The sequence below is a fragment of the Helianthus annuus genome, chromosome 15, assembly GCF_002127325.2.
Source record: "Helianthus annuus cultivar XRQ/B chromosome 15, HanXRQr2.0-SUNRISE, whole genome shotgun sequence".
Lineage (NCBI taxonomy): Eukaryota > Viridiplantae > Streptophyta > Magnoliopsida > Asterales > Asteraceae > Helianthus > Helianthus annuus.
In genome coordinates this window covers 40,764,316-40,836,404 of record NC_035447.2, presented here as the reverse complement: position 1 = coordinate 40,836,404, position 72,089 = coordinate 40,764,316, and the positions used below count along the sequence as shown (strand labels likewise).

Here is a 72,089-nt window from a genome sequence, read left to right as displayed (position 1 = left end):
TGTATTAATGACTTTAATTACTAGTTTCTTATGTTGAAGGTGATTCTTCCTTATCGTTTGTCCGTGGTGCCTTGGCATTATTTTACTATCTATATAAAATAAAAGATTTTAACCATTCATATCTCCATGGTCTATATGGAGGTATGTTGGCTACCTGGTCAGGGGTTAAGGGAACGGTTTGGTAAGAGTCTTGCCATTGTGCAGTGTATAGATCCTGCAAAGGACCTGGATCAAATTTAGTAAGACCTCCTTCAATACCCAACCGGTATTGGATGGCGGGAGTCCAAACTCTTTGATCCCATCATAAGTTAAACTACTATTAAAACTTTAACCCGACTACTTAGGACTGTATCCCTGCTGACTCAGACTACTTAGCCGAGGGTAACGTCGCCTTCAAAAGAGGGGCCTACCACATTATGCATTAATAACTTAATTAATTATCTTTCAATAATCCGACCCTTTAGGATTATATCCTTACTGACTCAAACTACTGGGTTGAGGGTAACGTCACCTTCAAAAGAGGGGCCTACTACAATAACTAAGATAATCTCTTAAACAAGTGCAAAAGTGCAAAAATAATCAAAGGTTACACTACACACGAGTCGGATCCAAGTGATCCATCTTGTCTATCTGTTTTTACTTTTATTTTTATTTTCAGCATTTTAGTTAGTTTTATTTTTCTAGTTTAAAAATCTTTTTTCTAACATTTTGATTTGATTAGACGTTGAGGATAAACCGGTACTAAAAGCTCTTGTGTCCTTGGACGACCTCGGTATCTAACCAACACTATACTACGTCCACGATGGGTGCACTTGCCCATATGTGTGTTTAGTGTTAGTGAATATCGTGTTTATAAATTTAAAACTTGGCTAAAAAGTGTAAAAAGGGCTTAAAATATACACCTAAAATATATACACACTGACACGCATCGAGTTTTTGGCGCCGTTGACGGGGACACAAGGATTTTAAGAAAGTTAGGAATCAGCGGCCTAATCATTTTTTCTATTTTATTTTTATTATTTAGGATTTTCTTAGTTTTTCAGCTTCTGCAGAGCTCAGCACGGGCCGTGCCTGGTCGGACACGGGCCGTGCCCAGCAGTGTCACTGGCAGTTTTTATTTTCCGAGTTACAGATAGATGAGCACGGGGCCGTGTCGGTGCAACACGGGGCCGTGTCCAACTTTCCAGTAACAGGGATCCGGAAAACAATCGTTGTATCTCCGACCACGGGCCGTATTCACTGAGCATGGGGCCGTGGTGAACTTCCTGACCAACATTCTTTTCTGTTTTTATTGCAGGACTTGGAACCGGACACCACATATGAACCTTCTACGTAGTGTATGAGCTCCAGTTCTAGTAGAGACATAAAAGAACCTCTAGAAGAACCCAAACGCTTTCTCAGAAAAAGACTTAAAGCTAAAAACCAAGAGAAGGTTTCGGGGGACCCACTTCCAATGGCAGACCAACTTACCCTCATGGATTACCTACGACCCACGTGGGTAATCTCGGCGCCGCTATCAATGCACCGAATGTTGAAACTAACAACTTCGAACTTCGGCCACATTTGATACAAATGCTTCAAAACTCCGCAACCTTCCACGGGCTTGCGGACGAGGATCCCCATCTACATATTACTAATTTCTTAGAAATATGTGATACCTTTCGGATCAATGGAGCATCAAATGACGCCATCCGCCTTCAAATGTTTCCATTTTCACTAAAAGACTGAGCAAAAGCTTGGCTCAACGCCCTCCCAGTTGGTTCGGTAAACACCTGGGATGAACTAGCCCAAAAATTTCTATATAAGTATTTCCCTCCCGCTAAAACGGCTAAATTAATGACTGAAATTAATACATATTCACAAGAGGATGGGGAATCCTTATATGAAACTTGGGAAAGGTTCAAGGAGCTATTGCGAAAGTGTCCTCATCACGGTCTTGCGGTATGGCAACAAGTATCCACTTTCTACAATGGGTTGTTGCCACACACATGACAAACACTTTACTCTAGCTCTGGGAGACTTTTAGGTAATAGTCGCCCACATGAAATATACAATCGAATTGAGGAAATTGCTCAAACCAAATTTCAGTGGCACACTCCCCGAGGCAATAAATCTATTGCCCCGGGCGCCCATAAGGTTGATGAAAGCACTTCTTTACAAGCCCAAATCGAGGCCCTTTCTTCAAAAATCAAAAAGTTAGAAATGACAAAAACGGTCTCGGTTATGGCTTGTGAAGGTTGTGGTGGGCCACATGAAAATTGGAGTTGTATGAAAGAAACAGATGATCAACCAGAGTCGATAAACTACATTGATAATAGACCTAGGCCGTCGGGTCCTCCAACGGGTACCTACAAGCAAGGATGGCGTAACCACCCTAACCTTGGTTGGAGAGAACCCGGCAATAGTAGTAACCAATAAAGCCTAAACCAACGAACAAACTTTCAACAACCAAGAAATGAGTCACAAAATTTCCCTCAACAACAAGGTGGACAAGAAAGGCTTGAAGATACTGTATCTCGCCTCATCTCCGACACAGAAAAGAAAAACTCGGATCGATTTCAACAATTAAAATCGAATTTTAGAAAGCAACAAGCTAGTATACAAAACATTGAAAAGCAAATAAATCAATTAGCTCAAAATTTCTCCGAGAGACCACAAGGCGCGTTACCAAGTAATACCGAAACAAACCCAAAAGCACAAGTCCATCTCATAAGGTTAAGAAACCGCACCGTGGGTTTCGAAGAAGCTCCACCGCCGCCAACTGATGAAAGCACAACTCCTCAAGAGAAAGCTTCTCCTCTAACTCAAGAGCCTACCAAGGCTCCTCCGGTTCCATACCCCGGTAGGTTAAGTCGTCAAAAGACCAATGAGCAATTCGCAAAATTCGAAAATCTACTAAAACAATTGCATGTTAATATTCCTTTTATCGAAGTCCTAACTCAAATGCCTAAATACTCGAAATTCATGAGGGACTTCCTCACTCATAAAACGAAAATTGAATCATTGCAATTAGTTAACTTGGGCGAAGAATGCTCCGCCCCCGTACTCAACAAACTCCCACAAAAGAAGATTGATCCTGGAAGCTTCACAATTCCTTGCTCAATCGGGGAATCCCCCGTTCGTAATGCAGTAGCCGACCTTGGGGCTAGTATTAACCTCATGCCTGCATCAATGTTCAAACGACTCGGCCTAGGAAAAACGAGCCCTACCAAGATGAGTATACAACTTTCCGACAAATACCCACAAGGTGTCGCTGAAAATCTATTGGTCAAAGTCGACAATTTCGTCTACCCGGCCGACTTTGTCATACTAGATATGGAAGAGGACACCGAAGTCCCTCTCATACTAGGGAGGCCATTTCTAGCCACCGCGCAAGTAGTGGTAGACATGAATGATGGAACACTTACTTTGAAGTTTGGGGATAAGGAAGTTAAGTTTGGAGTTGGGAAGAGAGTAGAGGACGATGACCCGGTCAGTTACATGAAGGTCATTGATTCAAGTTTGGATGATGCTCTCTGACATGCAACATGGGATGCAAAACATCCCGCTCAGAAAATATATGACCTCACTTTGGGTCTAGCCAAGGACCCTTATAAACGTGGCGCACCACGGAGGCATTCCGCGGAACTATCCTTAGTTTAGCTTAGATTAATTTTTAGTTTAATTTGCAGGAATAAAACACACTCGGGATGGTCAAGGATAACAAGGGAAACGAGAAACATCACCCCATGCACGAAAACAGGGCCATCCGACAAAAATTTCTTCATTACAGCAAGTTCAGCACGGACCGTGTCCGCCCAACATGGCCCCGTGCTGCACAATCTGCAGCAATCGCCCAGTTCTGGTAACTGGACACGGGCCGTGTTCACTGAACACGCCCCCGTGTCCAGGATTCTGTTTCTTTTTACTAAATTTTGTCACTGGCACCTGAACACGGGGCCGTGCCCGGTCACCACGGGGCCGTGTCCAGAGTGCCAGTAACATAAAATTTTGCTTTTAACACCCTTTTACACATTCAATCAACCTAAAAACTTATTTTTGGGACACATTAAGGACAATGTGTAATTTAAGTGTGGGGGGATGCTAAAACTTTGAATCTTGGAAGTCCTAATTAACAAGCCTTACACAAAACTCTATTGGAACCGCTAATCACCCCAAATGTTTTCAAAAAAAATTCATTTTTTTAGGGTTAATGGATTTAAACACCCCCAACTATGGCCATTTGGCTGATGGCACTCTCAACTTTCACTTTGGCTCAGACCACTCCCAACTTAACACATCGATTGTCATGGCACCCCGTCGTTAAATATTCACTAACCAGGTTACTAAAATTAGCCTATGTGGCAATTTAATCTGATGTGGCATTTCATACGTGTCAAGTATACTCATTCACCTTCTTTAAAACCCCCAATCCCTAACAAACGCATTCTGTAAACCCTAATCCTAACTCATAGAGCAAATCAGACGCACCTTGGAGCAAATCCATCATCAACATACGATCCGGTCGATTTCTGTGAAGAACAAGCCCTAATCTTGAATCAAAATGAGCTCCTCTTCTACGTCTTCATCCACAGTATCCAGAAACCCTAAACTTTTTAAGGTTGATTTGGAGGGTAATGTCTACTGCCATCATGATGTTGTAGCAGTTGTTCGAGTTGTTGGACGGAAAAGTGTGCGGCAAGGTCAACAATTCTATGGATGCTCTCATTGGCCGGTATGTTCCACCTTAACTCCAAGTATTTTTCTTGAATTGAATTGATTGATTAACTGAGGTTTTGTTGGCTTTTGCAGAGATTAGACTGCAAGTTCTTCTTATGGAAAGAAGATGTCGAAAAAATGTTCAACCAACATGCATCCCAGTGCAGGTTCAGTTCAAGTTCAGAAGACCTGAAATATGAAAACATGGTGTTAGTAGAAGAGAATATGTGGTTGAAAGCAAAGATATCTGGAACAGAGTCGAAATGGAACAAGCAATATGTGTTAACCTTGTTTATTGGCATTAGCATAGTGTTGTATATGTTTAGGTAGTATGAACTGTGTTCTTGTTGTAATTGTACACTTTTGATGAATTTTAATGCAAAATCCTAGTTCTTGATTGCAAATATCTGCACATGTATTGATATTACCAGATTAGTCAACATATTCAAACTGTATTTTGACTAACAAATGTCAAAGGTGATGATATAACAAGAAACATACCTCTAATGGGTCTGCACATATAGCTGCACATCTGCAATGCCTAATGGGTCTGCACATATGGGTCAAAACTGCAAGTGTCCAAACTGCACAATGCCTAATGGGTCTGCACATATGGGTCAAAACTGCAAGTGTCCAAACTGCACAATGCATATGGGTCAAAACAGCAAGTGTCCAAATCTGTGTATGTTGTCCAAGCTGCATATGGGTCAAAACTGCAAGTGTCCAAATCTGTGTATGTTGTCCAAGCTGCATATGGGTCAAAACTGCAAGTGACCAAATCTGTGTATGTTATCCAAGCTGCATATGGGTCAAAACTGCAAGTGACCAAATCTGCAATATGTAATGACCAAAACTACATTGTACAATGACCAATCAACCAAAATGCATAAAGACCATAAGCAAGACTTATACCATTACATAACCAACAGTTATAACATTACCAAAAGTTACCCTAAAGAGTTATAACATCACCACAAGTTATCCTAGAGAGTTATTACATAACTTAAAGTTGTCCAAACAGCCAACAGCACAAAAAGGTCATAAAGACCACAAAAAAGTCAAACATGTCCATTTATCACAAAAATGTCAAACTATGACTTTTTAATTGCTGCCTTGTATCTTCCCTGTCCATTTGACATTTGACTTGACAGTTGACTTGACAGTTGACTTTTTAGCTGACTTCTGGCTGGAAATTTTGCTTCCCTCCTGGGTAGATTGTTGAGTTGTTCCTTGTGAAGGTACTGGAGTAGATTGCTGAGTTGTTCCTTGTGAAGGTATTGGAGCAGATTGCTGAGTTGACTTCTGGCTTGACTTTTTTGTTCCCTTCTGTCTCTTTTTAGCAGACCCTACAACATATAAAACAAAAGTAGTTAAAGCCTACAATATACACAGACAAGTGTCACTAAAACAAGTAATTCACCTGCAGTAGATTGTTGATTTCCCTGTTCAGTACATTTTCTCTTGTTGTGACCTCTACCCCCACAATTACCACAGGTCATTATCACCCCATGCTTGGTAAGTTTCCCTGGTCTCTTTGGATCCTCATGAGGATCCCTCTTTCTATTCTTCTTAGGCCTCCCAGGTTGAGATCTTATTGATGGTGGATCCATAGGGTGGTGAATCTTGGGCCAATACCTTTCACTAGGTATTGGAGGGATTGAGAATTCATAAGCCTTCATGTATGTGTCTTTGTGGTAACACACATCAACATACTCTTCTGCATTTTTATGCAAAAACCCAGCTACTGCATAAACATGTTTACATGGATACCCCCTCAAATCCCATTTCCTACATGTGCATGTTCTATTATCTAGATCAACTGAAACATCATCAAAATCCCTGACTTGAAACACATGGTATGATGAGGGATACACCTCACATCTGTACGCAGCCTGTTTTGAAAAATCAAGCTTTTCTTGGATTTTAGGGCATATAACAACATCCCTGGCACTCATTTCTGTTCTTTTAGTAACCAGCCTACTCATGACCTGAATCCTTATGTCCTCTAACATGTGTATACTGTGTTTGGACCTTGCATTGATGATAAAGCCATTAAAAGTTTCAGCCATGTTGTTTACTATAACATCACATTTTGTGTGAGTGTTCAAATAGCACCTGTTGAACCAATTGGTCAGATTCCTGTCGTTAGTCACAGCATACCTTCTCACTGCCTGCTTAAAACGATCCCTTGATGCAAACCTTATTCCAACTTTCCATGTAAACTTTTTCCAGTTGGTGTGTTCATTTACACTTGGAGCAGTTTCTTTGTACTTCTTACCTTTTATATTATCATCCTCACTCTCACCAGGAGTAGCAACATCACCATCAGATTCCTCGTAACTACTGTAACCCTCTACATGTGCACACCCTGCATCATTAGACTCAATCAACTTACCTTCTTTTTCATAAGGTTTAGTACACTGTTCAACTAACTTCTTTTTAGCTTCAACTTCATCCTTATTAGCTCGTTTAATGGCATCTTGTGACTGTCTCCATTCAGCATCTTCTCTGTCCGAATCTGAGAAAGCTATTTCATCATGAACCTCATCTTCATTACTATCATCAAGAAAACCTTCATCTTCATCCGAACTTGACTCTTCTGTCCCATTTAAGTCAGCTTTATAGTCACTGTCTTGACTGTCATCTTCATCTGCACACTGCTTATCAAAACCACTCCTTTCTTCCACTAAAACCTCTTCTACAATAGGCTCATTTTGCAAACCATCTGTTTCTTTCGATACACCCTCTTGAACAATAGACTCCTGTCACACCCCGAATTTCCACGTGTCACCGGTGGGCCCGGTGGGGAATATCGTGACGTAGTTGTTAACATCATAGTCAAACAACACAATTTATAAATGCACAGCGGAAGCAAAAGATAATATTTTACAATCCGAATATAAAGTAATATCAAGTATTACAACGGAAAGTAGAGGATCCACAGGCGGATCTTAAAACTTAGAATTTGTTCAACAGACTTTAGACGCCTAGAATTTGCAAGATTCCTTATTAACGCCCTGAGCAGCTTCCAGCCTATTACGTACTTGTACCTGTCACTTAGACTTTGGAAAATACGTCAGTTTTCACTGGTAAATACACTCAACTGACTCATTTGAAAGAGTTTATGAAAATTGGTTTAGGCGCACACGGCACAAAACTATTTTGACACTTGATTAAGATGCACAAGGCAAGATTAATCTTTTATACTTGGGACAAACTATATCTCATGTTATCAGTTTTACATAACTTGCTCTACATACGGGGCCCGGTCCTATGCCGGTTCAAGATTAACCGACACACCACTATTCCCCTATTGGGAATCCCATATTGGGTATAATCAAATAATAAGCATAAAGCATCTGTCAGGTGTATGCCTACACCCCGTGCTTAGGTCGTGGCCATTGCAATTAATGAGTCAAGGATATCCAGGACACGGTCGCATTAACCCCCAATGTTTCAGTCAAGCAATACGAATTAAAACAGGTTATTTGAATTTCCCGACACATTGGTCTTCGAATCCCATACCTGACCATGCGGTATTTATATTACCGTATCCCAAGCCCGTAATAGGGAAAATAAGTTAAGAGTATTTACCTGAGCTAGCTCCTGTCTTAAATAGCAAGAGTTATAATAACTCAGCCGTATTCACTTAAGTAAGCGTAGGTACAATTTACCGGAAGGCTCTAGTCTGGAACGATGGTATAAATAACCAATTAGAATACTAACGGGTCTTTAATTAAGTTTAAGCTTAGACCGGTTAGTTTTAAGGAATTATACGGTTCAAGCGCACGATTAAGCGAAGACCGGATAGAACGTGATTTAGACCCGACAAGCTTGAATACTTGTATAATATGGGTATACTAAATACATTCTGGATTTTGAGACAAAATGATAACGTTTGACCCGTTTCGGTCAATTTACGCAAACTAGTTACGTAAACCGAACCGAACGCAAAAAGGGCGTTACGGGTAGCCAAACGAGTCAAATGCAAGTTCCCTGAGATAATATGCTTTAATATGATATAATATCAGTAAGTTATGTTCTATACTGCCCGGAATAATTTTAAACTCAATTTATGCCTTAGGAGGGCATTTTGGTCATTTAAAAGATTGTAAAAGAGTCAAATTAGAAATCTGAGTTGCGGGTCTGGTTCATACAGAAAATATACTTCATTTAATATATTATAACAGTAGGGTATGACCCATATACCAAACTTAACATTTAAAATCAAACTATGCACCGTAGGGGTAATTTAGTAATTTCACAAGGGCTGAAAATGCCAAAACTGGAAATCTGAGTTCATATACTTATACTTACTGTTTTTATATGAAAATATACTAATTACATCAGTAGGTAAAAGTCTTATATGTTAAAAATAAGCATAACGCTTACTATGCGTTAAAAACGCTAAAAATGCGATTTAAAGGCGTTTCCGGGTTTTCAAAGGAGAGCTGAGATTTTTATATTTCCAGAATACTTAAAATAATTTATTTAACATATAAAATCAGTAGAAAAAGGTTTCGGGTCAAAAGGATGTGTAAAACTCATTTTATGGCTTAAACGGTCAAAACCGACATATACCGAAATAACTTAGCGATCTAAGATACGATCAGCCAAAAATTAAATAAAAATCATCAAAAATCCCAAAATATTATATAACATCAGTGGGTAAAAAGTTTTGTATCAAAACGTGGCCAGAAATAGGTTATACGCGAAAAGGGCCGTTTATGTAACTTAAGGACATAGTTTTACGCTAATGGTCATAACTCAAAATCTGGACCACCAACTGATCCGAAATTTTCGGTGCAAGTTTATATATTAGAAATAAAGATTTCTACTCTTTCACTTTTCCAAAAATCACGTTTTATATCAAAAAGGGCAAAATAGTCAACTTTTAAGCATAATCGGAAACATGCAAATGAATCGGCTAAGTATAGACTCAAGCAACAAAATTTCCAGAAAGTTTTACCAAAATAAAAATGGTCAAAAATACTCCCCAATACAGATCTCAAACATGCATGTACGGATCCGAATCGATAGTCTACGAAATAGTCGTTTTACAAGACTTTCGGTTCCGATTCGTATTTATACTAAAGATTGTCGAGTTGATGAATATAAAACACATTCTTGTATCCATTATAGGTTATTTTCAATGATCAAACAGATTGCATGTCATCTACATTACCATTTAAGCTTATTTTGCCAAAAACAACTTCTGTTGACTTTTTTAGAACAAGTTTGACTCGACAATTAACATGCATATAGTGGGAATCAGAGAACACCCTTTTGGGGGTTTGTTTCCCACATAATTACCAACATAAGTGTGGTTTCAATTTGAGAAATGACTGAGTAAAACTCGCTTAATCAGAAAGTCAAAGCATAAGAATAATAGTTTGACTTTTAGCAATTAATCGATGCAAGAACGAATTAGAGACTGAATTAGGAGCTTACAAAGGTCCTATTGATGCTTAGTTATCACTAGGATGTTGCCTTGACGTTCAGAAATGCTCCAGGAAGTTGTCTTGAGAGTTTTACAAGTTGGATGTTCTTGATCAGAATGTATGAGCTCAAAGAAATGAGCTTTTGATCTGTTTTATGGATGAAATCAGAGGTAGTAGCATGTTCTCAGTAGCCTAGGCATGCAAGGACTTTCATTGGATCAAAAGAGAGGTGATAACAGCTGTTTACAACTTCAAATTCGGACCCAAAATGGTCATTTTCGCGATTTCTGTTACTAGTAGTCCCACGCGGCCCGCCTGGGCATGTCCAGGCGGGTCGCCTGACCCCTGCTGCTGTCAAACAAGTTTCAAACTTGGCAGATTTGGTCCCTGAACTTGCACGCGATGTTTCGGCTTCTTATTTTGACTCGTAAACCCCCAAACTTGGTTTTTAAGAACCTTAGGACATTTACCAACATGGAAATGTCCTCGGATAACTTTGCGCCCAACCGAAAAGCCATGAAATTCGACGTTGACGCTTTTAACCCCTCAAGTACGGTTTTGGCCATAACTTTCTCATACGTTGACGAAACTTCACGAAATTTTAACCACATATTCTAGTGAGTATATTTTAGCTTCTCAAAGCTTCGGGTCTGCCAAAAGTTCACTCAGAGGTATAGATTAAACATGTTGACACTTTTGGCCCCTATAGTTTGAAATTCCTCACTTTTGTGCAATTTCCGCGTCGTATGATCCATGAACCATCCGTTTAAGGTTACAAACATTATGTAGGGTTATCATAGAGTCTATTTATCCATTGTTGACACTTTGGACCCTTACGTTCCATAGTTTTCACCGTTTGTCACTTTTAGTCCCTCTAAAGTTTGTTTTCACATACCGGAACCTTATGACACGTGTCAAGACATTATTGGATGAAATTTTTCGAGGTGTTACATCCTCACCCCCTTAAAAGAAATCTCGACCTCGAGATTTACTGAAATATATGAGGATATTTTTCCTTCATCGTGGATTCCACCTTCCACGTATATTCGGGACCTCTACGGGCATCCCATTTGACCTTAATTATAGGCACATGCTTCCTTCGAAGCTTCTTCACCTGTCGATTCTCAATCGACAATGGTTTTTTCCATGAACTTCAATCTTTCATCTATGTATATCTGTGTGCGGTATAACCAGTGATTCGTCAGCGAAACACTTCTTCAAATTACAGATGTGGAACGCATTATGAATAGCGTTAAGTTCTTCAGGCAAGTTTAACTTATAAGCAACTGCCCTGACACGTTCGATGATCTCGAAGGGTCTTATGTACCTCGGGCTTAGCTTGCCTTTCTTACCAAATCGCATCACCCCCTCCCAGGGTGATACCTTAAGTAACACTTTATCACTTACATCGAAGTGAATATCTTTGTGCTTTGGATCCGCATAACTTTTCTGCCTATCCGTGGCAGCTTTCAAACGATCGCGAATCTGAACGATCTTGTCCGTCGTCTCAAAGACGATTTCTGGTCCTGATAGTTGGACATCTCCAACTTCTGCCCAACAGATGGGCGATCTACACTTTCTACCGTATAAGCCTCAAAAGGCGCGGCCCTAATACTAGTATGGTAGATATTTTTATAGGAGAATTCTACCAAGGGTAGGCGGTTATCCCAACTGCCACCTAAATTAATCACACATGCTCGAAGCATGTCTTCCAATGTTTGGATGGTACGCTCACTCTGTCCGTCCATCTGCCAACCGTTATGTGATAGTGCTTCTTGACTTATTGGCGGAACATATCCTTTAATCCTTAGGGTGCAATCCATCGCGAGCTCCACCAAGCTCCTTAAATAGGTTTTAGCTCATAAGTCATTTGACCTTGATATATTCGTTTACTTCGAATGGTTTCATATATTCAGAGCTTACTAGCCTGACAATTAACAGATTGGCACACCTTTCCAGGGTGATATCTTTTGTTGAACCTTATTTCTTAACAAGAACTTAGGAGGTTTGCTATTTCCATGAATCCTTGATTCTCTGCCGAATACTGGCAACTTATAGATGGTTATGGATTTGCTCGGTCTTATTCGTTGTTTCCAAGGCAACTTTTAGATCCTGATAATTGGACTTACCAATTTTCTGTTCTAGCAATAGATGTTTAACGTCTTATCTATACAAGGTCTCCCAAAGGAGCAACCTTGATACTTATATAACAACTATTATAGAAAAGTTGATCTTAAGGTGAGATGGTTATTCCAATCACCGCTTAAACTAATCTTAGGGGATAGTTAATTCTCACAGTTAGTCGAACAATCGACGATCCTGGGTAGCTGATGGAAATTCTTAATTGTTGCCTATTTTGGGTTGCGGTATTTCATGCATAAGCAAAATGAACCGTCTTTCTTAATTATCAATACCGATTCCTTCAGGATATTGAGTTAGGCTATATGAATCCTTTATTTTAAAACTTACTTAATTGGGGTTTCGATTCTTCCAATGATGGTACTAGCTACCTTGAAGGTTTCATAATAGAATAACCCGAAATGGGATATAAATCTTAACTCTATTTGCCTCTCAAGAGGTGAACATGGTAATTCTTATAAAGAAGCTAATTAGGATACATAAGATGTCAGAGATTTCCGTACTCTCAGGCTTTGGCTCATCTGTCGCTGTCGGTGTCAGATAAATGACACATTCCCTTTACCATTGCAAAGATGCCCTAAGTAGAAATACTTATAAGGACATTTTTATTTTGGATATCTTCTTTGAATACCACTTAGTCGACTTTAGTACAATATGACCTTTGGGATATCTTCGAGGATCCCATGCATTAAACCTCCATACTGATCAGGCATGGAAGTAATCTATGGGACACACTAGGATACGCAAATCCTCATATGGTACTCTTATCAAACATAGTTTGGCATTCGCAGACGATAGAAAACAATGAGAAAAAAATAATAAAATAAATTAAATAATATATATTGTCGTACTCTTTCCGAGGGAGAGTACTCCAAATTCTTATGAAAGGATTATCTCCGAGGATGGGAGAGAGGTCATTAAAGATTCCATTGGTAACTTATACCTCATATTTAATATATGAAGTCCTTATGAATGTAATCCAGAGTTTGCTAAGCTTATGGTTTGCTAAAGATTTATTATCCCTTGCATCAATGCAAAAATACTTGGCAGTCATTATCAATGCTAAATGGTATAGGACGTACCTATTGCTATTATCGATGTGCACTGTCTCAGGTATTCAACCGGTAGTCTAGGCGGTTCCTTTCTTATCCTTTCCCGACCTAGCTGCTCCTTTCTTGGCAGCCTTAGGGCAATTAGTATTGATGTGCCCCTTTTCACCACAGCTGAAACAGTTTGCATCCTTCATGTCCCTACATTCGTGGGACTGGTGGCCAGTTCTTTTACAGATGCCACATTGCTTTATCTTTTGGCTTAATCGACACTGCCCCCAATGTCTTCTTTTACAGGTTTTGCATGTAGGCTTTTTGTTGGAATCCTGTTGGTTATTATTGAGCTTGGATTTGCTCTTCTTAGGATTCTGAGAGTTATCCTCCTCCATTTATCTTTTGTCATTAGTTTCATTCATGAACGACTTTTGTCTCACTACATCTAGAGTGAGAGACAAGGATAGATCTACAGCTGATCTGTAGTTGGTTGGCCTTGAAGCCTTAACATCCCCTTTTATTTCTGGTGCCAAACCACCGATGAAACGCGCAATGCGTTTTGGTTCCGGGGTGATTAAATAGGGTACTAGTCTAGATAGGGAGTTGAAGTCGGTAACATATTGCTGACAATTTAGGTTTTTCATTGTGAGATTCAGAAAATCTGACTCCACCTTTTTCCACTTCGTGCTGTGGACAGTAGTTCTCTTTGACAAGGTCCGCAAACTTGGACCATCCCATAAGGTATAGGGGAATTTTCCCCGTGGACTGCATCATGGCCTTCCACCATACAAGAGCCTCTCCTTTAAAAGATTGTGAAACAAATTTTACTACGTCTTTATCAGCACAATCGCTGATGTCCACAACCGTTTCCATTTCCTCAAGCCATTCCATAGCATCAATTGCTCCTTTTTCGCCATTGAAATCTCTGGGTTTGCATGAGACGAAATATTTGTAGGTGCACCCGCCCTCAGTTGAACGGGGCTTATCATAGAGTACTATCTCCTGAGGTTCGCTCTTTTCATCTGAAGAGTGAACGGAGCTCTCCTTACGAGCTGATGTATGCGTTTCCGGTATGGATCTTTGAGTGAGTGACACTTGGTTCCTTTTTGTTCTCAAGGACCTTATCCACAACTTCACTAATTGCTGCGCTAATCAAGGCCTGAAGAGTAGTGCCATTAACATTTATATTTATATTTGCATCCTTGTTTTTAGCCGCTGCATTGCTGTGTGCTTCGTCGGAAACCTCCATTCCGGAGCTTTGGTACTAACACCAAAATAACATATGCTTAGATGCAAGTTATTATGGAATCATCGTAACGGATGATTTATAAAGTCATGGTATTACTAAACCATAATGGTTGTTAGGTTTATAACTTCCTTATAGTATGCTATTAGAAAGTATGTCAATTATATTTAGCCTAGGTCAAAAAGGACCATCAATTGTGTTTATGGTTTGGACCGAGTCCATTACCTTTTGACTGGGGATCACAATGTCACAACTGTCCTTGTCATAACGACAATCTTTAGATAGTTGGAAGGCTTGTCATGAAGGACATTAATAATCATAGGCCCGAAGGCCTTGTCACAAAGGACATACAAAATATGGCACTTAAGGTATTAATATATAAGCTGCAATCTTATTGGATCAGAGATCTTAAGGTTCGAACATAGTTCTTTACCTTTGGACAGAGAGTCAAAGACTACAACCGTCATCTTGTGGAAGATAATTTATTTTGCCATAAAGGCTAGTCAATGAACATCATTCTGACTAACTAGATGATTGTGAGCCCCAGAGGAGTCAGCCATGGTGAAGCTTTGAAGGCTAACTAACCATGATGTAATAGCTTACTTAATTATAGGGAATTGTCGAACTTGATAATTTAAATAGCCATGGTGCAAACAAACCATATAGGCCAATAGATAGTATTTAGTTTATTTGATCATGTCTTGCCTAGATTTTTAAATAAACCATCTTTGGCGTTTTTAAATGGAATAAATCCTTTATACTTACTAGACAGGGGACATAAGTCACGACTGTCAATGTCATAGCGACATCTTATATAGCACAACGGCTTGTCCCATAGGACTTTTCGATGGCATAGATGCCTTGTCACTAGGGAAATTTTAAAACATAACCAATGATTCCTTTGGATCGGAAAATTTCATAATTCATTGTCTTGACAAGAAGTTATGAAATAAAACTATCGTTTTCATGTATGCATCTTTTCCCGTAGGTATACATCCCAGGTGGATGTTTAGATGTGTACATCATGTTCGACGTTTATTAGCCATGATTCCTATCGATCATATAGGCTAATTGAGGAGTTTGGAAGTTCCTAATATAGAGATGACAATCGTGATTTTATCACATCACTGTTGTCGGGAGTGTTAACACGTTTTCAGGTGTTTAACAAGGACCTGAGTTTCTTTAAGCAGGTCTTACCATCGTAGCCAGGTTCCTAACGACATTCAAGCTAGGTTGTACCTTTTGAGACTCTTTTTAATATACTTACAGGCAGGAAGGGATGATATTTATTTTATTCAGGATTATAATTATCCCAAATTTATTGAAAATATAACGTTGGCATAAAAGCCTAGTCACGTAGACAAGTTTAATTTATAATCCATGATTTCTGAGAGTCGAGGCATTACAATTTATCCTAGTTATAAAACATTTACGGATATTGAGGTGGCACAAAGGCCTAGTCACAAGGACATTTATAAATTATAAGCTAGGATTTCAGAGAATCGAAGCCTTGAGGTTTGAACCTAGTTCATTACCTTTTTCTTGACAGGGAGTCATAGACCACCACTGCCTTTTGTCTTATATGACAATTAGTATGGCCCGTAGGCGCTACATCACTATTGGATGTTTAATAAGTTTGGCCCGTAGGCACTACATCACTAATGGATGGCTATTTTACTTGCAGGGAATTTTAAATAAATCCCAATTTTCAAATTTATTACCCGTAGGCATCAAGTCATTATCAGACTTGTATACAGATATAATCTGTAGATAATTTATAAAAAGAGTGGCTTGTGTGATTTTACGGTCACGCTTAGCCAGGAGTGTTAACATGTTTACATATGTTAACAGAGATTTGAATCTTTTCAACCAGGTTTTACCATATTGGCCAGGCCTTTTATTATGACATTCAAGCTAGGTTTTGCCTTACTAAGATTCTTGTTAAATGGCAAATCAAAAATTGATATTTTCCATTTATTTAATATTTCTTATTTAGAATGAAAGTCCAAACGTAATCATTCCATTATATAAAAGTAAAAGTATAAAGTTGCCCTAAGCGGGACTTGAAAGGAATAATATTGTCCTCGCAGGGACTGAAAGATAAATATGTACTTATAAGGACTAATAAGGAAACGATCTTCAGTAAAAGGAGCTTCTTCTTCATTTTATTTCTGAATGCTTTCTCCTTGGATGTTCATTTCACCTTAGCCGTGGTACGAAGCTCAGCATCTCGGGACTCCGGGTGTGGAGAACTCCTATTACGGCTCCTTCGCTTGGCGACGTATCCAATATATAAAATAATTGGAAGCAGTAAATTCCAGATTAGAATCGGGAGTATTCCTATGTTAAGTCTAGACTCAGAAGGTTAAGGAATGTGCTATTGTGTCATTGAGATTAAACACTAAGGGCTAGTGTTTAATTCACTAAATGTTGGCTCTGATACCAACCTGTCACACCCCGAATTTCCACGTGTCACCGGTGGGCCCGGTGGGGAGTATCGTGACGTAGTTGTTAACATCATAGTCAAACAACACAATTTATAAATGCACAGCGGAAGCAAAAGATAATATTTTACAATCCGAATATAAAGTAATATCAAGTATTACAACGGAAAGTAGAGGATCCACAGGCGGATCTTAAAACTTAGAATTTGTTCAACAGACTTTAGACGCCTAGAATTTGCAAGATTCCTTATTAACGCCCTGAGCAGCTTCCAGCCTATTACGTACTTGTACCTGTCACTTAGACTTTGGAAAATACGTCAGTTTTCACTGGTAAATACACTCAACTGACTCATTTGAAAGAGTTTATGAAAATTGGTTTAGGCGCACACGGCACAAAACTATTTTGACACTTGATTAAGATGCACAAGGCAAGATTAATCTTTTATACTTGGGACAAACTATATCTCATGTTATCAGTTTTACATAACTTGCTCTACATACGGGGCCCGGTCCTATGCCGGTTCAAGATTAACCGACACACCACTATTCCCCTATTGGGAATCCCATATTGGGTATAATCAAATAATAAGCATAAAGCATCTGTCAGGTGTATGCCTACACCCCGTGCTTAGGTCGTGGCCATTGCAATTAATGAGTCAAGGATATCCAGGACACGGTCGCATTAACCCCCAATGTTTCAGTCAAGCAATACGAATTAAAACAGGTTATTTGAATTTCCCGACACATTGGTCTTCGAATCCCATACCTGACCATGCGGTATTTATATTACCGTATCCCAAGCCCGTAATAGGGAAAATAAGTTAAGAGTATTTACCTGAGCTAGCTCCTGTCTTAAATAGCAAGAGTTATAATAACTCAGCCGTATTCACTTAAGTAAGCGTAGGTACAATTTACCGGAAGGCTCTAGTCTGGAACGATGGTATAAATAACCAATTAGAATACTAACGGGTCTTTAATTAAGTTTAAGCTTAGACCGGTTAGTTTTAAGGAATTATACGGTTCAAGCGCACGATTAAGCGAAGACCGGATAGAACGTGATTTAGACCCGACAAGCTTGAATACTTGTATAATATGGGTATACTAAATACATTCTGGATTTTGAGACAAAATGATAACGTTTGACCCGTTTCGGTCAATTTACGCAAACTAGTTACGTAAACCGAACCGAACGCAAAAAGGGCGTTACGGGTAGCCAAACGAGTCAAATGCAAGTTCCCTGAGATAATATGCTTTAATATGATATAATATCAGTAAGTTATGTTCTATACTGCCCGGAATAATTTTAAACTCAATTTATGCCTTAGGAGGGCATTTTGGTCATTTAAAAGATTGTAAAAGAGTCAAATTAGAAATCTGAGTTGCGGGTCTGGTTCATACAGAAAATATACTTCATTTAATATATTATAACAGTAGGGTATGACCCATATACCAAACTTAACATTTAAAATCAAACTATGCACCGTAGGGGTAATTTAGTAATTTCACAAGGGCTGAAAATGCCAAAACTGGAAATCTGAGTTCATATACTTATACTTACTGTTTTTATATGAAAATATACTAATTACATCAGTAGGTAAAAGTCTTATATGTTAAAAATAAGCATAACGCTTACTATGCGTTAAAAACGCTAAAAATGCGATTTAAAGGCGTTTCCGGGTTTTCAAAGGAGAGCTGAGATTTTTATATTTCCAGAATACTTAAAATAATTTATTTAACATATAAAATCAGTAGAAAAAGGTTTCGGGTCAAAAGGATGTGTAAAACTCATTTTATGGCTTAAACGGTCAAAACCGACATATACCGAAATAACTTAGCGATCTAAGATACGATCAGCCAAAAATTAAATAAAAATCATCAAAAATCCCAAAATATTATATAACATCAGTGGGTAAAAAGTTTTGTATCAAAACGTGGCCAGAAATAGGTTATACGCGAAAAGGGCCGTTTATGTAACTTAAGGACATAGTTTTACGCTAATGGTCATAACTCAAAATCTGGACCACCAACTGATCCGAAATTTTCGGTGCAAGTTTATATATTAGAAATAAAGATTTCTACTCTTTCACTTTTCCAAAAATCACGTTTTATATCAAAAAGGGCAAAATAGTCAACTTTTAAGCATAATCGGAAACATGCAAATGAATCGGCTAAGTATAGACTCAAGCAACAAAATTTCCAGAAAGTTTTACCAAAATAAAAATGGTCAAAAATACTCCCCAATACAGATCTCAAACATGCATGTACGGATCCGAATCGATAGTCTACGAAATAGTCGTTTTACAAGACTTTCGGTTCCGATTCGTATTTATACTAAAGATTGTCGAGTTGATGAATATAAAACACATTCTTGTATCCATTATAGGTTATTTTCAATGATCAAACAGATTGCATGTCATCTACATTACCATTTAAGCTTATTTTGCCAAAAACAACTTCTGTTGACTTTTTTAGAACAAGTTTGACTCGACAATTAACATGCATATAGTGGGAATCAGAGAACACCCTTTTGAGGGTTTGTTTCCCACATAATTACCAACATAAGTGTGGTCTCAATTTGAGAAATGACTGAGTAAAACTCGCTTAATCAGAAAGTCAAAGCATAAGAACAATAGTTTGACTTTTAGCAATTAATCGATGCAAGAACGAATTAGAGACTGAATTAGGAGCTTACAAAGGTCCTATTGATGCTTAGTTATCACTAGGATGTTGCCTTGACGTTCAGAAATGCTCCAGGAAGTTGTCTTGAGAATTTTACAAGTTGGATGTTCTTGATCACAATGTATGAGCTCAAAGAAATGAGCTTTTGATCTGTTTTATGGATGAAATCAGAGGTAGTAGCATGTTCTCAGTAGCCTAGGCATGCAAGGACTTTCATTGGATCAAAAGAGAGGTGATAACAGCTGTTTACAACTTCAAATTCGGACCCAAAATGGTCATTTTCGCGATTTCTGTTACTGGTAGTCCCACGCGGCCCGCCTGGGCATGTCCAGGCGGGTCGCCTGACCCCTGCTGCTGTCAAACAAGTTTCAAACTTGGCAGATTTGGTCCCTGAACTTGCACGCGATGTTTCGGCTTCTTATTTTGACTCGTAAACCCCCAAACTTGGTTTTTAAGAACCTTAGGACATTTACCAACATGGAAATGTCCTCGGATAACTTTGCGCCCAACCGAAAAGCCATGAAATTCGACGTTGACGCTTTTAACCCCTCAAGTACGGTTTTGGCCATAACTTTCTCATACGTTGACGAAACTTCACGAAATTTTAACCACATATTCTAGTGAGTATATTTTAGCTTCTCAAAGCTTCGGGTCTGCCAAAAGTTCACTCAGAGGTATAGATTAAACATGTTGACACTTTTGGCCCCTATAGTTTGAAATTCCTCACTTTTGTGCAATTTCCGCGTCGTGTGATCCATGAACCATCCGTTTAAGGTTACAAACATTATGTAGGGTTATCATAGAGTCTATTTATCCATTGTTGACACTTTGGACCCTTACGTTCCATAGTTTTCACCATTTGTCACTTTTAGTCCCTCTAAAGTTTGTTTTCACATACCGGAACCTTATGACACGTGTCAAGACATTATTGGACGAAATTTTTCGAGGTGTTACAACTCCTCATCTAAATCAAATGCCCATGTAGCCTCTTGTACACTAGGCTGATTATTCAAACCAACTGGTTTATCAGCAACAGCCTCCTTTCCTGAGGCAGTGGATCCAGATCTGGGGACTTCAAGTACAGGAGGGTTACCACTTTTGTCAGATGCCCTACTCACTCTACTGACATGGACTACTTTCTTTTTGGACTGGATTACAAGTTTTTTGGGCCGGCATCTTCGCTTAATGGGTTGGGAACTGGATTGGGCTTGTGGTTTACTGGGTGGTGAATAAGATTAGGCTTTGGGTTTACTGGGCTGGGACATGAATTGGACTTCTTGTTCATGGGTAATTGGAGCGACTTGAACAAAGACCTCCATGAATGGTTCAGACCATGTTAAAGCCTTTATTGCAATCTCCATAACATCATTATCATCCCCAAAAAACTTGAATTCACCAGTATCAGCATTTAATCCATACATGTAAAAATCCCTACTTTCATAACACCCAGAATCCATTGCATACTCTAATAACTCAAAGTATGCAATGTGATCAACATCCATAGTTATCAACTTAGAATCACCTCCAATATATTGAGGTTGATCAGAACTAAAATCCAATGATCCACCATACCATAGCATCACATCGATAACCTCCATCAGTGCAATCAGTGAACAATACCAATATATTGAGAGAAAACGTACCTCTGATCGATTAGGGTTTGATCGCCATTGATGAACTTGAGAGCTTCTGATATGTTTTTATCTTGGTTTGAGTGAAGTGATACTGTGTTTTGGGGATTATAAACTTGAACGAATGAGGGATTATCCACATCAGCTCATGTATGACACGTATGAATGCCACATCAGATTAAATTGCCACATAGGCTAATTTATTAACCTGGTTAGTGAATATTTAACGACGGGGTGCCATGACAATCGATCTGTTAATTTGGGAATGGTCTGAGCCAAAGTGAAAGTTGAGAGTGCCATCGGCCAAATGGCCATAGTTGGGGGTGATTAAATCCATTAACCCTTTTTTTACTTGTCTAAGTTTAAGTTGGGAATTTCAAGTTCTAACAAGGTTATATTTTTACAAGTTTACAACCGATAGCGTCGTGATAAAAAGAACCAACATAAGAAAATTATGAAACGGCATGACAAGCTTAGTTAAAATTTGATTATATATACTTGATCACATAAAAACTCATTCCCACAAAAGTGAGTTTTGAGCCTTTATTGAGCATACAAATACATATATTTACACTAAATGCTCATTTTTTGTTTCTTGTGTGAATAGCCGCTTGGTTCGTACGACTCTAGAACTTGGCACGACAATGCATTCCCGGTCCTTACCAACTTAAACCCGAGTAAGTAAATGATGGAGGCATTAGGACTAGCCCTTTTTTCTTTCTACACCATTATTTTTCAATTTTTTTACCACCTACCCAAAATCCCCCTAGTTAACCCCTTTGAGCCTAAACCTTTTCATTTCTTAACCCAAAACAAACACCCTTTTTACCCACCTAAACCTTTTTATTTTTTTTTCTTTTAGTAACAAAGCTCGGTTTTTCTTATGACTTTTCAAAATATATATATATATATAGTTGATGAAACCAAATAAACAAACAAGTTCATCAAAATTAACCTTGTTTGAAAGAAATGGTTCATCAAAATAAAAAATAAAATTGTGAAAAATAAAAAGTCTTTAAAAAAACCGATGCTTACGCTTTTCGCCCTTTTACTAACCACTAATCCAACCACCCACCTTTAGCCCAAGGCTAACCCTTCACCCAAAAAGTCCTCTTAATATTTACAAAGGTATATAGTTAAAAAGGAGGAGGATTGATTGCTTGGCAAGCCTATGGTAGGAGTAAGTTCCATGCCGCTATCGAGTGATTCACTAAAAATACACCTTTGGCCGAGTGTTGAGTGATCCCCCGTGAGGTATGTGAACTTGTATATAAATGGAATTTTGAAAAGGCATGTTATGCCCTAATAAGTAATTTATCTTGTGAAACGTTTTTAATAAATCATGACGAATAGGATTGTAAATAAATAAAAATAAAACTTAAATAAAGAATCTTGGAAATCCCGACACTCTATGACAAGTCCAAAAACCTTCTCTTCTACCCATTCCATTTGGGAGTGAAAAAAGCCACAATATAAAGAGTTTTGCTTGAGGACAAGCAAAGATTCAAGTGTGGGGGTATTTGATGTGCACAAAATGCAACATATAAATTACATCAATTGTGGCATAAAACTAACCCTTTTTTAGTACTAATGTTGGAAAAAATGTGCTTTTGTCTTCCTTTTGTATTTTCAGGATTAATTGAGCTCAAATGAACAAAAGAAGCAAAAAGACAGCTAAATCTAACATAAATACAAGAAAAGGAACAAACGTGGCATGCCCGACCCCTCGACAGCATCTTCCCAAAGCAAAACAAGAAGACAGAAGACTGAACACGCCCCGTGTTCAGTGAGCACGGGGGCGTGCCCCAGTGTCAGCAGAAAAGACAAAGTGATGGAAGCTTCTACTGCCCACCACGGGGCCGTGCTCAGCGGACACGGGGGCGTGGTCAACTGTTGCAGACGCATTTATTGAAATTGTGAATTGCAATTAATGAAGAGAGAGACTCGGATGGACACGGGGCCGTGTCCAGTGGACATGCGGCCGTGCCCAGGCTTCTGTTCAACCTATAAATAGGAGTGCTTGGAGCTCTTGTAACTCATCCCTTAGCACACCATCTCTCTCACACTTTACCCACCACCCACCACCATCACAACACCATCATCCATCACCATCATCCATTGTCCATCATAGAGTGTGTGAGTCGTCTCGGGATCCAAGATTGATCGTAAGAGTTCTTGACAATCAAAGGCCATGTTTGCCTAAGTCTCTTACATCACTTGGTGAAGACAAGTGTTTAGTGTAATACTTTTTATTTTTAATCTTTTGCGCTTTTTAATTGGTTTTGTATTAATGACTTTAATTACTAGTTTCTTATGTTGAAGGTGATTCTTCCTTATCTTTTGTCCGTGGTGTCTTGGCATTATTTTACTGTCTATATAAAATAAAAGATTTTCACCATTCATATCCCCACGGTCTATATGGAGGTATGTTGGCTACCTGGTCGGGGGGGTTAAGGGAACGGTTTGGTAAGAGTCTTGCCATTGTTCAGTGTATAGATCTGGCAAAGGACCTGGATCAAATTTAGTAGGACCTCCTTCAATACCCAACGGTATTGGATGGCGGGGGTCCAAACTCTTTGATCCCCTCATCAGTTAAACTACTATTAAAACTTTAACCCGGCTACTTAGGACTGTATCCCTGCTGACTCAGACTACTTAGCCGAGGGTAACGTCGCCTTCAAAAGAGGGACCTACCACATTATGCATTAATAACTTAATTAATTATCTTTCAATAATCCGACCCTTTAGGATTGTATCCTTGCTGACTCAAACTACTGGGTTGAGGGTAACGTCACCTTCAAAAGAGGGGCCTACTACAATAACTAAGATAATCTCTTAAACAAGTGCAAAAGTGCAAAAATAATCAAAGGTTACACTACACACGAGTCGGACCCAAGTGATTCATCTTGTCTATCTGTTTTTGTTTTTATTTTTATTTTTATTTTTATTTTCAGCATTTTAGTTAGTTTTATTTTTCTAGTTTAAAAATCTTTTTTCTAACATTTTGCTTTGATTAGACGTTGAGGATAAACCAGTACTAAAAGCTCTTGTATCCTTGGACGACCTCGGTATCTTACCAACACTATACTACGTCCACGATGGGTGCACTTGCCCATATGTGTGTTTAATGTTAGTGAATATCGTGTTTATAAATTTAAAACTTGGCTAAAAAGTGTAAAAAGGGCTTAAAATATACACCTAAAATATATACACACTGACACACATCACTACTCATTTTAAGCAGCTTAGTTTGATCGTTCCTCACTTGGTTTCTATTCCTAAGCGAATGATAACCAAGTACATTAATGGTCTACCTCCTGCTATGCGTGATTCTATTGAAGCAACTCAGCTAGAAACTATTAAGGAAGTTTATCGGCTTGCAACTAGTCTCAACAACAACCTTGTGCATGAGAAGCAGTTTGCTAACTCTACCTCTTCCAAGTCTGCACATCAAGTTACTCAGCAGCCAAGTGGCAGCAAGAACAAGAGGCGAAAGTCTCAGGGTTCAGGATGCAATGCAATTGTTCCCACTGTTCAAAACCCTGTTGCTAAACCTACACATGTTGCTGCTCCAATCACTATTGTTCCTGAAGTCAAGAAGCAGTACACTGGCTCTCACCCCAAGTGTGCGACTTGCAACTATCATCATCCTATTCTGCATGTCGTCTGTGCACCAACTGTAATCGCTATGGTCACACGACTCCTTATTGCCGTCAAACTAACCAGGCCCAGCAAGCTCAACAAGTCCTAGCTCAGGCAGCTTTACCAGCTCCCCTGCAGAATCCAAGGCCAATCAATGTCGTTCGTGCATGCTACAAGTGTGGATATACTACTCATCTCCGTAACCAGTGTCCTCGGCTGAACCAGGACCAGCAGCCAGCCGCTCGCGGACGAGCGTTCAACCTTAATGCTAATCAGGCTCGTAATGACTATGATGTTGTCAATGGTACGTTTCTTGTGAATAACCTTTATGCTTCAATTCTATTTGATACTGGTGCCGATAGAAGTTTTGTGTCCGTGGAATTTGAGTCTTTGATAAACTGTATACGCTCCAAGTTACCTGAGTCGTTCTCTATTGAGGTCGCCAACGGTAAGTCGATTCTTGTTAATTCTATTCTGCATGATTATTCCCTAACTCTCAATGATCACGTCTTTCTTATTGATCTAATACCCATGCAATTGGGTAGTTTCAATGTCATTATTGGTATGGATTGGTTGCGTAAGAATCATGCCGAGATCGCTTGACACGAGAAGTTTGTTCGTCTACCTCTTCCGTCCGGTGATATTTTGCACGTCTATGGAGACCGACCTTCGAAAGGACTAAGGCTGATGTCATGCACGCAGGCGAATAGATGCTTACGTAAACGGAACTTTGCCTTCTTGGCCCACATAGTGGAATAAAAGGGCAAAGGGAAGAACATAAGCGATGTTCCAGTAGTGTGTGATTTCCCTGATGTCTTTCCTGAAGATCTACCCGGTCTTCCTCCTCCTAGATCCGTCGACTTTCATATTGATCTCGTACCTGGTGCGACTCCTGTCGCCAAGGCTCCTTACCGTCTTGCACCTTCCAAGATGCAAGAGTTATCCAGTCAACTTCAAGAATTGCTCGACAAGGGATTCATCCGTTCAAGTACCTCTCCGTGGCGTGCTCCCGTGCTGTTCGTCAAGAAGAAAGATGGTTTGTTTCGTATGTGTATCGACTACCGTGAACTTAATAAGCTTACCGTTAAGAATCATTACCCTCTTCCCCGTATTGATAATCTATTTGACCAACTACAAGGCGTGTCCTGTTTCTCTAAAATCGATCTTTGTTCTGGTTATCATCAGCTTCGTGTACTCGAGGACGATGTACCCAAAACCGCATTCCGTACTCGTTATGGACACTACGAGTTCGTGGTCATGCCTTTTGGATGGACCAACGCACCCGCTGTGTTCATGGACCTTATGAATCGTGTGTGTAAACCCTATTTGGATCGTTTTTTGATAGTCTTTATTGATGATATTCTCATTTATTCTAGATCTAAGGCTGATCATGCTCGTCGCTTACGCTTGATGCTTGAACTCTTACGCGGTGAACGCCTGTATGCTAAATTTTCTAAGTGTGAGTTTTGGATTGATGAAGTGCAATTTCTTGGTCATGTCGTTAGTAAGCAAGGTATTCATGTTAACCCATCTAAAATCGAAGCTGTGAAGAATTGGAGTACGCCTAAATTTTCTTGGTCATCTGAGATTCGTTCGTTTCTAGGATTGGCGGGTTATTACCGCCGATTCATCTCTGACTTTTCTAAGATTGTTGTACCTCTCACTTCGTTCACCCAAAAAGAGAAACCTTTTGCTTGGGGTCCCGAGCAAGAGGAATCTTTTCAGACTCTTAAGACCCTTTTGTGTAACGCTCCTGTACTTACTCCACCCGAAGGGAATGACGACTTCGTGGTATATTGTGATGCCTCGAACCGTGCATTGGGCTGTGTGCTCATGCAGCGGGACAAGGTTATTGCTTATGCCTCTCGCCAACTCAAAGTACATGAGAAAAACTATACTACTCACGATCTGGAGCTCGGTGCAGTTGTATTTGCGTTAAAGATCTGGCGACACTACCTGTATGGTACAAAGTATGTGGTTTTCACCGATCATAAGAGCCTTCAACATATCTTTGACCAAAAGAAACTGAACATGCGACAGAGACGTTGGGTAGAACTACTTAACGACTACGACTATGAAATTCGCTATCATCCTGGCAAGGCGAATGTAGTGGCCGACGCTCTTAGTCATAAAACCCACTTTAGAATGGAAAACCATAGTTAGCGCTTTGCCTCATAATTATCATTAAACTACGCAAACCAAATTAGAAACTACCAAAGAACTCAAATCCGCCATGTAAACATGATACCGGAAATAATTGGGGGTATTCAGGTATAGGAGCGGATATGAGATTTATTTATAAACTAGTTGATGCCCCGCCCGCGTTGTGGGGCGATGGCCGAATAATGAGTGAGTGTTAGGCAGCTCATTGACACGAAAAACAATTAAATCGAGTCAACCAATTAAAACAAAACACTTTTATAGTTTTGAAAAAAAAAAACTAAAAGAATGACAATATTGGAATTTTTAACTGAGGGAAAGTTGTATTTTTTGACTAGGGTAAAATCGTAATTTGCCAAAAGCTAAAGTAATGGCAGTACTTTAAATTTGAACCAGGGTCAAAGTTGTATATTTTCACAGGGGCAAATTCGTAATTTTGAACTTGGGGTATCAGCGTAATATAAATTTGAACTAAGGGCACAATCCTAATTTTAAGCTGAAGGCAAAAGCACATTTTTATTTTGAATCGAGGGCAAAATCGTAATTTTGAGTTGGGGGCAAAAACATAATTTTATTTTGAACTGGGGAAAAAACGTAATTTTGAATTGAGGGCGAAATCACAATTTTTTAAAAAGGGGAAAAATCACATTTTTGAACAGAGGGCAAAATCGTATATTTAGCTGGGGGCAAAAACAGAATTTTATTTTGAACTGGGGGCGAAAACGTAATTCTGAACTGAGGGCAAAACCACAATTTTATTTTGAATGGAGGGAGAAATCCTAATTTTGAGCTGGGGACAAAAGCATAATTTTATTTTGAGGTGGGGGCAAAACCGTAATTTTAAAGAGGGGCAAAACGCAATTTTAGAATGGATATAAAATAATAAACTGGTTGGTCCAATGGGGAGTGCCAGGCAAAGTCGTAATTTTGAATTGACGGCAAGATCGTAATTTTGAGATGGGGACAAAAAGCGTAATTTTATTTTGAGCTGGAAGCAAAAACGTAATATTAAAATGGATATAAAATAATAAATGTGTTGGTCCAATGGGAGAGTGCCAGACAGCTGCCTGGCACTATTCTCCCATTTGATAAATGTATATAGGAAATTTATGTGGGTATGAGACATATATTGTATTAGGTTATACACTTATACCCGGCACAACTACTACAAACATAGATACTCGTTTACCCTAATCATAATAATAAACATTTTATTTTTATTTTTATTTGTCTTTGGGTGATATAGGGTAATCTCCTAATCTATTGATTTTAGTGTTCATATTTTAGTTTCCGTAGGTAATAAATTCTTATAAAAAAAACATCCATTAAGGTATTATTAATAAACTAATAGGTTTACTTGATATTTGGGGAGTAATTACCCGATGAAGATATAAATGGGTATGAGACAATCAACACCTATTTTTAGTGATTAAAATACAGTATCTTGAAGCATAATCATCCTAAGATGCTTAATGATTTATGTTGGATTTGACAGTGCCAATTGGCATGTGTTTAACGTGCTCTCCATATCTTTATCTACAAGTGTATATGTCGGCTATGTTATGAAGAGGTCTTCATCAACAAGTTTTATGGTTATGATTAATCATGCATTCACATTGAAAGATGACGACGACAACAGCAACAACAATAATTGATCAACAACAATAATTGATCGCACCAATGTACCAGTCATGTTCTAACTAGAAGTGTACAAGCCGGTTTATGAGCCTAAATGAGTCCGAATTCGGCCAAACCAAACCTGGTAAACATCAGGTTTTAGTAAAACCGGTTTGTAAGGGGATCGGTGTGTTGAAACTAGTTTGGCTCAGTTTAACCGGTTTCAACATATTAATTTTCAACCCTACAATTTGGTTCGGGACCAAACCAGTTTCGAATCGGGTTAAAGACCAGTACCAATTCACAACCCACGTTTTTTGTACACCTTTAGTTCTAACCGATTTCAAATTAACAAAAACCCCAAGTCATGTTTGGACCCATTTGGGATGTGTTCCTTCTTGTGTAATGAAACAAGGAATCTACATCTTTTGAGGTCACTTATGTAGTTGAACATAGTCTATTTTTCATCATTGATCAATAATAGCCAATATTAATGGTTTCATAATTCTATTCTATTCAAATTTACTTCAACTTCCTTTATATATGCCTTTATATGTTCATTCTTATTACTATATATTACTATTACTATATATTATTATTGCTATATACTAATAAACGAATTAAAATGAATATTATTTTTAATATTATAATAATATATAGTTTTTTTAATACTTTTATTATTTTAATATTATAATAATAGTTATTTTGTTTACTTTATAACTATAATCATTTTTTTAATATCAAGGGTTGGAATAAGTTTGGTGTCAACTGGTATCGAAAATACCGGAACGGTCCTATTCGGTATCAGTACATGAAGGTAAAAACCGGCACTAATACATAAAACGCAAGTTGATGCCAAATTGATATCGGAAATCTTTTGGTTCGGGAAATCCAGTGTTGCTACCCGGTACCATTTGCTCATCCCTGATCACGGTTACCGTATGAACAACGGTATCGTATAACTTTTTTTTGTTGATTTTCTTTAGCTTTTAATTTTTTCTTTTTTTAATTTCAGGGGTAGGGATGGGCTCGGTGCCAACCGATACAGAATCGGTACTGATACCGAAAATACCGGTTACGGTACCGGTATATGAAGGTAAAAAACGGTAGTGAATCGTTACCAGGAACGCCAAAAGTCGGTACCGAATTGGTACTTAAGATCTTTCGGTTCGGCAAATTTGGTACCGGTACCATGAACAATTTGCTCATCTCTGACCATGGATTTCATACGAACAACATCGTTACCATACAACTTTTTTGGTTGATTTTTTTCGGTTATCTTTTAGTGTTTTTTTCTACATTTTCTTTTTATTCTTGTTAGCAGTTCCATTCGCAACACGCTCGTAGTAATTTCAAAACACATGTAAACACAGACTAAATAACAAAAGAAATTCGCCGTAACGCAGCGAACTTCTTTAAACCTAGTTAGGATATAAGTTAGACGATTTTTTTTATATTGTAACAAAAACAATTAATAAGTGAAAATTTATTTATTTATTTATTTATTTATTTTTATTTTTTGAAAAGAGAACTTCATTAGAACCGCCAACCTGAAAACGGGGCCGACCAAACAACAACCGAGACTACAAAAATATAAATTTACACCAATCCGACCAGTGAACGGTCTTGAAATTCGATCTATTCTTAAACCAAAATAGCCTAAAGACTTAACTTCACTGAATATGTCGTCCACCTTAGGCATAGAGCCCGAAAACAGCGCCTTGTTCCTAGCCTTGTTATTAGGCTGGAGGGTGTGGGAGGCGCCATCCCTCCACCTAAGCCATCTATAGCGCCACCCCTCCGCCATCATCCATACCATCAAATTCAAAGGGGGGCGCCATGGTTGAAGCGCTACCATGGTAACGAGGCAGATGAATGTGTTCAGGTGGGCCCATAACATGTCATCTAATCATTTTTTTTTTAATTTTGTTTAATAGGGGGCTCCATCCCACACCGTGCAAGTTAAAGGAGGACGTTATAAAGCCCCCTGGCTGACGTGGATCCTACGTGTCGCTGACGTGTCTTAATAACGCTCCTAGGAGCTCCATCGCACACCCACCAGCCTTAGCTTTACCAGCCAAGGCATTGGCAAGAAGCCTACAGGGACTTGGGGAGATAGGTTGTGTGCACCGGCCACCAATGGCGTGCCATAAGAGGGACAATTAAAACATTCCTTAAATTACAATTTTTTTATTTAAGTTTTTTACTTAGGGGGAGGGATGGTAATCACTTGCAAAAATTTCATCACTCACAACATCCAATAAAGTTCTGTCATGTCATCAACCATTATTCCATCACTCACAACCTTTTTAGTGGCAATGGTCATCACTCACAACACCCAACAATAAACCCTTCACACTCCCTTACATCTAGGGGTGCTAAACGGGTCGTGTTCGCGGGTTGGCGGGTTCAACCCGACCCGAACCCGAAAATTTTACATGAACCCGAACCCGACCCGAACCCGAAAATCGTATCATTCATATGAACCCGAACACGACCTGAAGTTTCATGGGGTGACCCGAACACGACCCGTTTAACCCGAATTTTTTAATTTTTTTTTCTGAAATTTATATATTAAATTACAATTTACTCAAAAACACAAATGTATATAATAATATCATATTTAAATTATAAAATCTATGTTAACTTCTCTTTTTAAGTTATAATCATAGTATAAAATACACACCCTATTTAATTTATAACATAAAAAATATTGTAAAAAATATAAAATAGTATAAATGTGTTAAACGGGTCAACCCGCCAACCCGACCAGGTTGACCCGAACCTGACCCGTTAACCTAAACGGGTTTGCGGGTTCAACCCGAAATTGACCCGAACCCGTTTAGACTAAACCTAAACCCGCGAATTTCGTGTTAGGTTCGTGTCGGATTTTTGGGTCGTGTCAGAAATTCACACCTCTACTTACATCTATCCATTTATCACACGTGAATTTTTTCAAGAAAATATCTCATCACTCGTTAAAGAATGTTGGTGGCGGTGGAATTTGATCAACTTCCACGCGTTGATAATTTCCATTACATGAATTTTAGGCACCGCCCCGCCTCCCCTTAGGTGTTCGATGTTTCAGTCATCTCTAACTCAAATATAAAATTTACAAGACATAAGATTTTAATTTCTCCTTTTATTTTCAACTCCTTTGAAAAATTGCCAAAATCGTCCCGAGATTTTAATTTCTCCATTTATTTTCAACTCCTTTCCATGGTTTTGATTTTATATATGAATTTATAATACATGTTGCAAGATTTAGATTACCAGCTGTATGATTTTATTAGTACCTAGTGATTTAATGATGTTAATAAAGTTACTAGATGAATGAATATGCTTTTGAGGTCAATAGTAATTGCCTTAATTACCTACCGATTACATGTTCTTTTAATAGTTTAGATTACATTAAATCCGTGTTTGGCGGGGTTTTGCTAATTTGACCCAACCCCCCTCATTACATGTTTTTACATCTCAATCCTAAAACCGATTAAACCGACCCGAATAACCTAAACCCGACCAACCCGAGCTTTAAATAGATCAGTTATTGAGTCACTTTTCTCAGATAATCCAGATAATCCAACCCAAGCCCGAACTTTAAATAGATCGGTTTAAAAACACCTGATTTGATAATTGATATTCTCTTAAGACTTTCAAAGATCTTTTATTCTAAATTAGTTAGTACATATTTGAAGATTTAAATTCCATAATTAAATAAATAAACTTTGTTTATGTTTTTTAGAGGACTCCTAATAATCTTTAATCTACTTTTATCAAGATTTGAGCATTATTCCACCTCATGGATTACCACCGGTATGTCCTTTTGAGGACAAAGTTATGTTTAGATAATGGTTCCATTTCAAGTTCAAGCTATCTTATATAATTATTTTAGCACATTAGAATTTAATAACCCAAACTATAGCCCATTAATCTAAAATAATCATACCAACCAATGTGACATTCACAACTTCACTTTCATTGTGAAAGGTAGTCTTATTACTTTAACGGAAAATAACTTCGTCATCCTTTAATGAACAGATAACTAACTTTTATTTCAATATGTGTCGTAAATTGTTTTAAAACAACATAAATGAAAATTAGAGACAACCAAAGTTACTTTTCCATTTTAATAAATTGCTCTTGTCAACTAAAGTAAAAGTTACGAGTGTCATTAGTCGCGTTATCAACATTGACATTAATATTCAGCGTCTCACAGTTTAGATTATTCAAAAACAATTTATCTTTTTTATTTTTATTATTATTTAAAAAAAATAACTATCAACTATTTAGGCCTGCTAGTTCAATTTGCTTGTTATACTTCTTTATCTGATTAATAATCAAATATTTTTAACAGGCTATTTTTCTTTGTTTTGTTTTATCAATTTAGATTCTTAATTGTGTTTCTATTGAAGTATGTGTGGGTTCAAGAAATGTTTACTATGGTGTAGGGTGCAAACGAGCTGAGCAACTCGCGAGCTGCTCGAGATTGGCTCGAAGCGAGCCGAGCCTTAACCAGCTCGAGCTGAGCTTAAGCCTAAATTTAAACCTGTTTATTTATCGAGCCTGAGCTCGAGTCTGGCATGTGAAGCTTGTTGAGCCATATCGATCTTATACACACTTGTTTACGAGTGAATCCCGAACTTAAAAATATACTTGTTTAGTAAACAAGCCCGAGCTTCATTTATCGAGCTCACGAGCCTAGAAGGTCTATTATTTATATTATTTTTTTAATATATCTTTCTCTTATACTAAAGCAAAATAGTGTTGACTATTTGACTTTGATGTGGCTATTCTCTTTGGCCAGAGAATTGATATTTGAGCGTCATTTTGCTTCTTCCTACCTACGCTCTTCTTCAATTTTGGTAACCTAATCAATTCTCTCAATGAGTGGAAGGCAAATTGATTTGTCTTTAAATCTCAGAACCTAATCAAATTGATTTCTTTCACCCACATTCAATTTTACAAACCCTAAATCTCATCTAAGGCTTCATCTGTAGCGATTGTACCTGGCCATACCCACTTCAGAAATCCCTAAAACTCAATCATTCGAACTCTCATCTAGGTATGTTTTCTTTGGTTTTTATGATGTAATCCGATTAGAGCATCGGCCGATTCTCATGTTCATTCAAATCTTCAATTGCATATTTTCTGATTACTTCAGTTCAGATGGCGTCTTTGTGCGATTCTCATCCAGGCAATTCTCAGAAACCCTAATTCAAATCCAGTCGAATCTGCTCCATGTATGGTTACTCTTAAAATTCTTTGATTCTACAATATTTTTCTGTTCGTTTTTTTCATTTTGTCCATGTATGTATGTATGTATGTATGTATGTATGTATGTATGTATGTATGTATGTATGTATGTATGTATGTATGTATGTATGTATGTATGTATGTATGTATGTATGTATGTATGTATGTATGTATGTATGTATGTATGTATGTATGTATGTATGTATGTATGTATGTATGTATGTATGTATGTATGTATGTATGTATGTATGTATGTATGTATGTATGTATGTATGTATGTATGTATGTATGTATGTATGTATGTATGTATGTATGTATGTATGTATGTATGTATGTATGTATGTATGTATGTATGTATGTATGTATGTATGTATGTATGTATGTATGTATGTATGTATGTATGTATGTATGTATGTATGTATGTATGTATGTATGTATGTATGTATGTATGTATGTATGTATGTATGTATGTATGTATGTATGTATGTATGTATGTATGTATGTATGTATGTATGTATGTATGTATGTATGTATGTATGTATGTATGTATGTATGTATGTATGTATGTATGTATGTATGTATGTATGTATGTATGTATGTATGTATGTATGTATGTATGTATGTATGTATGTATGTATGTATGTATGTATGTATGTATGTATGTATGTATGTATGTATGTATGTATGTATGTATGTATGTATGTATGTATGTATGTATGTATGTATGTATGTATGTATGTATGTATGTATGTATGTATGTATGTATGTATGTATGTATGTATGTATGTATGTATGTATGTATGTATGTATGTATGTATGTTATGTATGTATGTATGTATGTATGTATGTATGTATGTATGTATGTATGTATGTATGTATGTATGTATGTATGTATGTTATGTATGTATGTATGTATGTATGTATGTATGTATGTATGTATGTATGTATGTATGTGTATGTATGTATGTATGTATGTATGTATGTATGTATGTATGTATGTATGTATGTATGGTATGTATGTATGTATGTATGATGTATGTATGTATGTATGTATGTATGTATGTATGTATGTATGTATGTATGTATGTATGTATGTATGTATGTATGTATGTATGTATGTATGTATGTATGTATGTATGTATGTATGTATGTATGTATGTATGTATGTATGTATGTATGTATGTATGTATGTATGTATGTATGTATGTATGTATGTATGTATGTATGTATGTATGTATGTATGTATGTATGTATGTATGTATGTATGTATGTATGTATGTATGTATGTATGTATGTATGTATGTATGTATGTATGTATGTATGTATGTATGTATGTATGTATGTATGTATGTATGTATGTATGTATGTATGTATGTATGTATGTATGTATGTATGTATGTATGTATGTATGTATGTATGTATGTATGTATGTATGTATGTATGTATGTATGTATGTATGTATGTATGTATGTATGTATGTATGTATGTATGTATGTATGTATGTATGTATGTATGTATGTATGTATGTATGTATGTATGTATGTATGTATGTATGTATGTATGTATGTATGTATGTATGTATAGATATGTGGAACTAATCATTGATATACATATAGATTTGTGGGAGTTGTGAAATTAATTGTGAGTGTAGGCATTCAACGATTTTAATCGTGTCAGGAGAGACCTGTTTCTTCTCACAAGGCGAATGAATCTTCAATTCATGTTTGAATGTTCATCCAGGTTTGATTTCGTGTTGAATTGACGATTTTTTTTCTGAAAAATTGTTGATGTTTATCGATATTTGTTTTTTGATTTGTTTTTGGGTTATTGAACTTCTGTTATTTTGTTTGGATTTTGGAAATGCAGCACATCCAAATGCTCCCCTAATCAGACGTTCGGTGAAGATACTTTGTAAAGTTGTTACGGTCCAGTTGAAGGTACGGTTGTTGATGATGTAAAGTTGACTTAAAGTTGACTTTGATTTTGTGTTATGTTGGTTAGTTAAATTAATTGAATTTTTTTTTTTGTGTGTGTGTGTATAGGCGGAACCAGATACGGATGAGGTTTTTGCCCAAACTACTCTGATACCTGTATCTGATGTGAGTATCATGGGCTTGATGGTGTCAGCTGATCATTTTTCTGGTGGTTTTAATGTTGATAGTTTTAACATGATAGCATTGTTTTTGTTGTGACAGCAAGATGTAACTGCTTCTAAGGACTCTGCACCACCGTCAGAACCACAGTTTCGGGTGCATTCTTTTTGCAAGACGTTGACTGCTTCAGATACTAGCACACATGGTGGATTTTTGGTTTTGAGAAGACATGCTGATGAGTGCCTTCCTCCATTGGTTAGTAGCTTACTTGAGAGGATTGCCTTTCTTTCCTGAGTTAGTTTAAGTTTTAAAGCGTGAGCATGGGTTTGATCGGCTCGGTTATGGGCTAAATTGAACCTAAAGCTGATTAACCGATGATTCAGTTTCATTTTTTTATGTCGATAGTTTCATTTATAAATGGCTTGGTTAATTCGATTCACCATCGGTTACAGTCGTCGACGCTAATATCTATACTAGCCATGATTTGTTTTCAGTAGGGCCCATGAAGCACCACATTTACCTTCACTTGAATCATGTAAATTTACTAAAGAATCTTTATTCTCCCATGATTTTTGTTTCAAACCTGGTGGGTTTCTTGATGGTTCACTTGGGCCGCTTATGCATGGAAAAGTTGGGCTGTTGAGGGAATGATGGGTTGGGTTCCACAAGTTGATTCGTATCAATGCCATATGCGTTTCATGTTATCATCATAACCATAACTTTTTATATATATATATTTGTTTCATGGAGATAGACTGGAGCAAACTCACTGCTGCTGACAGGAGTAGCCGCCTTCGTAACTGGTATTAAACAATCATGGGCGGAAGTGTTCATTGCATTAACCCTCTGATTGACTAAATAGTTGTATCCAACTTGATTGCTTTCTCATAATAGTTGAAAAGTTCTGGTTCCGCCAGTGTGTTTATGATACCGGTGTTTTATTAATTATGAAAGATGTCTCATGTATTTTTTGGTCAACCTATAATTGAAGGTATAATTTACTGATCACACACAAACAAGAGATTGGACAACTCTTAACTTTGGAGCAAGGAAAACCTCAAAGAGAAGCTATTGTGGAGGTGTGTAGAAGATATATTCTTAAAAGAAATGTTAAGAATACATCTTCATTTGTAAGTTTTTCAGGTGGCATATGCGGCCGCTTCTTCTGTTGTATGAATCGTTGGTATAGTACACAGTTCTTCAATCTTCATCACTTTAACCCTGAAAAGTCAAACCCTGAAAGTTATGCCATGCTGATGTGGAAATGTTATTGTGACAGCAATCATGTGGATCGGGAATTCTAGGTGATGGCCGCCTCGCTGACTTAATAAGAAGAGTTTCTGTTTTCGGGATGGTTTTAATGAAGATCGATCTACGTCAGGTTTGTTCTGTTCTAGATGGGTCAGTTCAAAACATTTAGCTTAAACAAAATTGGTCAAACGGGTCAAATGTGCTGAAAGTTTAATGCATACAGCTTCCTAAATTGTTTTTAATAAAAAAATAGATTATTATTGTAATTAGGGCTGCAAATGAACCGAACGAAGTACTGTTGATGAACACTTACCATACGAGATTTGTTGTTCGTGTTCATCCATTAAGGAAATGAACGTGCTCGTGTTCGTTTGTTAATTTTAGGTAACGAATGCGTACAAACATTCATGAACACAAAGGAACTTAAACTAATGTTGCCTATTTGCTAATTAAATTATGATGGTGGAGCAAATGACTAATGGTGTGTATGAAATCATTTGGTTGTTTTAAATTTTCACTCATTGGTTTGTTTTCGACACGCCCAATACTTTTAGTGAGCATTACGATATGTCGACAGGTAACTACCGATACCCTGTTTTATAAATGTGGCAAAATGGGTGGGTGGGGATAATGGGTCAAACTGGGTTTGGTGATGCAGAGTAAGCATCTTTCTTTTAAGAGTAAATTACCTTTATTCCCAAACCAAGTCCAGCCAACAAACCATTTTCATTCATTTTATTTTATTTGTTATGAAATATATATATTATGCTAATCATGATTGCAAAACAAAGGTGTATGAGTACTTTTTGCAGCATTTTGTAATTACTTGAAAGCAATCACATCTGATCGAGATGCAATATACAGTAAGAGCTTGAAATGGGCCAGTCAGTACATATGGGCATTATCCTTATTGGTGATTTTATGGTAAGTTTGCTTTTGTTCGCTTTTTTTTTCAATTTAAATTTTAGTTTTTGCTAAATTTTGTTAAAGTTGCTAAGCATTATGTTTTTACAAATCTAAAATCATTAGAGGCATCTTTGTTCAAGTCTTGGTATAACCAGTCAGATGGTTAAGCTGCTAAAAAATGCATTCAAAAGCCTAAAAGACTTTATTATAAGGTAATTAGACAAAAAAAAACTTATTTTTTTGGTGACTGAGCTTTTCGGTAGCGGTGAAAAAAGAGCAACACCAAATAACATAGTTAATTCTTCATTTTTTTTGTTCCACTTGACTGCATTGTTTCTAATTTTTCCAGCTGACCTTTATGTATTAATGTTATTTGAATAATTGTTTAATTTTGTAAACTGTTATGTGTAGGTGGCATTTTGGCTCACCAGGTTGACTTCTACTGATTGTTGCGAGTGCTCATCGGGACAGAACCAGACAATACCAATACCGGAAGATTAAAATATCAAATCGAGGAGAACCAAACCTATCTAAACGAGTTCCATTTAAGACTGTAACGATTTGCGTTTTGGATTTCCTAATTCTCACAAGGAGTGTAATAGTTTTTTTAGCGTTATCAGGTGGAAATGACCACCATACCTACCTAATATAGTTTTTTTTTGTTTTGCTACTGATCTTTACTTTGCTTTCATAATTAAATTGGTGTCGAATTTTGGGTGCAGGCCATGGATACCGAAGACAAGGAGAGCAAATAACTAATTGGACATAGAGTTTTTGTTATTACTGGTATGCTAAGATTGAGACAAAATTAAACTTTTATGGTAAATGAACTAATACATATATTTGGAAAAGTATTGGAGTTATGTGTTTTTTTAATTGTTGTTTTATAGAGAGGCATGAGTGTAGCAGGTGGTTTGAGTGCGAAAATCTGGTGGCAAATGAGTTGTTAGTGGTTGTGGGCGGTGGTGATTGTTAGCCATACCATTTGTGGTGATTAAGGAAAAGATGGATGGTTTTCAACAACTGGTGAGCCATTTGTAGTAAAGGAGGATGATTGCCAATTTCATTCCAAGGTAAGTGTTTACTTTTTTTTTTTTTTTGTAAATACAGGTGTAAGTAAACTGGCAACTCACATGTTTTACTGTTTTTTTGTTATGTGCATTCAAAGGAAATTGGCATCAATATAGATTTCGCAACTTCGACCAGTTAATAATGGGTCGATTCTGTTTTATCTTTAATGGGTCGATTTAACAATTAAAAAAGCTAACTCATATAAAATTACTTTGAGATGGCAGTGGGTCATACTCAGATAAATGGTCATCGGTCAAAAGAGGTTTGGGTTCGGGTAAAGAATGGGAGATTTAGGAGGTTTTAAGCATTGCAATACATTTTTAATGCCTTTTGACTTCTTGGCATGTTCCATTTTTAACTAAATCTTTTTAGTTTAACCCATTTGAATACTCAAGGTGAAAAACAAACTAAATCAACCCCAGTGTATCATTGGTCAAAAATTGGCACTTCAAAAATTAATTATTATCATTTTTACAAAACCAATTAATGTGGTCAGTTTTTGTTGACATAGCGTCTATCTAATTTTGCTATGTGATATATTGGAAAAATGGATCAGAGGCATGGGGCTATACGGAAGCTACAAAGCAAATTGAAGGCAACAGGGGACAATTCAAATATCATCTCCTTCAAGAACATGCCGGATAAGTACCGTGAGTTTATCTCCCCAGTTTCATTATATTATAATAAGTTTTAGATATTTATGAATTATATCGTTTGTTCGTTTTATATTATTCAATTCATGTGATATGTAAATTGTAAATATAACATTATCAAATATGCATGTTTAAAACGGGTCAGAGTGGGTCTGGTTAAAGAGGGTAATCTTTTAAGAATTGATGAAGTGGAAATTTGTGGCTCATTTATATTGGATACAATTTCTATGCATGCTATATTAGAATTTATTTGTAATATGGATTCATCATTTAGCCTACAAGATGATTCACCATTTATATTAGTAAAAAAAAAAATTATCTTCTTTGGATTCATCATTAAGCCTACAAAACGAATAAACTCTAGATTGTAAATATTGAATACAATAGCCAGAATGTCAGATACATTAGTAGAGTTTTTATGTATTATTATTGGGCAAAGATATTTCCTGAGCTGAATGTATGAAAAGTGTGGTCCAGTGAATTCGTAAAATGTATTTTCTTATCTAGAGGAAACATCGACAAAGATGGTGTTAAGAGGCTTGATGTTGTATACTTGATATATATGTTCACCTTTCAGGAGATGTGACTGCATAGAAATTAAATTTTATCATTTTTAAATTGGTTTAAAAAGTGGGAGGCGCTCCGAGGAATTTAGTGATTTAGGTCCCAAAAGCCGAGTTGCGAGGCGCGCTTCTATTTAGTGAGAATTAAGTGCGAGTCATGATGACAGGATAACCATTCTTCTTCAAATGTCTTTTTGGTTCTTATCTATGTAGGTTCTGATTCCATCTTCATCACCAACCCTGAAGAACAGCTTAACGATCCTGCATCAAGTTCCTGAAGGTCATGTTAGGGTTTACTGTATGGGGAGTGCCCTCCAGAAGACAACTACAACTCCAGGCTTGTTTATAATACTTATACATGATGTTGTTTCATATTATGAAGATGAATTTGGTCTATAACAGTAATGTATAGGTGAGGGATATCCTGCAAAATTGATGGGCCTAGCCCATGTTATAGTGCTCACCCCTACATATAGTGATAAGAACACTTTATTTTTACAATTTGTTCATAGTAGGGGATCTTTTTATAAAATGCATTCTAAGTTGACTTTCTTGTAGTTGACTCCATGTGCTGATTATCTAATTTAATGATAGTAATCTTCAACATGGATAATATTATTATAACCACCCAACAAAAGAATAATGTCATATATACTCATTTGCATACATATAAAGCTTAAGGAAAATGAGAAGGGTGAAATTATCATATTATAAATTTTATTAGTTGCCCCGTTTTTATTATGAATGTAATATCGATTAATGTTATGAATCTATATTGTGGAAACAGTTTACAGGTTAATGGATGAAAAGAAGCACCATATTTTCAAGGCTACACATCTGCTCTTAGGGGATTCTTTGGCTGCAATTTTTTTTCTTTTTTATAAAACCATTTGATGTAACATAATTACTATTAATTATACATAAATATGCAATTTGATGCTTTTATATAAAAGTGGGAAAAGCGGGTTTGTGATTTAATATGGACATTTTTTATTAGGTAAGAGTTAACTACTTTTATATAAAAGTGGGAAAAGCGGGTTTGTGATTTAAATCCAATTTATTTTTTTTTATAGATTTAATACAACATTTCTTTCATTTCAAAAAATTATTTATAGACGTATACATGATAATTAATATGAAATGTAATCATTAATTAATTTTTATAAGATATTATTTATCTTAATATTCGAACAAACCTGTAATAAAGTATTTATACATATTAAAGTATAAATTTTTTTTGTTGTTTAGCCACCCGTGTATTACACGGGGACTTAGACTAGTTCATTAATATATAATAAACGAGTCGAGCATGAGCCAAGCTCAAGCATGAGAAACTTCCAACGAGCCGAGCTCTAGCTTTGAAAATAAAGCTCGAACTGAACCGAGCCTGAGCTCTCATAAGTTAGTCATGCTTGGACTTGGCTTGACTTGTTTGCACCCCTGTGATGTGATGTAATGCTTTTGATTTCTTTTTTTTTTTTTATAATTTGTTTTAGAGTTGATCTCTCAACCGTGTCCCCCCACATCTAACCCACCGCACTCTTTGCACTATTGTTTTGGGTAGGAGTGCAATTTGGTTTAAAACCATAAAACCGTTTCGAAAGCACATCACGGTGGTAACGTTGGTAACGTGCATCCTCTCTATACAAGAGGTGGAGGATTTAAATCATGCAAGGTGCAAGCGTACATAGTTAATAGGTGTAGTTTAGGATTAGGAGTTCCAAAAAAAAAAAAAAAACCATCCAAACTGAGGTTCCGTGGTCTTCTATTTAGTTTTTGGTCGGTCACTTCAAATCTTCAAGCCGTAGCAAACGGTTTGGTTTGTGATTTATACCCAAATCCAGCCATATAAAACCGGATAAAAATGCAAAAATATAGGGTCAAGTTATTCTACAAAGGCTTCTAATTGTAAGAAGTGTAAGAAGGATTTATAGAGTGACAAGTATCCAATAACCTAAAACTAAACTCACTACATCACCACAAAAAACCTAAACACCCACCCCCACCCCACCTCACCATCACCCAAAAACCTAACCCCCCCCCCCCCTCAGGGCCAAAAAAAAACAAAAAAAACTATACCTCACCAAAAAACCTAAACCCCACCCCCACCCCCCCCCCCACCCCCAAAACCTAAAAAAAACCTACCCCCACCCCACCCCCCAAAAACCTAAAAGAACCTAACACCCCCCCCCCCCCCCTCCCCCAAAAAGAAAAAAATCTAAAAAAAAACTAAAGACCCACCCCCACCCAAAAACCTAAACCCCCACCCCCTCGGCAAAAAAAAAAAAAAAAAAAAAAAAAATTAGGGTGGGTGATGGGGGGGGGGGGGGTGGGGGGGTTTAGGTTTTTGGTGGTGGTGGATGTTTAAGGTGTTTTTTTTTTTTTTTTGTAGTGGGTTTTTTTTTGTGTAGTGGGTTTTTTTAGGTTATTGAACACTTGTCCCTCTATAAATCCTTCTTACACTTCTTACAATTAGGATCCTTTGTATTTGATCCTAATCCCAAAAATATATTAGAATATTTTTTTTTAACTTTGAAAATATACTAGCTCAAAGCCTTACAGTTAACTTGAGCTCGTTTATGCAAGTAGAAAAGCCAACTAAACACACACATTTAAATCCAGATTAATAATGAAATACCAGTAATCGATGCTATCATGAGATATTATAATATAAGACTAATTACCATATGCATCCATCATTCAAGTGATATTTTCACACAATATGTGTCTTTAGACTCTGCTTAATGAGGGAGGAGTCTTTCGGATATCACGTATATTAGTATTAGACTATTAGTATATATTTGAATTAAGATACTATTCTTATCCAAGCCCAAACCATGAAACCTAAACGAAGTTTCAGTTTACACCAGTATACTTTTGGTTTCAAAAATAAACTCTTCCCAACGGTTTGGCGATTTGGCCTAAACACCATCAAATCAAACCAAACCGTAAACGCCCCTAGTGTTGAGCATAAAACCGACTAACAAAACACACATCGATATTACCTCAATGGAGGCCAGCTCCTCTGAGATCACGTCCGAATCGAATTATCAAGCAACATAAAGTTTCAAGCCTTTGAAGTATAATTACAATAATCCACAATTTATTTCCACTTAGCAGTAACAATAGAAGATAGAAGTCATTCAACAGAAGAATACCCAACGTAAAAGAAAAAAGAAAAATCGTTTTAGACTTGTTCTTATTATCTAATCACATAAACACATACCAGCAACCAACACAAATAAAAAGATGACAGTAGAATGTAGATGACCATGAACACAAATAAAAACAAAACCAATTTTGCCGCAAAACTTACCAGAATCTAACCCCTCAAGGCTGTTGTTGAGTTCTCCCTTGTTGCTGCTTTGTACTATTGTCTTGAGGAAGATACGAACCCGATTCAGCAGTCACTGTTTGATACTGCGCAGCCGATTGAGGTGGCAACGGCTGAGCTGCATAGTATATAGGCTGTCCTTGTGAAGGATCAGCGAACTCATATCCATAGTTAGCCCCGGGCCCACCACCAGAAGCAGAACTAGCAACAGATTGAGGTGGGTGGTGTACCTGTGAATACCCAACATACTGCGGTTGAGGCTGATGTTGACTGGACGGAACTTGAACAAATTGAGAACCAGCAGTGTTCGTTGTTCCATAAACTCCAGCAGGTATCTCACTTTTAGGAGCAGTTTGAGGGGCCCGTGCAGTGGAATACGCAGAAGGCGGTGCTTGAGTATGTGAATTCTGGTTAGCAGCTGCAGAGGTTATGTCCGCGTAACCGGTAGCGTGGTGCTGCATTTGCATGTTGTAGCCATGGGGAGCAGCCTGCCTCGTGGGCATGTAATACACGAAATTCTGCTGGTCAAGGGGTTGATGGTGAGGGTGGTGTTGGACCTGTTGGTTCTGAGACGGGTACATCTGGTAGTAAGATGCCATGGGAACCGCCCCGGACGGGTGGTGGTGGATGTACTGCGGTTGTGGAACCGCGGTGTGAATGAACTGTGGTTGCTGGTGGTGCATTTGAGGGTGTTGTGGATCAGCTTGGGGATTCGACATCGACATTACGTAAGCAGAATCTGGAATCTGTTGTTGTTGCATCTGAATTCTAGCGTTCTGATCAGGAACATTATTACTCAGATCAGAAGCACGATTGTTGTTCGAAGATTGGATATTTAACAACTGGTCCTGATAAATCATAGCCGGTTTTTGTCTACCATCACTGCAATCCACACATAGTCAAACACTTAATTCACATCAAAATTCAAAATCACACATCATATTCACTTAGGCATTTCTACAAACACTAAACATGCATCCTAAACAACCGAATTAAAACACTTAATTCACATCAAACCTCAAAATCAGACATCATTTTCACTTAGGCATTTCTACAAACACTTGATATGCATTCTAACCAATCGAATTACAATATAAAACATACCTCGAAACCGAATCCGTGGAAGCCAAATCAAAACCAGCAGATTGCTTCTGCTGCTGGTTCAAATACTCGGCCGCCGCCGGCGCATTACTAGCAGGCACACCGCTAACAACAACCACCGGAGCAGGAACAGCAACATAATCCCCAACCTCCTGAACCTTCTGGTGCTGTTGCTGCACACTCATCTGAGCAAATTGCTCCTCAATTCCTCCAACCTTCTGACTATCATCAACATGCACTCTAATCGGCGGTAAACTAGCTAGCGACGGAGACGAAGAAGCCGATCCAAACGACGACGTTCGCTCCAAATCCGGTACCGAATGAACATCCTGAGCAGAAGTATTACCTTTCGGATTCTTACCTATCACACCTTTATGCTCCACATCTTTCTTCTCCGGCACCGAAACGTCGTCGTCTAGACCTAACAAACAATTCACCGACGACGTATCGGAAAATCCAGACGTCGTTCCGTTCAACGCGTTGAGAAACCAATCCTCCGATTTCGTACTGTTTTCCAGCAACGATCCGATCGAAGAAACCGATTCAGGTTTCGACGGAAACAAAAACAACCGTAACCGGGCCGTTTTGCTGACGTCAGCGGACGAATTCAGCCGTTCGTATTCATCGATCATATTTTCCAGATCTTCATCGGTCGTAACGGAGATCAACGAATCGAGATCTTCCGACGGAAGTTGATATTTCAGCGTAAACGACGCCGTTGCGGACGGTATCGATGAGGAAGATGACGATCGGAGGAGGATTTTGGAGAGGCGGTGAGTTAGGTCAGATAACGTGGTGTGGCGGTCAACGACGACGATTCGAGTGTCGCCGCCGACGTAGCAAAGAGATTTGTCGTGTGGACGAGGGACGATGTGGCCGCCGTAGCTGCACATCAGTCGGAGCTTAGTTGAGCCGGCTGGCGGCGCCGCCGTGGCGCCGTTGTTGGTTTGATATAGAGAGGTGTCTTCTCCCCAGGAATCGGTGTTCCGAGAGCGCGGAGATGAATCGAGCGAATCGGCATAGGTGGCGGACGGTGCTGGTGGTGGAGCGGTGGTGACGGTGGTGGTTACGGTGGCGGAGAGTGACGGTTGCGGTGGCGCAAGGGTTTGTTGCTGCTCCATTTTACTTTACTAATTTTTTGATATTTTGGTGTTTGGCCAGAAGCGTGTACTTTTCAAGCTGTCGATTATATTGTGACTTTTTTTATTTCGTAAATTATTATATTTTAATTTAATTTTTTATATTTTTAAATAATTATTTAGAATTAAAATAAGAAACTTTGGATAAAATTTGGTGGCATTATGTTACTTATAAAAATATCAAGGATAAGTCGATAAGTAAAGTATTGTATTTTATTTACGACTATTATGTCATTGAACTTTAGACTTTTCACAAATTTTTTTATTCAACTCCTATCAATATTTCAAAACGACACTCAAAAACGAATTAGAATTGTATTATGATTTATGTATGATGAAACAAACGTTATAATATTTAAAAAAAAAACAGTCGAGGTTCAAACAATGAATAGCAAACAAAACTTACAAAATCATTACGTGACATTTTAGATCGAAAATCAAAACATGTGATATTCAATAACGATGTTTATAGAGTTATCACATAACGGCCCCACACGGCTTTAAGTCATTGCCTTATTGGCATCCGACCATACCCTAAGATATGAAGGAGTAAAGCACCTTTCTTGACTTCCTCCCTCTATGGTGGGGGGCCTCGATGACCTTTTCTAACATGTTTTGGGTATGATATTAAGGTTGGGACAACAAGTACCGAATTCACGTGATAGTGAAGACCAACTCATTTGTTTATTGTTGCAACAATGTTCATAGAGGAAGGTGTGGTTTGTTTATGTTAAGTAGATTCATATAATAGAGGGTAAATTACATTTTTCGTCCTTTATGTTTGTAGCGGGTTGCAATGGATGACTTTTAATTTTAATAATTACAGTCATAATCCTTTATTTGCAAAACATGTTACATCTTAGGTCCTTTGACCCTAACATAGTTAAAACTTTCAGTTAAGTAAGATAATGTGCAACTCATGTGAGGACAAAACAGTCATTTAATAAAAAAAAAGAATATCAAAATTTGGAAACTTATATAAAAATTATAAACTAAACAATCATCATCACCCCTATACTCTCTCTCTCTCCCCTGTCTCCGCCATATTTTCCCAACTGAACCTTCTTCATCACCAATTCGTAAATTTCTTCAACTTTATCACCCAAATTCTCAACAGAATTCACCAAATCAACCTTCAAATTTGACGAATCAACCTCTAATTTTACTGAATCAACAACTCACAACTTTCTAGAGTTTATCAAATCAACACCTTGCTCCTTCTGTTTCTTTAACAAATTTGGCTTTGCAAGCCGTCGGCGTTTAGGAGACCAAGTGGTGGTGGGGGTTCTAGGGTGATCATCGGTCACACGTCATCAACAAGCTTTGCTCGTGGTGGTGGGGACTCTGTGACGGTGGGGGTTCTGATTGTGGTACTATGTTGGCGTGGCATAGGATGAAGAGATCGTTGGCATGTGTTAAAATCTCTGAGAGCACCTGCATTCTACCAGACCAGATGGGTTAAGTCCGCATGCTACAAGCTATACATACGCTAATGGAAATTTTCAAGATGCCATTCTTAGTAATTTTTTACGCTATAATTCTTTTTAGGATTATAGGTAAGTTGCATCTTTGTAGTGTTGGCTTTTGACGAATTGTTTAAATAAGATCTCTTTATTTTAGTTTTTTTTTTATTTTCCTTAATTATCCAATTTGTGTGGTTGCAGCATGGAAATTTTCATAGTTATCCGATTTGTGTGGTTGCAGCATGAGTTAAGATTTTAATTTTGGATATGAAGGGGTATGGTCCCAGATCTCGCGTCAGCACGACCGTGAGTGACCATTACCCTTATCAAAACCCTCACTAGCTAACAACCTACATGTGTCCATGCGGAACACGCAGACACGGTGGTTGAATCCAATCTGCCCAAGGATGGAGGAGGACTTACCTGGAATATGAGAACGGTAGAGCGATGCGGCATGGCATCGCATCTGGTGTATGAAAACGGAAGTATTCACAGCGATGTGGCGTAGCACCGCATCCAGTGAACACTTCTATCAATACAGGGAAGCTGGATAATAGCAACAGTCACCACAGACGACGATGCGGCCTGGCACCGCATCTTGCGTATTTCTTGATCGAAGAGTGAGACGTGGGAAGATCTACAGTTACCGCGAACAGCGATGCGGCCTGCACCGCATCCTGTGCACTCATCAAGTGGGACTGACACCACAGAGCAAGTAGCACCAATGGCAGCCGCCTGTCAGGTCTACGTAAGCGACAGACTGACGTGGCGTCACCTCCACGGCCAACATGTCTGACACACCTGCAAAGGTGCAGCATGCCGTCAGTCTATCCATCCACCTCCTCCTTCACCCCTCGACTATAAATACCAACCCCAAACCAGGTTTGAGGTATCTCTTGACAACTCTCTCACTACTACTACTATCATACTTTGCTTCCCAAGCAGACTACTGATTCTCACGCCGGAGAGTGGTAACAAGGAGCACCCCCACCCCATCCTCCTTGTTACGAGTCACGGTTTGTTTCCTTGTGCAGGAGATCAACCGGCAGGCGATCCAGCCAGCGATGCTCGAGAGGAAGGGATTAACCCTTCTTAACGAGACCAGTTTGTTAACCCTGCCCGGTTAACCATTGTTTCATCAGGATATTTTTTCATAATTATACGACTGTTTAAAATAAGATCTTTTAGTTTTAGTTTTAGTTCTTTTATTTATGTACCATGCCAAAAAAATTTATATATACAAAATGGTGGATCTAGATGGGGGTGGTGGTGGCGGATTTGGTGGTGGTGAGGGTTGGTTGGAGAGAAAGATGGGAGAGAGAGAACTGAGATTGAGATAGAAAGATTGAGGATTGTTTATTTGTGGTTTGGCTGTGATGGTGGTGGTTGTAAAACTAGTTGAAGATGGTGGTGGTTAGGTTGTGACGGTGGTGATTGTGATGGGTGGAATAAAGAGTAAAACATGTTTATTTTAATTTCTGGTTTAGAAATTTAATTTAATTACACAAATAGTCTCTAAGATGGTAAAAAGACAAATTTACCCTCATGTGTGATGCACATGACTGGATCTAACTAGAAAAATTAACTAAGTTAGGAATAAAGGGCATAGGGTGTAATGGTTTTAACAAAGAAAGGACTGTGACTGTAATTATTGAAGTTAAAGAGCATCCATTGCAATACGATAGAAATATAAAGGACGAAAAGTGTAATTTACCCTATAATAGATTAGATGTAGTAAAAGAAATAAAAATGTAACTAATGTATAGTGTGTTTTCACAATTCATAGGCAGGGGCGGACCCACCCTTTGACTAAGGTGGGCGGTCAAACCCTTGAAAAAAAAAATTAGCGTATATTTTAGCTGAAAACCTTGACCGTATCTCTTGAAAATATGGTTGAACACCTCTTCCGCACCCCTAGCAAATAATTTTTGGATCCGCCACTCTTCATAGATGAACTATTTCATAATCAATTATAAGGAATAATGTTTTTGAGTAAGGAATAATGTAAAGATAGGAGAGAAAATATCAAATTCACTATTTTAAGCAATGTTTTTATAACCATTTAACCGGTTTAGTTATTGCCCCGGTTTTGAGTAAAAAAAGATTTTGTGAAAATATTTTTTCGTATGTTCGTCAACTAATATAGGAAGATATTGATGTTTTGTTTCCTATAATTAATTGGGAAATTGGCATGTAATAATCCCACCTAGATCTTATTGGCCATTAATAATCTCACCTTAGAATATTCTCCACATCAGTCCCACCTTTCACCTATTTTTCCTACAATGGTCCCTCGTTAAAAAAACTTAATGGAGTTAAGCTTTTTTCCAAATTACATACAGATTTTTTAGGGCTTTCGATTAGAACGACGATACGAGTCCATTGATGTAAAACTTGCCTCGAAACGATGCTCCAAACGATGAAAACGACGCTTCAATTCGGGTGTTTAATTTTTCAACTAACAAAAATCAAGTCACTTGGAACATCATTTCGAAGTAAGTTTTACATCAATGGACTCGTATCATCGTTCTGATCAAAAGCCCTAAAAAATCTGTTTGTAATTTGGAAAAAAGCTTAACCCCGTTAAGTTTTTTTAACGGTGGACCATTGTAGGAAAAATAGGTGAAAGGTGGGACTGGTGGAGGGAATATTCTGAGGTGGGATTATTAATGGCCAATAAGGTCTTGGTGGGATTATTACAGGCCAATTCCCCTAATTAATTTGAATACTTTTTCCTTTGAAAAATCTCATCCTTATTATGTTTATATATATTTATTTTATTCTTTTAGATACAAATAACATAACAATATATAAAAAAAAAATTTTAGTATATAAATACTTTCTATGTTAATCATGACGTTGTCCGGTTTTTAATTGATTGTTAGCATGTTTACTTGATCCTCAATGGTTCACATTTTTTTTATCTTATTCATCCGCTAGTCGATGTCTATATATACGAGTGATAATCATGTAAGGTTCGGGTTAAAGTTGATGAACATGACTCATGTATTTATTTGTGTTAAAGACATTAACCTTAATCCAGACATACTCAAAATCATGTAACTCGTATGCAACTAGTATAACTCGTTTATTTTAAAGTGTCAAATAAGTTGACAGGTTAAAAGAAGTTGGTGGGTTGCAGCCGCATTGTCATGTTGTTAATAGATTGCAATCAAGTCGTATACTAGTTCAATGGGTCAGCAACTTAAAAACGGGTTTTAAGTAAATTGTAAATGAGTCGTGAGTAAGGTTACGAGTTGAAATTATGAACATGTTTTAGTTGTAGTTTTCAATGGATTAATAAGTCTACTTGTTTACTTAGGCCACCTAAATCTAATCCATTTGTCATACATGTTAACTCAGAACCTAATTTTTTTATATGAAGTCAGAACTATTAGGATAATATTTTAACAATTGTTGAAACTGCCGACATATTAGTTTGGCTTTGTGATGATGAATCCATGAGACCTTAAATTTGATGACTCACTCCAAGCCGTTTATGGTAGGTCAACCACTTTATGGGTTATCTTCTAGCTTATGCATTACGAAAAGGGAGAAAGAGAAATGAAATGGTTTAAGTGGTTAAGAATGTGGGTAGGAGCAAGGTTGCTATTTAAGGGTTTTGCCTTTTAAAACACAAGAGGGAAGGGATGGTGAAAGGCAAGATAACAAAAGCAAGGAACAAAAAGAGAGAAAGGAGCAACGAGAGTAAAAGTTTTGCCTTTGGGCTTGGACAATGCCCTCTAAAATAATTGACGGGGTGGTGTTTGGGGCTCTCTCCAAACCACCACAGTGTTCGGTCTAATATAATCCATCTAATAAGTTGAAGAAAAACTAGTTTCTCAATATCATAAATTGTTTTGTTTACTTTTAAATTTTATAAAACAAGCAAACCTAGACAAATTATTAATATTAATACTACTTTATAAAACACAAACTATTACTTATTTAATTATTTTTATTATGAATAACATAAAATTGCATTTTAGATATTATAAACAATATCAGCTTTGATATATATTTTTTTGTTTTTGCTTTTCAAGTTTATTTGTCAAATGATATATAGTCTAAAATAATACTAGTATTGTATAAATATAGATTTTGGTTTGTTTGACTAAATATCATATGAATATACTTGTGGTAAGTTTTGGCGCATATATATGTTATCATCACCTTCTCCAAAAGTTAATTTTAAGAATTGCCTTAGGTCGTTTTGAAGGTTTAATCATGCTAGTTCTTTAGTGGCCTTGTACTCAACAAGCTAAAGGTCTAACACTTTAATATTTACATTATAATAATGATCCTCTATGTTGAAAAGAAAAATGACTATTTTTCCTGTCATGATCAACAATCACTTTGTCCATCTTTTGAGCTATTATAGGCTTATAGTAGCACTGTGAAAATTATATTATTTAACCTTTTTAAGAGAGGAAGTGAGTTGGCCATTCTCATGTGAGTTTTACTCTTGGGGCTTCTTACTTCTCCATTTTTATCCTAGGATAATCATTATTTTCTAAGTTTATCTGGATTGGATAGTGATGGTAAAGGAATCCAAAGTTCCTTTTAACTCAAGGTATTTGACACAATTCTGATGTCTAGTAATAGCAACCTTGGATTGTGTGTTGGGACCAGGTTATCAGGGACATTAGCCAGGTGGAGTGCCACCTTGGCTCGCACATATTACAATGGCCTAGCTTCAGCTAGCGGAGGGTGCTGGCTGGTGCTATTGGACAAAAATGAGGGCGTTTTGGGGCGCTATTAGTGAAGTTACCACAACAGGCCCAAGTGAGGGGGGAGTGGGCAAGGTGATGAGTAGGTGTCTAGCCAACGTCATTTGTCACATATTAGAGGATGAATCCGGGTTGTGGCTTCAGCCACAATACATAGTCTTAGCATTAAACAGACGTCGCATATATGATGTGGGGGACCCAAAAAATATTTCCTAGGGGTGCAAATGAGGGGTTCAACCATATATTCAAGAGGATGGCTAAATTGTGATTGATTAGTACCGACTTTCGTTGAACTGGACAAGCGAAACGAGAATGTCAGTCTAGTGCTAAAAAGGGCGAATAGCAATCGGGCTAAATGCATGTCTACGTGAAAATTTCCCCTCATCCGGCTCAAGTAGGTACACTAAATAAAGAAAGGTCGAGAAAACTCCCAAACAACAAAAGGATCTACTCCTTACTCAATCAACCATACACTAATTTTTTTTCAAGAGGTGTGTCCGCCCGTCCATACACGTGAGTCTGCCTCTACTGATATATGTGTAATCAACCAAATTTGTAGGAAATGGATTCATCATCATTGACTCCTAGTTCTAAATTTGGCATTCATCGCATTGCTTAAGTCATCGAAGGAGGAATAACGTGACCCAACAAATTTCTACACGATTGGTTTGACCTTGGATTTCCACTCCTATACCCCCACGATAATAACCATATAGAATGTTAAACAAATGGACAAAAAAACATTCCGCGTTTGACTCATTTTGACCCTTACAAAAATTACACATTTGACCCATTCGATTACCAGACCTCTTTTTGCCACATCCACATATGAAACCCTTGTGATCTTGATGAAAACAATCTAATGGACGCAACAAGCAACTTGATCAATGTATTAAAGAAAACAAAATTGTTAAATTGAAAAACATAACATGTATGTATAATGTCTTGCTTTTACATTTGAAGAGTCCACAGGACCACAATAAGCCCATCAAAATGATCTCCAACAACAGTTACAAGCTTGTGGTCCAGACTTAATGATGATGCTGAAACCATAAACAAAATAAATTATAGCGTAAGAAGTTGAAGCATGCAAATGAAGTTTGTCAAAACTGAATTGATATGAACACTTTAGCTACAAATAATGCCTATATAACCGTGACAGATGTTCATTTTATCCAAAGTGTACTTTAGAACATAAAGCCTTTCAAGTAATTTTATAAAAAAGATATAAATTTTTGACAAGAGGTATCCTAAGATAACCAACGTTTGTCCAATCATCCAACCAACCATTTAATTACGTGTAGATGTTCATAAATGTTATGGAAGAGAAATAAAAATAAATACCATTTCCAATCGAAAAAAAAAAGAGAAGCGAGAAATCTTGAGCCAAGAAAGGAGAATAGCGTGTCGAATTTGGAACAAGATTTTTTTCGGGACCCAATTGTTCCATTCAAAAACCCATTCGGGGCTGATACGATTTACAGAACTAAGCAATTTTTTAATACTCGAGACAGAAAATTTACCATCCGACTCATGTCTCCATTTCCATACATCTGTGCCGATTGAAACAACCAAACCTTCGAGCATAATTGTCTCCATTATCCATTTTAGAATACCTTGATGTGAATTAAATTTGTCGCTGACGAATTCAAATTTAAGAAAACCATAATATAAAGCATAAAAAGCACAAAGATCAATAAGGATGAATGATCACTTGACAAAAGTTTTTAATAAAGTTAAAAAAAAAGTGTTTAAAAAAATAAAGTATTGCAAATGTAAATGAGGCTTTATAAAGCAAAATCTTTACAAATATGTATTGAGACTTAAAACCTTATAAAACTACATTTAGACGTTGAATGTATTTTTTTGAAAACAAGTCAAAGCTGAGTTTTTTCCCAAACTAGTGTAGATACAAAAAATATTTACCTATTTGAGTACATTGAAAAATATTTACCTATTTGGGTGGATTTAAAGTATTATTATTAATTTTGTTAAAAAAAACCACAAAGCTAATGTTTTTCTCCCCGCGAGCGTCCATTCTTCTCCCCATCGACATCAACTGGCGGCACATTAAGGTTTGATGTCACCATCCCTAAAAACTGTCCATCTGTCCATCAAGTTTGGCGTCAACAATAGTGCTATTATTCCCAATCCTTTTTTTAATTATTATATAGTATATATTCGACACCCACAAGCCAACACCCATTATCAATTTTCATACATAGTTTTGATTGGCAGAAGTTGGTTAGTGGGACTTTTGATGAGTTTTTCCCCAAGAATTGATATAATATTAAGAGTTAATTACTGTTTTCGTCCCTGTGATTTGTCAAAAATCACTATTTTAGTCCATTAGTTTAAAAATTGCGATTTTAGTCCCTATGGTTTCACTTTCGTAACCATTTTAGTCCATGTGATTTCACTTTCGTAACCATTTCAATCCATTATTCTGTTAAGTACGAGGACTGAAATGGTTACGAGGTGGACTGAAATGGTTACGAGAGTGAAACCACAGGGACTGAAATCGCAACTTTTAAACTAATGGACTGAAATAGTGATTTTTGACAAACCACGAGTACGAAAACAGTAATTAACTCTAATATTAAAGAACTAAACTATATTCACATATTCTAGTTTTATTATATTCAAATTATTAGGGTTATACTTATAACTTATAGCATGTAATGCTCAAGCCAATGGAGATATGTATACTCCCCATATTTTGGCCAAACAAGCAGCTTCAATGTCAAAAGCTGGTGCACATTCTGTGAGGTTTTTTAACCGTTAGAAAGGTATATTTGAGGTGATAACTCAAAAGGGAAAAAATGTGCAAGTAGTTGATTTGGATAAAAAAAAACTTGCACGTGCGGTAAGTGGTTGATATTTAAGTATCCTTGTTCTCATGTTTTGAGTGCATGTGCTAAACTTTCTTTGAACAGTTGGCATTATATTGATAAATGTTACTCAATTCTTGATTATTGTGCTACTTGGTCATCTGAGTTTAGTCCACTTCCTCATGAAGCATATTGGCCTAACTCATCATCTATTAGAGAGTTACTTCCCAATTCAGAGCTAAAACAGGATAAAAAGGGCCGCTCTCGCTCAACAAGACTACGGAATGGAATGGACATTAAAGAAAGGAAAAAGGGCGAACCTTTGTGGAATTTGTAAACAACGTGGTCATAATCGAGCAACGTGCCCCTCAAAGCCTAGAAGAATGGACGCCTAAACATGTCGAGTCATTTTGACATTTTAATTTGTATTTGATATTGATATTATGAATGGAATGACTTTATTTGGTATTTTATTTGTATTTGATTGGTTGAAAAGACAATTATTTTAATTTTTTGGTTGAGATTATTGGATAGTTATTGTTTTATAATATTTTTTGCAGATTTTTTTAACTTTGCAAAATTATTGTAGAATTTTTTAATATATTTTTGCAGATTTTTTTTTTGTGGATTTTCACATATTTTTTGGTAGAATTTTTGTAGATTTTTTTTTCCAAAAAATAATTACTCATATTTTTGCTGATTTTAATTCTATGAGTAATCTAATATTACTTTGGGTAGAAAAATAAAAAGAAATGTATAAATTAGGTAAAAAATTAAAGGGATATAGAAAAGTTCCCAAATAGGTAAATATTTTTCAAAGTACCCAAATAGGTAAATATTTTTTGTAGCTACACTAGTTTGGGAAAAAAAAACTCTACCTTTCTGACAGTTAAAAGACCTTAAAGAATGTGCACCAGCTTTTGACATTGAGGCTGCTTGTTTGGCCAAAATATGGGGAGTATACATATCTCCATTAGCTTGAGCATTACATGCTATAAGTTATAAGACCACCCGTAGTGGGTCGTTATTTTAAAAAAAAATTGAAAAAAAACGCCCCAAAACGGCCCCCCCCTCCACTACACTAGGCGTTATAAGGCGTTGTTTTTTGAAAATTTGCATGCTAGCGTTTTAAATATAACACTGAAGTGATCAAATGGTGGCCAATGGGGAGTGGTCAAGTGTTTAACTAGCTAATGAGCAATTTCTTTGTTTTTTTTTTTTTTGTTTAATGATTGGAAGAGACATTATTCCAACTACACCACTTTTGCAATAACGCCTCATGCTGACTGGGATGACACGTGTCGGATAATGCCCCATGGTGAAGGCATTATTTTTCTTAACCACTACGGGTGGTCTAAGTATAACCCTAATAATTTGAATATAATAAAACTAGAATATGTGAATATAGTTTAGTTCTTTAATGGGAAAAACTCATCAAAAGTCCCACTAACCAACTTCTGCCAATCAAAACTATGTATGAGAATTGATAATGGGTGTTGGTTTGTGGGTGTCGAATATATGCTATATAATAATAAAAAAATAGGATTGGGAATAAGAGCATTCACATCCATTCCATCATATTTTCACCCTAAATTACACTAAAAAAATACTATATTTTCTCTCTCCTTTTCAATTAAATAATATTTTTTATACCTTTATTATTACATTTTCTCTCTCCTTAACTCACAACCACTTTCAGAATATATTAAAAAATTATAGGGGGTGAACAGTGTCCCCTCAAATATACAGATAAACAATAACATTTTCTCTCTCCTCTACTCACAACCACTTTTTATACTCTTTATATTATAAAAATTCTACACACATAATTTGATTCCTTGGATGTGAATGCTCTAATAGCACTATTGTTGACGCCAAACTTGATGGACAGATGGACAGTTTTTAGGGATGGTGATATCAAACCTTAATGTGCCGCCAGTTGATGTCGATGGGGAGAAGAATGGACGCCCGCAGGGAGAAAAACCTTAGCTTTGTGGTTTTTCTTTAACAAAATTAATAATAATACTTTAAATGTACCCAAATAGGTAAATATTTTTCAAAGTACCCAAATAGGTAAATATTTTTTGTATCTACACTAGTTTGGGAAAAAACTCCAGAAAAATATATTTGAGGTGATAACTCAAAAGGGAAAAAATGTGCAAATAGTTGATTTAGATAAAAAAAAAACTTGCACGTACGGTAAGTGGCAAACTCATAATGAAGTCAAAATTGTTAGCTTAATCAAATAAGTTATTGTCAAAACTCTTTGAAAAGAAGCAATCGTTTTTTCCTTGCAAGGAATGCCATTGCATTTTGTGCATTGTTCACCTACTTTTTTTTTGTTGGTCAAAGGACTTTATTTGTTATTGGTTATTTTAGGGACTTTCTGTTTCATAAAAGGTATCGAGTTGAAAAACATCGATACACCCTACTTGTATTCATTTTTATGGTTTCTGGTTCCGATATTGTTTCATTTATTCAACTCCGTCTACGGCAATAAACAAATACATATACTAATACCGGTATCATGACGAACCGAACCGATACAGCCTGAACAAGATCAACATCGGTACCGGTACTGACATTTATTTTTATAGTTTTCGATTGACATAAAACACGTGTTAATTGCTATACCAAGTGCTTATATTGTACCAGTACAGTAACGAACTGAATCGATACCAATAGAAAGCCCGACGCGAAGTGCGAATAATCTCACTAGTTTTATATATTTAAACATAAAGGACGGTCTTAGGCACAATAATTATCATTTACTATTATCCTTGTGTTGGATCACAACTTATTTGGAATAAAAATTGGTGTGATGCTTAATTTAAGCCAAAACTCATTACTCATGTGAATTTAATGAACCCCAAGAAAATCTGTATATATTCTAAAGTTTAGTTATATGTTCTATTTTAAAACCAAAATTTATGGTTGTTTTAAATGCATCATCCTATAAAAATCCTATTAATTGCATTTAATTTATATTAAATAAATAAGAGATAAGATAAAAAATAAAATAAAATAATTATATATCAATAATCATTAAAATTAATATCATCAATAACACATTATACTAAATAATATATTATAGATAAAGGTAGATTAGTTTAAAGTTAACTTTGATCTTAATTTGTTTTAATAATTGGTTTAAAGATAATTATTCCAAACTTATGATTATTCTATAAAATGATCTTTGACAAGGTAACCATAAATTTAAATTTCGAAGTAACTAATATATTAAAAGTAGCTCAAATATAATTCGTAATAAAAACACAACAATATATTTTCAAAGAAAACAAAAGGGATCCAAATGATATCAAATATTAAGAACTTATCCATGATATTAGTATCAGAATTTAATAGATTAAGATAAAATTTAAACCGAAAGATCATAAGTATCATAAAAATATCATTAAATTAAAGTTAAAAAGTAAAGAAAAGAATTATTATTATAATATTAAAATAATAAAAATATATAAAAACTATATATATTATTAAAATATTAAAATTACTATTTGTACCGATACCAAACAAGACCGTACCGGTATTTTCGATACCAGTACCGGTTGACACCAAGCTTATCCCACCCCGTGATACTAAAAAATCATTAAATTAAAGTTAAACAGTAAAAAAAAAAGGAATTATTATTATAATATTAAAATAATAAAGTATTAAAATAACTATATATATATATATATATATTCTAATATATTATTAACAAGATTTTGGCTAAATTAATTAGATTATTATAAATAATAATAATAATTTACAAATAAAACAACACAATTTGCAACAAAGCAATGCATGAAACACCATATTAACATATAGTACAGTACATTAATGCTAGAACCTAATCTATACTATATTATAAAGCATTTCATAAGGACACCAACCAAATTTAAGTAATTACAATCTTTTATACTTATGGTACAACAACTTAATGATGTTAGTAAGGGGTGAAATGGTCTTTCTACATTAATATTAAAAAATAAAAAAAATAATTATCTATATCTATATCTATCTATCTATACTATATTATAAAGCATTTCATAAGGATACCAACCAAATTTAAGTAATTACAATCTTTTATACTTATGGTACAACAACTTAATGATGTTAGTAAGGGGTGAAATGGTCTTTCTACATTAATATTAAAAAATAAAAAAATAATTAAATGAGAATATAATCACAATTAATTATAATAATACAATAATAAGTTCGGTTCTTAAATGCAATTAATAAACGAAACCTATTGGGATAAACCGCAAAAGCACTCCAAAGGTCCAATTTCAATCAATATGTAATAAATTTGACCGATTAAGGAATCTCCTATCATTGCTATAAATTCACCATTTCACTCAACATCAACTCCTTTGTCTACTATTGTGCGAGTTAGAGTCGAAAAGAAAGAGATAAGAAAGAGATAAGTTGATATGAAATTTATTTATCTTGGTGGAAAGGTGTGTTCTTTTATACCCATTTCAACATTTATTCGAAAAAACTTTGGTTTGTTTCTTAAAATATTCAAATGGGATAACAGTTTTCTTTTACATAATCTATGAGTTTATATTGATGTTTATTATGTTTTTGGTGATTTAGTGGTTTTTTTTTTCAAATTATGATTTTATATTACATATAAAGTATACACACAGGTTATTGGATACAAAAAGACAGACACTTCATACTTCATCAAGGTACCCTTGCATGACTATAGTATCTGGAACCATTTACCAATTATTGTTTAATTGTTCATAAATTTATAGTCTTTTTCCTTTTTGCAGCTTCATGTATATGGAGGTGTAAAAGGGTGGGTACGAGAAAAGTTATTCATTTGGAGATAGACATTTATTTGGCCTATTGGTATTTCCTTTTTTAATTTCTACTTTACTATTTTTTTTAAACATATGATGCTTTTGTGTGATTTAATTGATACTATATATAGGCAATATAGATGCAGAGGAAATATTTGAGGAGGTATTGTTTGACAGGATTGGGCAGCAAACTTTAAGGGCTCGGATGTTTTCAACCCGCGCAAAAGATTTAAATTGATTGCGTTTATCTATACTATCGTATAAAGCATTTCACAAGGGTTCCAACCAAATTTAAATAATTGCAACATATTATGCTTATAGTACAACAACTCAATGAAGTTAGTAAAGGGAATTAGTCTTTCTACATGAGTATAAATTAATAAATACAATTAAATTGATAACTTTATAAATTAAGTATTGTTAAATACTTGATAAAGAATTAAATCATTTGACTTAGTTGAACATCATCACCTTCCTCATATTTACATTGCTTTTCCATTTCAAGTTCTCCGTAACCGATTACTTGATTGAATTTTATAATTAAGTCATTATTATTTGGTTTAGTAATTGCGAAACATCATACAAATAAGGTTACAACCTTTTTTGCAATTTTATCAGATAGTTGATGAACATCATATGAAATAAAAATAATAATAATAATAATAATAATAATAATAATTAAATATAAAAAAACTTAATCAACGTTATTATGAATTTAATTATAACTATAAATGGTTTTAAAACTTAAAAGATGCTAACCAATTAGAAACGAAAATTACTAAAAGGTAATTTCATGGGGTATTATTATCTATCATACCTAATAATTGCAACAATAATGATTAAATAATGAACTTAATTACAGATGGTTTAAAACTCAAAAGAATGCTCTTTGCATCTTACCTCAAGTCTCATGGAATAAGGTTCAAATGATAACCATTGCATAATTAGGAACCACTTTTTAGCCCTTGGATCGTATTTTGATGGTTGAGACCTTTAAGTGCAATATCTATATCTCTAAGATGAAGATAATGTATGGTAATGAAGATTTGGAGCAGCAAGAGGTAAAAACAGCCCGAATTTTTCCTTTTATAAATTCGATCCGATTCGTGAGTGTTAGTGTGTGTGTTTATATTGATTAGGGTTTCATCAAATGCAATGTGAGGGTTTCCAATCGGTGTTTATACAAATAATATAGAACCCAATTTTTATGTATGTGTATGTAGTGTGTAGTATGGGGTCTTGCTTACCTCATTCAAGGAATAACAATGAAAGACAGGGGTCATTGATTTCGAAAAACTCCGCCCCTTTGTTCGCCTTCTTCCTGATTTTAAGTTACGGTGAGTCAATTTCCTTTTTTCTGATTCTAATCGATTAAGAACTATACGTGATTAACCAACGAATTGTGGTAGATTTTATGTTTCTATTGCAGTATTTGGATTGAATTGACTGTTGCAATTTAATAATCGTCAGTTATAGTTCGTTTTTGAATATAGAGAAACACTGACTTATTTAAGGTGCTTGATTTGGGTGAATAGTAGCAATATAAACTGCTATTGTAATTTGGTGTGATATTCAATTCAATATCAGCAACCTAATCAAATTGTTCCCTAAACATAGAGTAAATGTGTTCACCAGCAAGGTAATAATATGTACTAATTTTCAATTATAAGAGACTTCTAATAAGGAAATATAGCTATTAGGTTATGTCAAGGTAAGCATAGTTGATAGGAGTAAAACCCCGAATCACCGGTTCAAATCAAACAGTAAAATAAATGATAGATCTACGGTTCGTTTTGGATACAGATACACCACCAAAACCAACAGTAGGGCTGCGAATCACTTCCGAAGATACAGAAATCACCACTCCGGTTATGAATTCGGGTCTAAGAACACCACTCAATATGCCACAATTGAGCTAGCATAGACACAATCAATTTAACTCAAAATCCATTGAGATAAACCAACCAAAGAGAAAATCTCATACTCAAAACATACTAACTTCCATTCATTTACTCATGCACAATACATATAGGAAATGTGGAAACTAAAAACCTACGTGGCTAACATTTAGGGAAGTGGGATAACTAACTTGAAAATGAAAAATAAAGAAAATAAAAATAGAAGAAAATAACATAAATGTTTTGTTCCAGAACGTGGGTTTTGCATGAGCATGCGATCCAATGTCTCATAGAATCCATTTGAATAAAATGACCGAGGTTTGACTCATTTTGGTCAACCCACGTATGCCCGATTGTGGCCCAACCGGGTTGGCTATCATTCTCTCCGTCTTCGAAAAAGTTTGTCCTCAAACTTGAAAAAAAATCATCAGGGGGTGGTTCGGGAGGTATTTTCGGTCGGTATCCGATAACCCATAGCAACTTAGCCGCATACAATATCGTGTGGCTACTCAGATCCCTTTCAACCCATGTGCTTGGTGGCCATCCCGGTATGGAAGCTCTCATTTGATCCATCAGTATGTTGATGTCGGGCGTGTATGACCGCTGCGAAATAATCCATTTAATTAGTTGGCTAGCTAGCACCATCGAGACCATTTTAATTTGTTCACCGAAGTCTAAGGCATCCTTCCTTTCAAAACAAAAACTTGGAACATCTTCACCATCACAGTTAATTTTCAAGTAAAGACCCTTAGGAGCGGTTTCTTGCTTTTCGTTGAGTACAAATGAGAGTATTTTTTTGTCTGGCCTTGATAGGGGTATTTCTGATCCGAAAAGTGTACACGAACCGGTGTCACGTTGAAGTTTCTCCGCTTGATTGGCAGCCCCACCAAGAGCTCGGAGCACAAATAAACACTCTTCAACATCGGGTTCGGTTCCGTCCTCATCATACCTTGGTTCTCCATCCAATTCGTTCTCACGGAATTCTTTGGCTTGATCCGTTAATTCTTGGATTGCTGACCATTTTGGTATTTGTGTTGGACCCATGAATTACTGCTAAGTGAGGAAAACGGGTGTGGACTTTTGGTTTCTGGAAATGAAAATTTTGATACTAATTTTTTTTTTTTGGTAGATGATGAAAAAGATAAGTAAATGGAGGAGCAAGAGTCGAAACGAACCGCTTCGGCTCTGATACCAAATGATAGGAGTAAAACCCCGAATCACCGGTTCAAATCAAACAGTAAAATAAATGATAGATCTACGGTTCGTTTTGGATACAGATACACCACCAAAACCAACAGTAGGGCTGCGAATCACTTCCGAAGATACAGAAATCACCACTCCGGTTATGAATTCGGGTCTAAGAACACCACTCAATATGCCACAATTGAGCTAGCATAGACACAATCAATTTAACTCAAAATCCATTGAGATAAACCAACCAAAGAGAAAATCTCATACTCAAAACATACTAACTTCCATTCATTTACTCATGCACAATACATATAGGAAATGTGGAAACTAAAAACCTACGTGGCTAACATTTAGGGAAGTGGGATAACTAACTTGAAAATGAAAAATAAAGAAAATAAAAATAGAAGAAAATAACATAAATGTTTTGTTCCAGAACGTGGGTTTTGCATGAGCATGCGATCCAATGTCTCATAGAATCCATTTGAATAAAATGACCGAGGTTTGACTCATTTTGGTCAACCCACGTATGCCCGATTGTGGCCCAACCGGGTTGGCTATCAATAGTTTATAAAGAATATGTTGCAGAATAAAGTTAATACAACATTTTAGTAATAAATAATAAACTGCTTTCTTATCTATAAAAGGGAACAAAACCTGCAATTTGACTTTTAGATGTCAAAACTGAATTTATATGTATATGTGTATGTAGTATAATATATATATTTAACATCTATTTTACACCATCTAAAACAACGAAAAAGAAAAAATAAAAATAAAAAAATTTGAAAACTGTGACGTCTTTTGAAGAGGGTTGAGAAACCACACGTCCATAGAATTGAAGTTTTGTGAGACCACATGTGGTGGGGCGCAAACCTCTCTCAAAGCGTCTTAAAAACGCGGGGGAACACTATACCCTCGGGCGTTTTGGACCTTTTTTTGACTGGTAGTGCTACCACAAAGCGCCGAACGAGGAGTGGACTTTGGTCAAAATAACCATGGTCAAACGGCTAACTTTAAAAAAACCGGTTTTTGTTTTAAAAATCTATACTATATTCGCACTTTCGTACCGTGTCACGCACTATCTATATCAGTCGTCGTTCCAGGAAAAAAACAATAACTATTATGCATGTCGTGCATCGCACGGGTGTTCCCCCTAGTATATTTAACAGTACATGTATAAAATTAAATAAGTATGTATTGTTATAAATTTCTTTAATTTCAACGAAAAAATGGGTGTTTACGTTATGATCTCTCGGTTTTGACTAAAATCTAAGGTCCAAAATGTGAGTAGGGTTTCGAAAAAAAGTTAAATCAAACCAGTTGATTAGTTGGGTTGGCCGAGCCAAAAATATTATGGTACATTGGTAGCCTCATGACCTTCTAAAGTGGAGGTCATGGCTTCGAGTCTCGTCTAAAGCAAAAATGCTCTGCTTAGAGCAAGAGGTTTTACTACAGTGGATTTCCTCTTAAATGTTGGCGGATTTGGTCACCAGCGTCGTCTGCGTTCGTAGACGTCGTTGGCCTTTTACCACTAGATTTACTCGGGTAATAAGCTTTTGTTAGTCATTCAAAGAAAAACTTGGGTTGACCAGACCAAACGGTCTCATGATTTCGCGATGGTCTTTGAATTTTTTTTTTTCAAAACCATAAATTTATAGTAGCTTCAAAAAATGACAAGGATGATTAATTAAAAAAAAAAAAATTTATAAAAGTTGAATGACCGGTTTAGTTTACATGACTGGTTCCAAATTTTAAGCCGTAAACTAAATCATAAACCGTCAAAACCAAACCTCATATATACCAAGCCGACTGACTTGCTTCAATTCTAACGGTTGGATCAGTTTCAACGTGCTGTCTCTTTGTGAAAAGATTGGAAAGTCATCAGTGAGTCAACTCACATGGAAGAGGAAACCCAGTCAGTTCATTAATGAGCCAACTCACATGCACGAGAATCAAATTTAAGTTAACCTCATTTCCCGGACTCACGTCAAGTTGGCTTTGGGGGTGTAACTAGCCTACTCTCATTATTTTACTACTAGATTCCACATATATAAAATGTAACACAAGATCCACAAATATGGAATCTTCAGATTCATACTCAACACTGTACTAACATTCAAAAACCTCTCGATCCAAAAGGGTGTTCTCTAATGACGGGTTCGCAAAATGGTATCGCGATCCAATCCCAAAATGGAGTACACCCACTAGACTCCGGTCACTCTCGGTTAAACGAGTTGGGATACAAGCAAGAACTCAAGCGTGATCTCTCGTAATTTTTCTTTCTAATTCATTTTTGAACTTGATATCAACAACAGTGGCGGAACCAGAATTTTTTTCAGAGTTCATCATGCAACTCATGTTATTTTTTAAAAAGAAAAACGCGTACTTTATATAAAAAAAAAACCAAAAAGTTCTTGTGGCCAGGTCAGCGGACCCTGTTGACCCCTCTTGGTTCCGCCCCTGGATTTTAACGGTTTGAAGCTTCTGGTGTTGTTTTGGAAATTGTAGGGTTGTCAAATTTTGCGTTCTCGTTTTCTATTATATCGGTGCTTACGGGTGTAACCACATTGTACAATACCGGGCTGAACTTTGGCGGGTCGGTTGTGTTGGTCTAGGGATGGCTGGTTGCGGGTGGGTTCACCATGGCTGTTGGTTTGTCGATGGCGGAAATATGTTCATCCTACCCGACTTCTGGTGGGCTTTATTATTGGAGTGCTAAACTTGCTGGTGAGAGTTGGGCACCATTTGCTTCTTGGATCACTGGCTGGTAAATTGTTTTTAATTTTTTTTATTTATTATTTTATATTGTTAACCATATGAGTCCGCACGTATGATCGAATCTAGAGGCGTTTTGGGATACAATTCCCGAGTCTAGGAGCTAGTTTATTAGCATAGCCGATATATTTATTGTGAATATATTGTCAAATATATATCGGCTATGCTAATATAGCTGTGTTAAGCTGGCAGTCAATAATTAGTTAATTGTGTTTGGACAAAAGTTTGAAGGTCCATAACGGCGATTTTCTCAAAAGAAATTCTAGTTGAACTTGAAATGACCTCAAAAAAGCTATACGAGCGAAATCTAATTGAAAAAAACACTGTATTTATACACGAAATATTTTGGTAGTTTGGTACCACCTGTAAAAACTCTCTTGATAGATATGTAATGACCGGACATTTATGACTGCGGTAAAAAAAATCTTGGATCCTTCACTGTATGCATTCATGGTTGACATGAACGCGACCCTTTAACCCAAATTTTTATTGTAATTTTTAAATTGATACACTAGCCTTATATATTTTGACATAAATTACTCAATTAGTTTATGTTTGAACATACAACATTTCTAAAAGATATATAAAATAAACGGGTCAACCCACAAACCTGCAAGGTCAATCCGAACACGACCCGTTTAGCTAAATGTGTTCGCAGGTTCAACCCATACCCATTCAACTAAATCAAAACCTGCGAATTACATATCACACCTCTAGGAAAGATGAAGTATGTTTCCATACCCATACCCGTTTAGCTAAATATGTTCGCAGGTTCCACACATTTGAAGTCTGTATGTTTCTGTACGCGATTCTCATGCATTTCAATTCGTTTCGCACAAACATGTTACTCTTTACATATGTATGCTTTCTCTGATAACCCAAAATTATGATATACAAAAGGCATTAGCAAGTAGTAACTCCTGTTATTGGCTTTTTTGCAGGTACAACATTGTAGGACAGGTATTTTTTTTTATAAAAAAAAAAACATACATTTTGTGTTTCATAAAAACAAATACAACATACTAATCATTGGTAAGGCATTTTCTTCAGTGGGCTGTTACAACAAGTATAAACTTTTCACTAGCTCAGTTGCTTCAAGTAATCATTCTTTTAAGCACGGGTGGCAAAACTGGAGGCGGATACCTTGCATCTAAGTACATAGTTCTTGTCATCCATGGTGGTCTTCTTCTTGTACACGCGGTCATAAACAGCCTCCCGATCTCGTTTCTATCCTTCTTTGGACAACTAGCAGCTGTCTGGAACATTTTAGGTGTCTTTTTTCTGATGATTTGCATACCCATGGTTGCAAAAGAAAGGGCTAGCGCGGAATTCGTGTTTACGCATTTTAACACCGATAACGAAGCCGGAATTCATAGTAAACCGTACATATTTCTTGTTGGATTGCTTATGAGCCAGTACACATTGACCGGTTATGATGCCTCTGCTCATATGGTTAGTTTTTCTTATCTTTGTTATCTCTTTTTGTTTGTTAACGTGAGAACCCGTTACCAGAAAACTCACGGGACCCACTAATACCCTGCTAACTAGTGAGATCAGGTATAACGCAACTAGTTTGGAAAATTTGTATAGTATCTCCATTTCACATTCTTGCTAATGATTTGGCGGATTTTTTACTTTCAGTCGGAGGAAACAAAGAGTGCGGATATAAACGGGCCAAAAGGAATTATTAGTTCAATTGGAATATCTATAATTGTTGGATGGGGCTATTTGATTGGAATAACTTTCGCGGTTACTGATATCCCGAGCCTTTTAAGCCCAGATAATGACGCTGGTGGTTATGCCATTGCTGAGATGTTTTACCAAGCTTTCAAGAGTCGGTATGGGAGTGGTACCGGAGGCATCATTTGCTTGCTTGTTGTCGCTGTAGCTATTTTCTTTTGCGCCATGAGCTCCCTCACAAGTAATTCCAGGTAACCTATAGGATCCATAACCACGCGCACGCACACTCAGAGACAAAAAGCCTGGTTAGGAATGATCCAAAGCCCGGTTATAGGCCCGAGTGTCTAAGTTTTGTATACTGTTTAATCTTTTGTATGAGTTAAGTTATGCTTACTTCTAATGTAAATGTAATTCTAACTAAATGGCAGGATGGTATATGCATTTTCAAGAGATGGTGCAATGCCGTTGTCATCGGTATGGCATAGAGTTAACCACCAGGAAGTGCCGATATACGCTGTTTGGCTCTCGGCCATTGTAGCATTCTGTATGGCCCTCACGGTACGCGATGTGTACAGTTTTTATTCTAAAAACTGAATCTAGCATGACATAATTAAACCAAAAAAAAGTTAAGTTGTAAAGTATGTAAATTTGATGCTTACCATTTACCTATACCCTGCTAACAAGCCTAGTAGGTAAAATGCAGCTTGCGTACGCCAAGTGGCCTTCAAGGGGTTAAAGGCAGAAACCAGTGAAAGTTGAACCTGAGATTTGTAATAATGCTGCTAAACGAGCCGAGCCGAGCCAACTTCAGCTTGGGCTCGAAGTTAAATGAGCCATCTTGGCTCTACCAGTTTATTCTTATCGAGCTGGAATTTGAGCTCTAGCTCGGCTTGTAAAAAGCATGAGCCCAACACGTTTAATTTAAAATTAATATTTAAGTAAAATTAATATAAAAAATTAATACATGGGGCTCAGTGTGGCCCACAAGTAGGCTCATAAACCATTTTGTGGGCTCATTTATAAATGAAATTGATTTATCATTTACAAACATTAAAATATGGGCTTAACTTAAATGAGCCAACTAAGCAAGGTTACCTTGGCTCGAGCCCTTATTTATAAACTGAGTTAGCTCAGCTTGGCTCATTTATAAACACAATGGTTTTGAATGAGTTTTTTTCGGTCTTTTTCAAGCGAGCTACCCCAAGCTTTTTGAACAACTCTGGTTATAATTTATTTCAAGTTTTATTCATTAACAACCCCCTTTTGCAGTCTCTAGGGAGTATCGTGGTATTTCAAGCCATGACATCAATAGCAGTGATCGGGTTGTACCTAGCCTATGCACTACCAATATTCTTCAGGATCACATTGGCTCGTAGATCATTTGTGCCTGGGCCTTTCAGTTTAGGCCCATTTAGTACCATTATTGGTTGGATAGCAGTTCTTTGGGTCGCGACCATTTCGGTGCTCTTTTCTTTGCCCGTAGCCTACCCAATTACTGATCAAACTCTCAACTATACCCCCGTCGCGGTTGGAGGTCTTTTTATTATCGTGGTGTCGTATTGGATTGTAAATGCACGATACTGGTTTAAAGGCCCCATAACAAATGTTAGTACACATAGCAATGTATGAGCATGTTTGATGTTACCGTTGTTTGTAATTTTGTATATCAAATACTTTACAAATACTTTTATAACAAGTGACAACTGATAAATAATGACTATTCATAATTTTGGAAATTTATATTATATATCATATGTGAAAAAATTATGACGTATGTTTGGAAAAGTACTAAAAGCATAATTTTGGAAATTTATATTATGTGAAAAAAATTATATGACGTATGTTTGGAAAAGTACTAAAAAAGGGTTTACAGAAAATAAACTAAAATATGAAAAGGTTAACAAAAAGGTGTAAAATAATTATAAATCTTATTTACTTAGCTAGGAGTAACATTAACCCCAAAAATGTAAGAATGGACATAAATAAGCATACTTTAATCTACTTGCTTGAATTTCTTACAAGAACCTGTTAATGCATATTATTTTGATAACAATACTAAACCAACCATATCTCTTTAACACTTACAGTATAGGGTTGATTTTAGAAAATACAAAAAGAACAAACCCTCGTCTCATTCTTTAGAGTTTAGATAAAAGTGTGTATGTTATCTACTTTAAAACCATTAATTTAATTTGTTCAAACTTTTCTCTTTATTAATTTAATTTGTTTAAAGTTTTCTTTTTTACTTTTAAATGTTTACCTATACATAACATGCATATGTGTAAGTTCTATAAATTAATGAAATATATTATTTTAATTTTAAATAACGATAAACACATATTGTATTTTAGAAAATTCTTATATTATTATTATATATATCAATTGATAACGCATGATTGCTACAGTATTGGAGTATTTTCGTAATTTTAAATTTCATACAATAACATTCACCACGCTTCTGTTTTCCGACTCATTCCTCCTCTCCCAACCCTTCAAACTGGGTTCCCCTCCACCGCTACTGATCTTCGTCTCCGCCGACGCCGATCATCGTTGCTTCAATTGGACGATTCCAAACCAGGTTACTTTTTATCGCACAAAGTTCCCCTCCACCGCTACTGATCTTCGTCTCCGCCGACGCCGATCATCGTTGCTTCAATCGGACGATTCCAAACCAGGTTGCTTTTTATCGCTCGCACAAACTAGGTTAGGGTATGTTTTTATTGGATTTTTGCCGACCTGTGTTCTTCGATGTTGTCAAATACATGTTTTTTTTGTTGTTTCAATCTTAACTTTAAATTCAGCCAATCTTTGATTAACGTTTCAGTAAAATTGTAAACCTAAATTGGTTTTACTTTTAGGGGAATCATGAACTTTGGTTATTGTTAGGTTATTGATTTAGGGAGTTAGTTTTTAGACCTCAGTTGGATTTCTTGCATGAACTTTGGTTATTGTTAGGTTAAGAATAGATGTTAAGTTAGATTAGTGATTAATCAGTTAAATCCTTCATAGCAGCTAAATCCAGTGTAAACAAAAAACTCTTAATAAATCTGTGTTTCTAACTTATTAAGAACAAAGAAGCCAACCCGAGCTCATTAGTTTACTTTCATTTTCTTTTTAAATCAAGATGCCTTGTAGATATTTAATTGTTCTTCTATTTTTGTGTCTTGGATTGGTTGGTTGAACCAACATAATTAGGTAATGCGTAGTGGGGCGCTTTGCCCTTTCATGGCGCCCATATAACGCCGGGAACACCAAAACGGTGGGCGGTATGGATGAGAAAAAGAGGGGGGGGCGCGAGTATTATAGCGGCGGTATGAGGGTTTTTTTGGTCCTGCATTTTCCACTTTGGTCCCTGCATTTGACACTTTGGTCCCTGAATTTTACACTTTGGTCCCTGCATTTTACACTTTGGTTATGATGAGGTAGGGGCTTTATGACTACGGGCTCTAGTAACATAACGCCTCATAAAGCCCCTATGTGACGTGGCACGACACGTGTCGCATAACGCCCACAAATGGGCTTTATGACTACACATGGCCTTAGTAATTCAAAAAATGATTTCTTTTTTTTTTTAACGGCAAATATCTTTTTTTAATCTATGTTTGTGGGATTTGAACCCAAATCCTTCCACTCTCAATGTGTTTAAAGGTTTTGTCTTTGCCAATTAACAACCACCCCATTGGTAAAATGTGATTTCTTAGCTCATCGTAGAATTAAGTTTCCAAGTTTTGATTAACTTTAGTGTAACACCAAGTTGAATAAATTATTTAAATAGCTTAATATTGATCCATATTTGTTTCATCTTGGATAACTTAGGTGAAGACTTAAATAATTATTCTAATAGCTTATTACTGGAACTTTAGTTAAGTTTGGTGAGCTAACCCGGTTGAATAAATTCCACTGACTTCGAAGATCGAAAACATGGTGTGGAACAAAACCCTTAGCTATCTTGGCGTTACGTAGAGGATAACTCAGCAGATGGCTTTATTTTTAACTATCATCAATTCTCCAGCCGTTTTTTTATCAATGTGGTGGAGATGATAGTGGTTGGCGGGTAAAGGGATGGTGATGATGTGGGTCCCCCCTTTCTTCTCTTCTCGCGCCCGCTAAGGGCTTGACGGACCACACCATAGCGCCCCTCTTTGGCGCCAGTGAGATGATGCAGAGGGCGCTATGGATCCGAGCCGGATCGTCTAGCCTAAGAATTTTATTTTATCCAACTTTTTATATTAGTGTTTCATAGCATTATTAAAATTAAATAGTAACTTAAATTGATAGAAATTTGGTATTGCCCGCCCGCGTTGCGGGGCATTAAGCCGAATATTTCTTTCTCATAGCATGTATGTCCGTGTTTTAGTTACTTGTACATACTACTCATAACACGATGGAAATACTACTATATTTTTGCTAAAAGAATAAAACGATGGAAAACTACCGCTTGGCATGACGAATAAAAATTAAATCAAGCCAACCAATTAAAAAAACACATTACCATAGTCTTGTAAAAAAATATTAAAACGAATTTTATACTGGGACAAAATCGTAAATAAACACAAAAAAATCATATCGAAATGTAAATCAACTTTAGTTTATATCGACA

General features: G+C 36.6%; 2 protein-coding genes, 1 long non-coding RNA gene and 1 other non-coding gene across 5 annotated transcripts; 2 read left to right on the top strand and 2 right to left on the bottom strand.

The window, feature by feature from the left end:
- Positions 1–1,830: 1,830 nt before the first annotated feature.
- On the bottom strand, positions 1,831–1,937 carry LOC118487685. Its single transcript, XR_004882628.1, has one exon. It is a non-coding gene; the product is annotated as a small nucleolar RNA R71 (small nucleolar RNA).
- A 41,670-nt stretch (positions 1,938–43,607) lies between these two features.
- LOC110911463 (RNA polymerase II degradation factor 1) lies at positions 43,608–46,141 on the bottom strand. The gene is made up of 2 exons (XM_022156084.2): positions 44,972–46,141; positions 43,608–44,749 (listed from the first exon to the last, which is right to left on the bottom strand). The coding sequence occupies exons 1-2, from the start codon at positions 46,087–46,089 to the stop codon at positions 43,864–43,866; spliced, it is 2,004 nt and encodes a 667-aa protein (XP_022011776.1). The 5' UTR covers positions 46,090–46,141; the 3' UTR covers positions 43,608–43,863.
- Positions 46,142–59,915: 13,774 nt separating this feature from the next.
- LOC110911462 lies at positions 59,916–60,311 on the top strand. Its single transcript, XR_002576968.2, has 2 exons — positions 59,916–59,994; positions 60,077–60,311. It is a non-coding gene; the product is annotated as an uncharacterized LOC110911462 (long non-coding RNA).
- A 4,913-nt stretch (positions 60,312–65,224) lies between these two features.
- On the top strand, positions 65,225–69,133 carry LOC110911461 (amino-acid permease BAT1 homolog). 2 transcript variants are annotated; one of them, XM_035983807.1, is made up of 7 exons: positions 65,225–65,303; positions 65,543–65,801; positions 66,751–66,769; positions 66,860–67,261; positions 67,451–67,740; positions 67,918–68,047; positions 68,759–69,133. In XM_035983807.1, exons 2-7 carry the CDS (start codon positions 65,677–65,679, stop codon positions 69,116–69,118), a joined length of 1,326 nt encoding a protein of 441 aa, XP_035839700.1. In that variant the 5' UTR covers positions 65,225–65,303; positions 65,543–65,676; the 3' UTR covers positions 69,119–69,133. The 2 variants fall into 2 exon arrangements, with proteins under 2 accessions (XP_035839700.1, XP_022011775.1); XM_022156083.2 differs by lacking the exons at positions 65,225–65,303; positions 65,543–65,801 and adding an exon at positions 65,952–66,668.
- The last annotated feature ends 2,956 nt before the right edge of the window (positions 69,134–72,089 follow it).

Excerpts from the sequence above, each read along its gene's own strand:
- LOC110911463 (XM_022156084.2), bottom strand. The coding sequence starts at position 46,089 with ATGGAGCAGCAACAAACCCTTGCGCCACCGCAACCGTCACTCTCCGCC. Across the intron at positions 44,750-44,971 it reads TCCACGGATTCGGTTTCGAG|TGATGGTAGACAAAAACCGG; the intron begins GTATGTTTTATA and ends TGTGGATTGCAG.
- LOC110911461 (XM_035983807.1), top strand. The coding sequence starts at position 65,677 with ATGGCTGTTGGTTTGTCGATGGCGGAAATATGTTCATCCTACCCGACT. Across the intron at positions 67,741-67,917 it reads TCCCTCACAAGTAATTCCAG|GATGGTATATGCATTTTCAA; the intron begins GTAACCTATAGG and ends ACTAAATGGCAG. Across the intron at positions 68,048-68,758 it reads CATTCTGTATGGCCCTCACG|TCTCTAGGGAGTATCGTGGT; the intron begins GTACGCGATGTG and ends CCCCTTTTGCAG.